This window comes from Daucus carota, chromosome 8 (assembly GCF_001625215.2).
Source record: "Daucus carota subsp. sativus chromosome 8, DH1 v3.0, whole genome shotgun sequence".
In the NCBI taxonomy this organism is placed as follows: domain Eukaryota; kingdom Viridiplantae; phylum Streptophyta; class Magnoliopsida; order Apiales; family Apiaceae; genus Daucus; species Daucus carota.
This window is the reverse complement of record NC_030388.2, coordinates 21497579-21568418: the sequence shown is the minus strand read 5'-3', so window position 1 is coordinate 21568418 and position 70840 is coordinate 21497579. Positions and strand designations below refer to the sequence as shown.

The following is a 70840-nucleotide window of genomic DNA, read 5'->3' as shown; positions in this document are numbered from 1 at the left end:
GTCAACGGATGGGTAGAATAGGATGGCTAATTGTAAATATCCAATGCCATGTAATTTTATCTAAGTGAAGGATATTCAACTGATGAGATGTAACTGTTCAACTGATGAAGACTGGATGATGTTTCAACTGATGAAAATCAAGCATTCAACTGAAGACAAAGTGTTCAACTGATGATGCTGAGGAATTCAACTGATGAGACTGGAACAGCATTCAACTGATGAAGTTTGTAATTCATTCAACTGATGAACCGAGCTTTCAACTGATGAAGCAAAGAGCAGTTGAAAGTGACTAGAGCTTAAGTCTGACAAATCACATGGATCGAATTACACTAAAATAGACATGGAAGCCTAATTAGGAAAATAAAGAAGAAGCAGAAACATACTTATCTCATGCTGTGCAATCTGGATCAAATCAAGGTGATGGTCAAAGATGAAGACATCTCAGAAAGCATGCATAAGACAAAGTTGTGCAGCATTGTTTTTAGATTAGAGTGCATTTTGTAATCTAGCTAAAAGCTTTGTAAAACTTGGAGTATATAACCAAGTTAGTAGCATCAGTTGAACTTGTTCAAATTACTTGAGAGAAAAATCTGAGAGTTAGAACTTGTTTTAAGTGATGAACCAGCAGCTGTGCGAATTGTAAACAATCCACAGATTCTTCTATATAAAATCTCACGGGTGGATCATTCAATCCACCCGTATTTTTAATACTTGGTGTTTTTCTGTTTACTGTGTTTTAGTGTATCATTCTTGAATCTTTTAAATTTGTAAAAGATTGTATTCAACCCCCCCTTCTACAATCTTTCTCATAGTTGGTGTAAAATAACAACTCCCACATCTGACAAATTCTTACTCTTACCAGCCAGTCATCTCTATTACTATTCAAAGCATTCATTATTGTATCAGATATAGAAGATAAATAGGCGCAAAAAAAATTGTTTAGGTTAAATTTTATGATATTTGACCTCAATTTATAGGGGTTGATTTGAAAAAAGATCGGCTTATCAAAGATATTTTTTGTTTTTGATATACATCTTTTTCAAAAATATGGTCAGGAAGAAAACTAAGCCTTTTTTTGGATCAAAATAATTTAAAAGAAGTTTCAAATTCTGATTTGGTATTTATTAAGGTAGGTAGTTTGTATTTTTGATACATTGCAAAAGGTAGTTTTGAAACTTTCTTCAAATATATCCAAAACTAAAAAAAGTAATTTATTTTTGATATTTTTAAAATTAAATTCATAATTTGTAACTTTCTTCTAATAATTTTGATACTAAAAAAAGTAAGCAGATTTTTTTGTTGATATTTTGAAAAAATTAGTTCTGAAACTTGTTTCCAATGTATCCGAAACTAAATAAGGTAGTTTTAATTTTTGATATTTTTCATCCAAAAATTCCAGAAAATTAATAAAATACAACGGAGCTATCTGAGAGGTACCACTTACACGCCCCTCGCTTCTCCTTTATATAAGTATATTGATGATTGATTGATTTTTGATATTAAAAAGGGTAAGTAGATTTTATTTTTAATATTTTGAAAAAGGTAGTTCTGGAACTTGTTTCCAATATATCCGAAACTAAAAAAGGTAGTATTTGTTTTTAATATTTTTCATCCAAAAATTCCAAAAAATTAGAAAAACAGAACGGAGCTATCTGAGAGTCGCTATCTACACACCCCTCGCTTTTCCTTTATATTGATATATTGATGATTAATTAACAATATACATTAAATATTACTACAATATTATTAGGACTACAGTTTTTAATCCGATTAATCCTCAATCATCCAATTAATTCATAATCAGCGCCTCAAGTTAATTCTAATTTTTGATTTTCAGTGACATTATCCCTTGGGCCTCATCATGGCCCAATTATCTTTAAAAAAATTGGCATTTTACTTTTTCATGAACGGTTTTTCATGATACGTCGGTGGACACATGATAAACACCAAAATTCATATATTTAATTTATTTTAATTTTAATTGACTATTCCTCTGTTCCTTTCATTTCTTTACGTTACTTTTTGACACGTTTTTCCACACTCATTTAAAATATAGTTACATAAGATATTTATTTAATTTTTTTCTCCGAATAAAAATTTGATATTTAATTTTTTATTAAAAAAAGAAAATATTAAAAAAATGTTATGAAACTATATTTTATAAGAACCTCGAAATGCGCGTGCATGTAAACTATTGAAAGAAACTACTGAGAGAGACGGAGGGAATACTATTTATTAATAATAAGATCCTGCATATACAAAAGCTCCACCAATAAAAATAAGTTAAATACTCACTCCATCTCAAATTGGATGAGCTCGTTGATTTCGGGCACGCACTTTAAAGTCCATTGACCGCATAGCTACATTACTTATTTTAAAATTTTATTTTTGTAGATAAAAATTTAAATATAAAATTTTTGTTTACGAAAGAAAAATTAATAAAATAAATTTCGGAACTAGTCGGTCAATGCACCTTAAGTTACGTGCTCAAAGTCAACTAGCTCATCTAATTTGGGATGGAGGGTATACATCACACAGTAACCGTTTCATGAATATATTCACGCTCACGTACATTAGTATCTGCTTCACTTGAAAGGTGTTTGAACCGAGCAAACAGATATTATGAAAGTGTTGCAAGAATAATATTTTTCTACATACAAACTAAATCATATAAAAATTAACAACAAACATGTCCGATGAACAAAACAAATATTATAAAAAATAACCAACAAGCATATATCACTAACAATTAACAATTAATTTGTTGACCTTTTCATCCATTAATAACATGTCCAGATTATATTCTTCTCTCGTGTTTGGATTTGTCGACTCCCACATCTGACAAACTCATACTCTTACCAGCCAGTCATCTCTATTACTATTCAAAGCATTCATTATTGTATCAGAAATAGAAGATAAATAGGCAAAAAAATATTTGTTTAGGTTAAATTTTATGATATTTGACCTCAATTTATAGGGGTTGATTTGAGAAAAGACCGGTTTATCAAAGATATTTTCTGTTTTTGATATACATCTTTTCCAAAAATATGGTCAGGAAGAAAACTAAGCCTTTTTTTAGATCAAAATAATTTAAAAGAAGTTTCAAATTCTGATTTGGTATTTATTAAGGTAGGTAGTTTGTATTTTTGATACATTGCAAAAGTTAGTTTTGAAACTTTCTTCAAATATATCCGAAACTAAACAAAGTAATTTTATTTTTGATATTTTTAAAGTTGAATTCATAATTTGTAATTTTCTTCTAATAATTTTGATACTAAAAAAGGCAGGAAGATTTTTTTGTTGATATTTTGAAAAAATTAGTTCTGAAACTTGCTTCCAATGTATCCGAAACTAAATAAGGTAGTTTTAATTTTTGATATTTTTCATCCCAAAATTCCATAAAATTAGAAAAATACAATGGAGCTATCTGAGAGGCACCACGTACACGCCCCTCGCTTCTCCTTTGTATAAGTATATTGATATTGATTGATTATTTTTGATATTAAAAAAGGTAAGTAGATTTTATTTTTGATATTTTGAAAAAGGTAGTTGTGGAACTTACTTCCCATATATCCGAAACTAAAAAAAGTAGTATATGTTTTTAGTATTTTTCATCCAGAAATTCCAGAAAATTAAAAAAACAGAACGGAGCTATCTAAGAGTCGCTACCTACACACCCCTCGCTTTTCCTTTATATAAGTATATTGATATTGATGATTGATGATTGATTAACGATATACATTAAATATTACTACAATATTATTAAGACTACAGTTTTTAATCCGATTAATCCTCAATCATCCAATTAATTCATAATCAGCGCCTCCACCATTTAATTCTAATTCTTGATTTTCACCGGCATTATTCCTTGGGCCTCATCATGGCCCAATTATCTTTAAAAAAATTGGCATTTTACTTTTTCATGAACGGTTTTTTTTGGATATGTCGATGGACACATGCTAAATATCAAATTTCATCTATTTAACTCATTTTAATTGACTACCTATTAATAATGATGACCCATGCATATACAAAAGATCGACCAATAAAAACAAGTTAAATACATCACACAGTAACCGTTTCATGAATATTCACGCTCACATACATTAGTATCTGCTTTTTCATTAAAATTATTACTTCCTCCGTCCCCTCAATTATTTATATTAGAGGGGGACACGGAGACCAAGACAATTTATGAAAAATGAGTAAAGTTAAGATGAAAAGTGGGTAAAGTGGTGGGACCTATCAATATTTAATAATAGATTTGAGATAGTTGAAGAAAGTAGTGGGTGTAATAATAATTTCTATTGTTAAATATGAGATAGTGGGGAAGATAGTGAGTGTAATGATGGAAAAAATTTACTACTATTTATAATAACGTAAAGAAATGAGAGGGACAGGACAAAGATACCGTATTTTATAAAAAAATAATCGAAAAATGTATGAAGCCGGAACCCAGGATGAATTCATAAGAGTTTTTTTTTTAGCGGCCGAGTGCAGTAGCAGCTATATAGTATCAGCGCCTGCTTATAATTCGCTTCAGACAAAACTCACCATCTCTCTGGAAACTTCTGTCTTCAAATCTGATTGGCTCAACATTCCAGGTCTTACGTTCGGATTCATCTTCTGCTCAGTCTCGGTACTTGTTCTTCATTCATATCTATCCATATACGTGTGTGTTCTTGGTGTTTTAATGTTTGGGTTTTTGATACATACATTTTTATATCATTTCTTGGTGTTAGATGTAGATGATCTGATGCTGTTACATCGATTTGAGTTTTGTATACTTGTGTCTCGATAGAGAATTCTTATTTTTGTACATTTCATCCGTTTCTTTCTTTGATTTTATGTGTTTTAGCTGTGTTTGTCAAGGGTTTGATCGAAAATTCGTATCTTCTTAAATTTCTATGTGTTTCTTTCTTTAATTTTATGTGTTCATTTCTTTTTGTGCCTGTGTCAGTCAAGGGTTTGATGGAAAATTATTATCTTCATACATTTTATGTGTTTTGTTTTGTAATTTTATGTGTTGTTAAATCCATGCTGATGTTCTTTTTGCAGTGTTTGTTAAGGGGTTCGGAATTTTATTTTATCTGGGTAATTTTTTGCAGTTTTTGTGTTCATTTTTTTGATGCCTGTGTAGTAAGTAATCCAATTGGTAAGTTTAACCCTTTTTATCATATCTATACATGTAAGTGTGAGTTCTTGGTGTTCTAGTGTTTGGGTTTTTGATACATACATTTTATATCATCTTTTGATGTTAGATATAGATGATCATGTGTTGTTACATTGATTCGAGTTTTGTATACTTGTGTTATAGAAAATTCTTATCTGTGTACATTTTATGTGTTTCTTTCTTTGTTTTGATGTGGTTTTACAGTAATTGTTAAGAAGTTGGGAATTAAAATTTATCTGGGTATTCTTTTTGTGCCAGTTTTTTGTTTTGATGTCTGTGTGTCAAGGGCTTGATGGAAAATTATTATCTTTACAAAATTTATGTGTTTCCTTCTTTGATTTTATGTGCTGTTATATCCATAATGATCCTTCTTTTGCTGTGTTTGTTAAGGGGTTCAGAATTCTATTGTATGAATTTTCTGCTGTGTTGCTATATGTTTGTTTTTGTTGTGTTTGTGCTCTTTTTTTAATGCCTGTGTATTTAAGTAATCCAATTGGTATGTTAACCCTTTTTACCATTCTTGGCACACATTTGAGAGCTGAGAGACTGCTTCAAAATAATCACATCTTATACAAAAGCCTCTCTCAAATGTGTACATGTGGGACCTATTAAAATTAGGGTTTCCTATTTCGTATATGCACGAATTTGTGATTTTTCGGCCAACTTTTCCATTTGTGGTTTTTTTTTTTCCGCCCTAATGCCAAAAATTAAATGAAGAACTGAATCCAGAATATCAATTCCTTTTTTCAGGTGAATTGTGTTATTTTGATATATATGTTCCTTTTTGTCTCATATAGTAGTGGTGTATAGTTTGTGCTGATGGACTGATCAAGATTTTTTTTGCTATTTGATGAAGGCCAGATTGGTCGAAGTTAGTATATCATAATGATATGCTGTAGTTGTAGCATTTAATTTCCTCATCTGTGTTGGCCATCAGGGCAAAGTGTAGTATGAGTTGCAATTATGTGTTTCTTAAAAAACTCCATCTTGATTTGCCATATTAAATGCTGAAATGCATAATGAGTATTAGTCGATCTAAATTTTTAAGATAATAAATGATTGTAGTTTTTGCTGTACTCCAGGATTCGGTGCAAGATTTCTGAGCAACTATGGGTTTTGACAATGATTGCATTGTCAACATACAATCTCTAGCGGGCGAGTACTTTTGTGCAGTTTGTCGCACACTTGTTTACCCAACTGAGGCGCTCCAGTCACAGTGTACTCATTTATTCTGCAAACCTTGTCTAACATATGTTGTTGGAACTACAAAGGCCTGCCCCTATGATGGATACCTGGTGACTGATAAGGATTCTAAGGTTAGAACTTGCCATATTTTTGTGTTTATAAGTGAAAATTTGTGATTTTAACTTTCTTAATATGCTCAATGATCTTTTTATTGCAGCCACTTGTCGAATCAGACAAAGCACTGGCAGAACGGATAGGCAAAACTCCTGTGCATTGTCTGTTTCACAGGAGTGGATGTTCGTGGCAGGGAACCTTGTCTGAGTGCACTTCTCATCGTTCTGACTGCGCCTTTGGATATTCCCCTGTCGTGTGCAACAGATGTGGGATGCTACTTTTGCATCGCCAAGTACAGAACCATGCACAAATTTGTGCAGTAAGTGTGCAAATAATTGAGTGATGTGCAAATTTTAATTAAGTCTTCGATTTGCTCGAAATTGTTTATGACAATTTATTCATTCAACAATTGCAGGGTGCAAAATCACATTTGCAGCAGACCGCACAAAATTCGAAAGATGCTGCTACTGCTGTTGCAGTTAATACTGCAAACTCCGGCCAGGCAAGTTCTCAACCCGTAGCCCACACCTCACAGGCAGCGGTACCGCAGATCACTATGGCCCCTCCAACCACACAAGAAGCAAATCCTTATGTCCAAGCAATCGCTTCTAGTGCTGGGATGACTGCAGAGCAGTGGCAACAATATCAACAGTACTATCAGCAATATCCTGGATGTGTTCCATACCAGCAGTACTACTACCCATATCAGCAACCTGCACAACCGGTGCACCAGCAGGCACCATATGCAGGACAACCTCAGGTCTATCCTCAGCCCCTGACTGGAATGCAGGGTCATCATCAACCATTGCCTCAGGTTCAAGGGCAAGGGCCAGCACAGACTCAGCGACAACCCCAAGGACAGCCTCAAGCACATTCCTTTGTGCAGAATCAAGTCAACCCAAAACAACAATCTCATATCCAAGTTGACACTCAAACAGCTGCCCAGAGTCAAATCCTTCCGCAACAGCCTCCCCACCAAGCACAACCTCATATGATACCCAATTCTTTGCAGCCTCCTGCACAAACGAATCTTCAAGTGCCTTATCAACAGCCACCGTATCAAGGGAATCTGGTGCAGCTGCAGTCACAGCCCCAACCAGTTTTACAATCTCAGTCCAAAAGTCATCATTATCCTCACCCACTGCAGCCGAACAATCCTCCAAGTCAGCAACCTGCTCCCGGTGTCTTACCAGGTTATCAGTCACATCCCCTAGTTCAACCTAACTATCAAATGCTGCAGGCCTCTCAACAACATTATTCCATGCCTATGCAACCTTCCAGTGGGCCTTTGCCTCCATCTGCTCAGTTCCCTCAACAATCTCCACATATACGACCTCCCCAGACTAATGCTTCACTGCCAAGCCAGGAGCAGAGTCAAAGCCAAACCCAGGGTTTCCCTCCTGTCCATCATCCTCAACATCTTCTGCAGGGGTACATTGGTCACCAGCGTCCTGCGGCTCCTGGAGGACAACCCATTCAACAACATGGGCAGCAGTCTACTCTGTCGCAGGCATCTATTTCAGTTCCTTCTGCTCTCAAGCCTATGCAGCCCCAGGGTCCAATTCAGTCGCAACAGAATGCCCGTCCTCCGCCACCATCACATGGCAGTGTGCAAGCACATGGCATGGCACCACAGCAACCTCCACCCTCTGGCAGTAGACCTGCCGTGCCAAATCAAACAGCAACATCTCACCCCTTCCCTCAATGTGCTCCTCACTCCCGACCATTGCCGTTGAGTTCAGTTCAACCATCTGAGCAGCAACAGCAAGTAGCTAGTGGGCTGCAGTTTTCTCAGTCTGATCGTGAAATTACGCATAAACTGGGTGGAGGAAGTGCTGCAGCACAAGTTGGATCAACTTTAAACAAGACTGCTGGAAACGATGTTAGTTTTCCTGGAGAGGATTCTGTTAGGATTAAAGCGTTTGACTCAGAAATTAGAGGAAAAAGTGGGGATGTGGAACATAATATCAGAATTGTAGGTGAAAATAAAGGAAATCAGAGCCAAGTTGCAGAAGCTGTGGTTGATGCATTGAAATCAGGCTCGTCTGAGCCATTAATGGAGAAAACTGTTAAGGAAAAAGCTGCAACACCTAATGAGATGCATGGCAGTGTTTTTGCTGTAAAGGATTCTACTTCGCGACAAAGGGAAACTTATGTGGGACATAAGAAAGATAATTCAAATGTGTTGGCACATGAAAACAAATTGAGTCACGGCCAAGTCTCTCAACAAGGCCCTGCCATGACTCAATACTCTGGGTTCCATGACAAGGGTCGCCCGAAGTCCTCTAACCCAACTCCACTAACCGATCAAGGCAGATATCAGATGCCTTCAGGGCCCTATGGACTTTCATCTCAACAACAAAGACTTGCTATTTCTTCACATTCACAGTCGGGTTCTTATATTGGGGCTCCACCTAATGCACTACCTGGTCAAGGACCTGCTCACTTAAATCTTCAGGGACCTGGACTGTCGGGTCCACTTCATCCAATTGAACATTTCCGTCAGTCTAGTTCTTCTCACACACATGAAAGCTTACAAGGTGTTCAAAGGGGGCAATATTATCAGAATAACTCTTCTTCTCAGCCGCTGTTTTCCAGAACTAATAAAGCTGAACCAACAGGACCACTACATGGCTCCAATAATGCTGGTCCTCTGCAGAATCCGAGGCTTCGTCACTTAGAGGGTAGATATCCAGACCCCAATGTATCAGGATCCTTTAATAGGGGTCTACACGAGGAGACTTTAGCAAATGAAAATCGCGTACATGGAGCTGCACTTGGGCTGCATGTTAAAAATGTTAATGATGATCACATGAATCAATTTAGAACTGGGCCAGCTGGACGTAATGGTCAGGGCGAGTATGAGCAAGCACTGAAACAGTTCCCTAAGCCTGCAAATATTGGGAATGGCTCGTCAGAAGCAGGTGATTATCCTCATGAACATATTTCTGAGTTTCGTTCAAAGTTCTTGCCCCCATATACTTCTAATGCTCCGCCAGAATTTCATGGCTCAGGGCCTGGATTTGGTGTGGATCATTTGCCACCTAGAAGTCCACGAAGAGAATTCTACGGCATTCCATCCCATGGATTTGGAGGCCAATCAGGGGGGCCACACAATCAGCCTGGTCTTGATAATGTAAATGGCTGGGGCCCCAATGCATTTCCTGAAGGGCCAAGATCTTTTCACATATCTTCAGACCCAATTGGCAGACACTTTAATGATCATTTTAAGAGTGGTGATATGGCTGGTCAAGATTTTATCCCCAATCATATGCGTGTGGGTGAACTTTTTGGTCCTAGAGATGTACCAAGTCATATTTCTGCTGTAAAAGGCTTTGGAACATTTCCGGATCCTCATATGGTGGAATTGAATGGAAATGGGGGTTTCCCTTATGCACAATCATATTTAGGAAATTTACGTCTTGGTGAGCCTGGATTTAGGAGCAGCTTTTATCATGATAAAATTCCACGCCCTGGTGGTTTTTATGAAGTAAGTGATGCTTTGTTGTGCAAATATATGTGTTTAAGTGCGTGTTTATCCTATTGGGAAGCTCTGGTCTGATTTGATTTTTCATGAAGAATTAATTTGAGTGTGTACTAGTTCACGGTTCTTTTTAATAACATGTTGACCATTCTTTTGTTTTTTGGGAATGCTCAGGGGAACGTGGAGTCCAGTGATAGTTTCAGACATAGAATGCCTAAGAGTACGGTACGGTGCCGGATTTGCAAAGTTAATTGTGATGGTTTGGAGGGCCTTGACTTGCACTCACGAACAGCGGAGCACCTTCAGAGGACTATGGACATGGTTACAAGCATCAAGCTGCATGCAAAGAGACAGAAGTAAGTTGTAATTTTTGTATTAATTAGCCGTGGTACTCTGACATATTATGCTGATTTCTTCTCAACAATTAAGTAGTAGAAATAAGAAGAATTAATGATACTTGCCTACTTAAATGTCATAGAATTATAAAAGATCGTTCTTCCGGCCAAGAGGGAATCAAGCCGAAGAAAGCTGGTAAAAGGAGAAGGAAGAAGGCTTAGATGGAGCTTATCTGCTGTTGCATGTTGTATGGTGTACTAGCTTAGATCAAAGCTTCAGTTATTATACAATTAGCAATAGGTGATACACCCTTCCGTGTTTCTCTGTTTTATCGGGATGTTTTAGCTACTCTTTTTGTTTCAGATTGCTCTCATATGAGGATTATGCTTACTTCCAGACTGAGAGTGTTAGTTTAAACTTTAAACCTGTTTGACTGATTTTTCACATTGGGACTTTTTTTTGTTTTCAAAAAAATTTCTGAGACAATGTGCCTATGTCTTGCTATTTAGGTTGATATCCACCTTTAATTTCGTATACAAGGTTCCATTCAAATCTTTTTAAGAAAATGGAGCATATATATATGTTTCTGGATAGAAATATACCTGAAGCTATTATATATCTTATTTTGCAGAGCTTAGGCCTGTCTGTGTGGTTTCGTGTCTCATCTGGCATGTGTAATGCATAATTCTTAACAATTCAAATTATAGGTATCGACTAATAGTTTAAGAGAGAATATAACTACAGCTGGGTAACTTTGTTATTTTTTTTTTTATATTTGCAATGCTTTATTTCTATTTTGTCATTTTTGCTATATACATTTATCAAAATGATTCAACCTTTTTGTTGCTACATTAAATATACAATGTCAATGAAGTCTTTTGTGCATGTGCCATGTGGTGGTCTAATTAATTTTTGAGCCATTTGAACATTTAGCAATTGTTGTTGTCGCTTTTCTAGTTATGCAGTTGGCATTGTTCTTCAAGCTTGTTAATGGATTTCTATACTATAGTTTAAAATAATTCCAAGATAGAAATCCTTTTATAAGATGCTGATAACTTTTATGGTTCGTGTGTTTATTAAATTTCACAATTTTTGGTTTTGTTTTGAATAGATCAACTTATGGATCTCACAAACAGATTGTTATCTATGTATTGGTGCATGAATGAAGTATCTGTGTACTGTCTGTGTCTGTTCCATCTGGTAGCTACTATTTTGATTTTCCATGAATGAACCTACTGGGCTACTTTGTTTGATTTTAAATAGTTAGATTAGGTAAATTGATTAATAAAGTAAGGATAAATATGTCAAAACTAGATGAATCCTATTGAATATAATATATTGGGTGAATCCCCCGAACCCCATCCTCAATAAAAGTGCTTAAAAATACCTATATTAAAAACTAAAGCCCTCAATACCCACAAAAAATTCATGTTGGACTTGCATATCTACCAAAAGCAGAATATAACCAGATTCCTGCCTCCAGTCCTGACGAGCGGAGGAAGATATTTAATTAGATATTATATATATTTTAAACGGGGTGTTGCACAATGATATCCCTGCTATGAGCGACACCCAATACAGCTTGAACACAAATTGCTTGGTAATTTTTCTGGTGGGTCATCGAATTGACATAGTTAAGTCTTGATAAAATTAATCATATTTTAGTGCTTCTCATTATGTTCAAAGTTATAACTAAAATTGTCACATATCAAAAAATATATATGTGTTACTTCCTTCCCCTTTTGCTTGTCTGGCTGATACAAAACAACCACCAAACAACCACCTACCTAAAAATTAAATATATAGAAATAAATCTAGCTGGGCCCATAACGAATATAATTCCAATTAAATTGTAAATTTATAAATATTAATTGAGGAATAATCAGTATCTTTATATATTAATAGAATCTTGTGACCCCGACATATCTTTTAATGAATATTACTTTAATGCACTTGGATTTGAGGCCTCTACCGTTAAATCTTTGTAGGACAAAACACATGAGTTGAGTCAAATGGTCATTTATATAGGAGCAAATGAATTGGTCGGACAAAAATAAGAAAAAGAGTAATTACTGTCATCCCACGAAGCATACATTTAACAGACTAACAGACTTGAGTTACGATGATGTTCCCACAAAGCATACATTTAACAGACTAACAGACTTGAATTACGATGATGTTGAATAAAGAGTTTTGGCACTTTCAATTTTAGTTCTGTTATGCTGGTCTAAGGCTTATCAGTATTTTGTTATGCTGAAGTCATATGACGTCATTCCTATCAAAAGACATACATATTAAGCAGTTTCAATTTTTGTTCTGTGGTTCTGTCAAAAAAAAAAAAATTTGTTCTCTGGCCTTAATCTTCTCTGATGTTTTCCATTGTTTAAATTTTAAACATTGTGATGGTTTATCATATATTTCTATATACATGAGCAGATATCTAAATTGCTACATGTTTATATTTGGCAAATCCTTGGGATTAGATTAAAGCTACAAGAGACGTTCCATTGTCGGATGACAGTCTTGGACAACAATTACTGCTTCCTGATAGTGCTTCCAGGTTTGCTGTGTTTTTGGATTATTAGGTATGTGATGCCAGTACGCATATACTGGAATAAGGTAAAGTTGAAGTTGTAGTTTGTCTTTTTGTGTTTTAGAAAAAAGTGTTTGGTTTAACTTGCATATCCTCCATGTTTCCAGTACTTAAAGCAGCTTATTAACAATAGACTCAATAAAAATTAAATGAGAACTGCTCTTGGAAGTCACAGTGGATATGAAACATGAGTGGAACTCGGGGGTGGTGAATGATGGAAAATTGCTGCCTGATAAAACAATTAAATCTTCTGATTCAACATATAAAGTGGTTAGTTCCGAATTCTAATATTTGAACATTTCTGTAGTAAATTTGGAGGAAGTTGAATAACAGTTCTTGTTTCTTATTGGTATGAGATCAATCTGAAAAAGGGACTTGTTGTTAGAAACCGTTTCAACTATAGTCCAACACATTGACACCTAGCAGTCCGCTTGTGCATCAAAACAGTAGAAGGATGCTTTTGACTATCTGGTACAACCTGTTTGTTTGAATGTATTCTAAATTATCAAAAAATAGAGCAATCTGAAAGATAAGATTCTATCAACTCTATTTTAACAGATTGCAACAGGAATAGCGGCAGTCCTAGGTTTTGTGATCTGCATTATTTGGGGTATTTTGCAGGTTAACAATATATGCTGTAAATAATGATTTTTGCCTCACTGACCTTATATTTCTACACGTTAACACCATAAGTATTGTTTCCATATGCTGTGACTGCGGAATATTTTTTTTCCCCTTCATTGATAAAAATTGGTCATTTGTTAATGTTGCCTTCCATATAAGTTTCATACTTACTGTTGAAATTTGAGATGTATTGTGAAAACCTGGATCTAGTGTAACTTTATCTTGGAGGACATTAGCGGCAACGAGGAGTTGCAATAATTGTATTACGAATTGTTATATCAAGCAGTTGCACTGTTGCAATCATTATGTTACAACATTACCAGCATTAAGGAATTGCATTAAAAAATTACATTATACTTTGCTATAAAATGTGTTCGAGTAGGCTTATATTCCCAACCCTTCTAATAGAAACATATTCGTATAGACTCCTCTACGAACTATTCACCCTTGTTTTCCCTCAGACTCCTCTACAAATTAGCAAGTTGATTGGATATATGCAATTGCATCAACATTATATAATGTTCTGATATATCTTAATCATAAAAAGATGTAATAATAATGATAAATGGGAATGGCATTCGTATGCACTTGTGTAACATCCATGAGAATAATTTTGTTTTTCTCTTTTTTGATGCTAATGCGTATTTTGGTATGCTGTTTTTTTTTTTGTGAGGTGAAGTTAGGCCTTCTATTGGACGAAATGCTGTTGGAGCTTGTTTGCTATTGGCTTTTCCCAGTATTCTTGGAGGCCTTCAATAAGATTTACAGCCATGGATTTAGTGCAACTGACACAAAATTTGTTGCGCTTTCAAATATGTATTACTATGAATTTTGGATTAATATATGTAAAGCTTTGTTAATTGTTGCAATGACATATATATAATCCATTCAAAGAAAGAGGACCAAGATCTTGTGTAATGGTTGTGGGTATCCTGTGGATTCAAATTTTTGTTTCGTGACATAGGTAAGTCCCATGCAACAAAATCATGGGCGAAGGTAAACAGCCCCCTACTCTTTGAGATCAGGAGCATGGTCTGCGTACATTTTATCCTAGGCGGGATAATACCGGGTATTGCTTGGTTTAGTTTGGTACTTTGGTTACATATATATATAATCCAATAAGTACGACTACTGTACTGGGAAATCTATGCAAGTAAGACCTCTGTAATGTCCACCACTTGATTTCATAAACCAGAAAACATGATTCTATGAGTATAATATCTTCCCATAAGCGTTGCTCAAGCAGCCAAAAAAGACGAGTCTTGTGTGCTTCACTTAATTTTTCACTTAATCTGTTTCCGTAACTTCTAAAGATAAACCTAGCTAATTCACATCACACTGTCATTGTACACCTCGGAAAAAAAACATAACTAATACAACACAAGGACAGTGCAGAGCATTCACAAAACTAAAACTGCATCTAGAAAATGAAAAAGATTGCACATCAGATTTGATGTCTCCTCTTTTCTGGCCACTCTTATTCGTTTTATGAACAAAACTAGCCGAACATCCTACTGTCCCATTTATATTGCCACAATTACAGTTTTAGTTGTCTCAAAATTAGTGTCACACTCAATTTATATAGAAAGTCACGTTAATTATATTAAGTTATCGGTTTTTCTATGGTGTGCCCATGGGCACACATTAAGCACCAAAATTTATGTAATTGGAGGGTTTCTATTGGCTTACCTTCTTTAATAATGGTGGACCCCCCTGCAGTTACAACAACCACACCAATCAAAACCCTCCATTTTTATTAATGTTAGTGCTTAGCATGTGCCCATGGGCACACACTAGCCAAACCGTTAAGTTATTTACACGACGAATTTTTTATGGTGTGCCCAAGGGCACACAATAGTCACTAACATCCATGAGAATACTAGCTTTTGATTGGTGGATGGATAATAAATGTAAATGGCCCCCTGCATTCACATCAATTCCACCAATCAAAACAAGTCATTTTCATGAAAGTTGATGCTTATTGTGTGCCCTTCGGCACACATTAGAAAGACCGTTTACACAATAATATAGTTAATTTGATTGACGAACAAAATAATTAGGACGGAGATGGTATTTTGGTTGAGCGCTTATTTTCAGGCGTATTTGTTTCTTAATTAAATTACTTCGAAAAGGTTCTTGATTGATTTTACATCGACAAATTCATCAACTAACTACACCAATGATTATTCGATCACTAAAGTTGAAAAGGTTCCATTTCGATCTAGAAATTAGGGTGAAGAAATTCTTGGACCTGAAGATCCATATCTCAGTATAATTGGTCCTCTCATGTATCTTGCAAACAATACACGACGTAATATTATATTTGTAATGACCCCGTTGACAAGATTCAATTCCAACCCGACTAATAACATGGGTATGGAGTCAAATACATGTTTAGATATTATTGATGGACAATGAATTTTGAATTGTTCTTTCCAAATAAATCTTAATCACAACTAATCAGATTTGCAAATGTTGGTTACATGTCTGATCCTCATTTTGGATGATTACAAACATGTTATTTATTCACATATTGTAGCACTAACTATACAAGATATCAAGATTTGAGATTTTTTATTTCGGAGGAGATTGAACTCTTTTTCCAGTGACACCAAATATTTCTTTGGAAGATTTTAACTGCCGTTAATCTTTGTAAGAAATCATGTTTGGGGATCAAAGGGGTGTTTACAATATATTTATTATCTTAAATATAATTGTCAAACAAGATATACAACTATCAATGCGTATATGTAATTCTTCTAGTTAAATATTTACTACCATACATGTAGATATGATGCACGTGGACAAAATGATAAATGCTCAATGTAAAAAGTCAAAGTTAGAACTTATATTTGTATATCAGATTTTTATGCCTATAAAACCAAAACAACTATTAAAATTATGAGTATATATTATGGAGTCAAAATATTAAAAATATTATTACTTCCTCTCTGTATCATTTGTCATTAATCTTTACAATATAAGCACTATATTATTTATTTAAAAAAATATGTTATTACGAAAATATACATGATATTAGGTCTGAAAAGCTTTTAGTAGATGGGTGTACAAAATAATCTTGATACAAGATGTTTGTGTAAGTTTGTAAATAAACTGAGTCAAGTCGAGTTTTTATCAAGTTTGAGTTCGCGTTTCTATGTCTAATTTGGTCGTTAAGTCGTTAAATTTTTAAATTTACCAAACATACTTTAATGTTTAAATTCGAGTTCGTAAAGAATCGTGTCGAGTTCAAGTTGTTCGTGAACAATTCGAGTCGAGTTCGAGATTAGTGTTTGTCAAAATTTTAGTTCTAGCATCATCTAATATTTAAAATTCCAAAGTTACAATATTATGATAAAAGAAATCTCAATCAATAATGATTACGTAATATTAGTATGCCGCTTTATGGACTGTAACCTAGTGACCTGTATAGGCTTACAATTATGTTAGTTATGTTATTATGTACTTATGTCATTCTTACGGAACATTTCAATTTTGTGTATATTTTTATATTTTAATTATTAAATTGTATATAACTAATATCAGTATCTAGTTCCATGTGTCGTTAACGGGAGTTAGCATAAAACTAAATATTACCATACATATACTATATTTCATTATCTTTATTTTTTTTAAGAATGAAAAAGTCAAAAAATGCATATTTATTTTATTTTGACGAGTCGAGTTGATCACGAGTCGTCCTTGCATCAAACACTGATGATACTTGACTCGAATTCTTTAACGAACCAATTTTTTTGTTCAAATTTGATCTCATAACAAACCAAATCGAGTTTTAAATAAGTCGAATTATGCTAACAATTTGATTATGGGCATGTCTTTTGTTCATTCTTAGCAAACTTGCCCCACTCCAAATATGACATATGTGTTTTTCTTTCATTGTAAGATATAAAATTGTAGATTTTTTTTGTTTTATCTACATATATAACATTTTGAGAAATGCTAGACGTCCCCGAAAGGGTGAAAGTCTTAAATACCTAATATTCACGGGAATATGCCCGAACTATCCACGCACGGAAACTATATCCAAAATAACGAAAAAGCTACGCATATTGAGTATGCGTGCAGGTACACACGCATTTCAAGCTTCCGTGTTATGTACTCATGTTTATGATTTTTAATGATAATTCACTACACGCATGAGGCATATGCGTGATTTCTCACAAACACGCATGACAAATATGCGCATACCATGTGGTTCTATAATCCCAACATCCAACCATAGTTTCATAGCTTATTTATTTATTTATATATATATCTGCTCTCAAAACTCAAAATAATAGTGACAGAAGAAATTTTGCCTGATAAGAGCTATAAATTCGAAACCATTTTAAAGAAGTTAGATGAAATCGATTGAAGGATAATATATTATAAAATAAAATAACCAACACAGAAAATTGTGTGGATAACAATATGTGTGTATGTATATGTATATGTAAATGTATTTGGGTTAAGATCTAAGACACAAAAGAAAGAGAAGCATCTTCTTTGTTCACTCTTTTAACTACAAAACAATGTACACGCATTCTGTGGCTGCAAGTTTAAGTGGGTAAAATGAACAGGGGCACGAAGAATGTGTATTTTGGACATGTAGTTATTAAAAATTTGTTATTTTGGGCAATTTCTCCAAATAATGTCCCAAAACAATATCTCAATTTTTTGTAAAAATTAATGTATCAAATTTTATTGCTTACTCATGAATAAATATTATATATCCTGTGTATGCATTTTTATTCCACTGATTAAAACATGTCATATGTTTTTTGAAAACTATTTGGGTACTTCAATCGTTCTAACATCTTATACAATATACTACCGTCATGTGACTTTTAGGATATTAAAATAGCAACTTATTTTATTTTATTTTTCTTTTTAATTCCTTATTTTTTCATTCTGGCACATATTTTCATTAAACTTTATTTAAAAATATTAAGATAAATAATAATGATAATAAAAAGTATTAGCAAACGGTCGACTTAACAAAAAAAGACAAACTTTAACGATTTCGTAATTTTCACAAACATGAGGGTATTTTACGAAATACCACCGCATTATATAAACTGTTCCAAACAAATCCCCTCCACGAATAATACCTAACCACTCTTGTCGATAAGTCTCGCAATTCAGATCGGAAAAATGAACGACAGCGATGTGTCCCGGCAGATCCAGCAGATGGTCCAATTTATCCGGCAAGAAGCCGAAGAGAAGGCCAATGAGATCTCTGTTTCCGCTGAAGAGGTTTAATTATCTTAATTTTCATTATTAATGCCTGATAATGAAGTGCGGTTTAATTGTGTGTAGATGTGTATCTAAGTGTTGTTTGTGTAATTGTGTAGGAATTCAACATTGAGAAGTTGCAAATAGTCGAAGCGGAGAAGAAGAAGATCAGGCAGGAGTATGAGCGCAAAGAGAAGCAAGTCGATGTTCGTAAAAAGATGTATGTCTATTTCACTCTTTTAGATGCGATTGAAGTTGATTACACTGTTTGATTTGGTTGGATATGTGAATTGATGCTTGTTATTAACTTTTGTTACTTGATCAAGTGTCGATAATGTAAATAGTGGAGGTTTAGAAAACTGCATCTGACCTTGAGTTTGCGAGAAGTGGAAACAGCCATAAGTGCACCTAATGTCGGGATATGACAAAATGGAGGGATAGTGATTTTTGTATTCGTTTAAGTCCAATTTGAACACAACTGGAATGTTGTATACTACTATGGAATTTATTTATTTATTTATTTTTTTTGCCACCCTACTATGGAATTAAGCACTTTCTCAAGCAAATAATGTGACAGTTTTAAAGTTGTTCCACGGATAGTTGAATGATCATTAAATAAGTCTTTTAAGCTAACAAGCATAGTCCAAGTCACGACATTATAACTCCTTTTCGCATGATGTAATGGAATACTTTGTTTCGAACATGTGATAAAAAGACTGAGTACACAGCCTAGAGTTCAGACTCTGTTATGAATAAATAATTTTGTGTTTATTCCTCTTCTTTTTTACTATTTGGTTTACTATGGTCTTTAAACTTGATATTATTTGTTTTAGATTATCCTATACTTTTTCAGTTTAATAATTCTGCACATTCTTTGTATGCCTTTGTATGTGTTTCCTATGTCAACAATTTGCTACTTTGCTACTGGTAGTTTGAAATGTATTGTGTATACTAATATATATATTATTTTGTTACAAAACTTAGGAACGTTAGTTATATTGTTTGTTTATTGATTGAACAGCTTTTACCCTACTACCATGGATACTACTATGGATAATGTTGTCAATACTGCCAAAATCCTGAATACTCCGGTTGCTCAAGTAGCAACACTTTTGGGTCATTCGTTTGTACACCCAAACGCGCCGGGTGCTCACAGAGCAACGGTAGTGGTTGACCCTAACATATTGTGTGCTCAAAGAGCATTGTTTGTGGGGCAGCTGGTTGTGAACCCTAATGCATTGAGTGTTGAAGGGACATTGGTTATGGATAAGCAGGCTGTGAACCATAACATGTCGATTGCTCAAGGAGCATCGGTTGTGGATCAGCTGACTGTGAACCATAACATGCCGGATCAACATGCTCTGAATCGTAATATGCTGTGTGCTCAAGTAGCAACAGTTTTGGGTCAACAGGCTGTAAATCCTATTTCGTGTGCTCAAGCAGCCACAACTGTGGGTCAACATGCTGTTAACCCTGATGTGGTGGGTGCTCAACGAGCAATGGTTATGGGTGAGTCGAGTGCTCAAGGAGCAATGATTGTGGGTCAGTATAATGTAAACCCTAATGCGCCAGGTGCGCAACGAGCAATGTTTGTGGGTAAGCATGTTGTAAACCCTCACGTGTCGGGTGCTCAAGGAGCAACGATTATGAGTCAACATGATTCAAACCCTGTTGTGCTTGGTGCACAACAAGCAATGGTTGTAGGTGAGCCTGCTATAAACCCTAACCTATTGGGTGCTCATGGAGTGATGGTTGTGGGCCAACAACCTCCTCACATGGCATATGATCCACTGATTTATCCGGTTGTGCCCACGGACCATGCTGAGAAACCGGAGAAGTTCGATGGCTCGAACTTCACGTGTTGGCAACAAAAGATGAAGTTTTATTTGACCACATTGAACCTCTCGCGATTCCTGGAAGAGGAGGGACCTATGGACACCATTGAGAGCAACACACAAACTCGTATGACTGTTGATGAGTGGAATAGATTTGATTATTTGTGTAGGAATTATGTGTTGAATTGCCTTGTGGACTCGTTATATGATATGTATAGCTCAAAGAGGACAACAAAGGAATTATGGGAATCCTTGGACCACATGTATGGAACTAAGTGTACAAAGTACATGGGCGCCAAGTTATATATTGTTGGTCAATTCTTGGACTACAAGATGGTAGATTCCAAGGCTGTGACCAATCAAGTTGAAGACCTTCATGCAATCATTCATGAAATTCATGCTCAAGGAATGGTCATAAGCGAGTCTTTTCAAGTAGCTGCGATCATCGAGAAGCTGCCTTCTGGGTGGCATGAGTTTAAGAATCGCCTCAGGCACAAGCAGAAAGAGATGAGTATGGGGGAATTGATTCTTAGGCTTCGCATTGAAGAGGATAACAGAAGATATGGAAAGAAGTTCAATGTTGCTAAGGATGATATAGTAAAAGGTCATAATACGAAGCTCAAGAAGAACAATAATGGGAAGGAGTCTAATAATGTTGCAAAAGGATCTAGGATGGGCCCAAAAGGTCAAATCTCGAAGACTCAAAAATTCTATGGGAAGTGCTTTATTTGTGAGAAGAAGGGACACAAGTCCAGTGATTGTAGAGTGACAAAGAAGATGAGATCGAAAGAAGTCAGCGTGGTGGAAAAGATTTCACAAGGCTTTAATTCTAAAGAATCAAATTGAACCAAAAGTTAAAAAATTGACTATGAAACATGTGTTATATACTCCTTTGCTTCGCAAGAAACAATTTATTTTTCTAATGAACAAGTATGGTGTTTGAATATTATAAATTTTAAGTTCTGGCAATATATTGTGAACTTTTGATACAAGAAGTACATTAAATGAACTCGAACACGAGCCAAAATATAGAACCAATATGAAATAAAGTCTTAAACTTGTAAAGGCAAGATTAGCTATTGTATTCTCTCATGTGAAAAGGAATATCACCAAGCATCCTAATATAACATGTCAATATGTGATTTGAAATTTGCCTACACTATTGTTAGGTTAAATTTATGTTCATGGATTATTGTACTTTTAATTACAGCTTGCTTATGCTCTAAAGTTAAGATGAAGTTGTTTAGAGTTTTTCTTTAAATAGGTTAATAGTTCAAGAGGCATAAATTTGAATTGAATTGAACATGGATCAAATGTCTAAGGAATGAGAGTGGTAGTGAATATGTCAAACCATCCGATAAATATTGATCATATACATCATGTATCAAGGTCATTGCACCGTCCTCACCCAAACAAAGTATATTAACGAAAGAACCACTTTTTAAAGGGATGATGCTATGAGGGCTATCACAAAATGCGTGATAAGTCGTCTTGCTAGCGAACTGCCTTTTAAATAAAACACTTTGGAAGTAATCGTACAAAGCTGTTCATAATTGTTAAAGATACTGAAACCTTGTTCTAAAATATGAAAACAAAACCTAAAATAGTTTATTGCATATCGATTTCTTGATTATGAATCCAAAGTGTTTGAATTATTCAAGATACAAGTACGAAACCAACAAAATTTTTCACTAACACAAATAGAATCATAGTATCAACAAATGTGAAATCCCCATGATGTTTTACAAAGCAAACCTGCAACATATTGTCCTGAGTATTAAAACCTAGAGTATATAAACATTCATATATAAGATCACACAAGAATATTAGCGCAAAGAGAAGCAGGGTAATGTTTGTAAAAATATGTATATATTTTTCTATAATTCACAAGTAACTGAAATTAATCATGTTGTGGGTAAGGTATGTATTGATTTTTGTTATTTTAGGTTTGAGAGGAAGTTGATTATTATGTATATTGAAATATAGTGGTACTATTATGAGTAATTTTACTTGATTTAGTGTCGATATTTCATGTGATAAAAGCGTTTACATATTAGTTATTTTTAGATTAGCATGGTGGAGCATAGTGTCTCAGGTAAAGTTATGGAATTGCCTCTTGTAGTATGTTAAGGAAACTGAAAATAGGATTAAAAATAAGTATATATAATATAAAAACATGAAGTAAACAATGAGAAGTTCATGTTCTCATCTTCAACCCAACACTACCAGAATGTTACTCCATCTGTCCCTCTCATTTTTGCCCCTCTCATTTCTTTACGTTTTTTTTCAAATGCTTGACATGCATTTTAAGATGCATATAAAATATAGGTTCACAACTTTTCTAAAAAAATTTCTTGTTCAGTATAAAAATTTAAACATTAAACTTTTATTCAGACGAAAAAAAAGTTAAAAAATAATTTATCAAACTATATTTTATGAGAGATCCCCAATGTAAATAATTGAGAGGGAGGGAGTATTTTCCATTGAAGAGTAATTCTTTTCACACATATTGCATTATAGTTTAAGTTGAGTTGAAGGTAAACAAAGTTTGTGTAATATGACATGAGTACATGACAATATTAACCAAGTAATTTTGAAACACAAGGTTCTGAAATTTAGCACATTACAAAGGAAAGTAAGTATTGTTACTCATTTGTGTACATGTCTGAACTCCACATATTAATCTATGTGGTGATTGTGGGGGAAATTAGGATTCAAAGGGAGGAACCAAAAAATAAATAAATTATGTAACTAAAAATAGTATGTGGGAACAAATTTTATGCCAATGAAACTTCCTTCTTATTTCGTGAATTACAAAGTGTTAAGATAGATCGATAGATCGCTAACAGCTCCGGGCTATGTTTGGTATTGTTGTTGCAAACAACAACAATAGCTTTTTGCTAAAAAGCAGGTGAAAACTGTTTTGGTAAATCCAAAAGTAGCTTCTTTGAACAAAAGTTATTGGCTGAAAAACTACTTTTAGAAAAAGCAGGTCTCGTGTGCTTTTGGAAAATGTTGCCAATTTCCCTATCAAATCTCACAAAAAACATTATTTTTTTAATATTATAACTCAATATATGCAAATATCAATAAAATTACCAAATATTTATTTAATTTCCGCAACAACACTTTTTTCACTAGCATTTTTGCTAATAGCATAGCAATTTTCAACTGCACTCCCTAACAGACCCCTAGTTGGCTACATCCAACAGCCGTAATTACTAGATAATATATAATTGCAAGGTTTTTTTTTTCATGCTAAATAATTGCAGAGTTACTTGGAGACTAGAGTGAAATGATGTTTTTTTTACCCTGTATTATGGAATAGCGATATTTTTCTTTAGCTTTAATGGAGCATGATATGGGCGTATGAAACAATGTGCTTAGTGTTTTATTCATCGACTAAATGTTAAATACTACATATTTTATTGTTAATATATATACTTAATATTATCTGATCATATTTTTATGCTCTAGTGAGTATTCTATGCAGCTTAATGCTTCTCGTATTAAGGTTCTCCAAGCCCAAGATGACTTGGTTAATGCCATGAAGGAAGCAGCATCACAGGAGCTCTTAAAAGTGAGCCACCATGACTCGCATCACCATTTGCACCACCACCATGATTATCAAGGACTTATGAAAGCTCTTGTAGTACAGGTAAAGAGACCTTAATTCTTTCTTTGAAGGACATATCTAGAATAACCAGAACATTTGCACAGACTTTGAAAGGAGTTATCTTTAGCAACATATGTTCGTAAGTGAATTAGGATTCTCAAGCTCTTGACAAGATCGCAGTATTATGTATATATAGTATTCTTTCCACTATTTAAATTTAGATGTACTTGTAGGATTTAAAACTTCCATTTATTAATAATTGATAAAGTGGCAGCATCAATAAATTATTAATTTTCCTCAGTCCCAACATTATAGAGACTGTTTTTCTACATCGATAAAGTAATAATCTTGATTCATAAATTAAGTTTTCTGGTACTGAAATTATTCATTTGCGGTGGTTTAACTGTACTTATCTAGGAAGTAGCTATCATTGTTCTACACATACTAAATTTTATGTCTTTCCACACATACGGTAAAAGTGATTTTCGCTTGTGGTTTGCCTGATGAAGCTGGAGTTGGCATGTACCCAAATCATACTCCCTAGTGCACGTCTATATTCATTACATTCTTTTTACTGTGTATTTATACTTTGGACTTTGAGAAGCTGTATGCAGATTAAGCTGGCCCAAATATGAATCTGATGCATTACTGAACTTTCCCTTGATTTTTGAAGATCATAATAATATCATGTCCCTTGCTGCTACTAATCTGTATGTATATTTCAGTGTTTACTCAGATTAAAAGAGCCTGCAGTTTTATTGCGCTGTCGGAAAGATGATATCACATTGTTGAACTCTGTTTTGGATTCAGCAAAGGAGGAATATGCAAAAGAAGCTAAGGTTCACCAGCCTGAGATTATTGTTGATGATGTTCACCTTCCACCATCTCCCTCAACTCATGGTCCTTCATGGTATACATGTACCATTGAGAACTTACTAACTGCACATGGCTCATATATGCATTATTTATTGTCTTATCGGTTCACCTTATCTTTTTAGTTGGCATAATCTAGCATTTTAAAATGTAATAATATATTTCAATGTTTTATTTTGTGGGTGATATTTTTAGCTCTGGAGGTATCGTGATGGCTTCTCGAGATGGGAAAATTGTAATTGAAAACACTCTTGATGCTAGATTGGATGTTCTGTTCCGCAAAAAACTTCCTGAGGTAGTTCTGTCAACTTAGTGTTTTTGTCATTTCTTTGGCTGTGTTTTTTAGGGCCCTGTTTTAATGCTGCGCTTCCTACTTACGTGTATAATAAATAATTTTTACTGTGTACTGTATGTGCCTCGTAACTAGTACATCATTTCTTATTTCTTGACTATATCTGCCGTCGGCATCCTGCTGGAAAATTTTGTTGTTTTGATTTTATGGTCTACATTTTTCATGTTCTTTTGCCATTGCAGATTCGCAAGCACCTTTTTGGTCAGATTGCTGCCTGATGATATATGATATTCGCGTTTGTATGAAACTGTTTGCTATAGCTGTCAAGATGCTTAATCATTGTTGTTTATAAGTCTTGTGTTGATGGATTTTAGCCATCTGTCCACAGAATCTCATTTGAGATCGGCCATGTATATCACACTTTATTTTTCTTCAAATCCCTTCATCTGCTGTTGATGTGGTTGTACATCTTGCTGTCCCACACCCTACTTTCGGGTGGTGTATCTGGGTATGTTTGATTCTGTTTAGTTTGGATAAGACTGAGGCATAGCAGAACACTCTTTTTCCTCGAGTATGATAATAGTATGTAATAAAGTCCAGCTAAACCTGTTCATGCAGGCCAGGCTATGACATTGGATGAACATCTCATAAAATTGCTTATTGCTGGTTAAAAGCTTTCTCAAACATTTAGACCATTTGTGGCAATTTGTTACGTGGTCAGAATAAAATCAGTCTTTAGCTTATCAGTGGAAAAATGTTGGTGCAATACAGGAAATTTCTTTTAATAGGTGACTGAACTCTTACAAACACTGTTGAAGTGCACAATTATGTTTCGATCGTGTTTGCAATTCTTTTTCCTGCTGGTTTTGCCTGTTACTGTGTACATTCGGATCATTAGCATATGTTTGTTGAGAAACGAGCGCGTGGCTCATTTTGTTTGACTGATATTTTTCTGAATACATATTCACCCAATATGATCTTTGGGTCACGCTCTAGAGAGAACCAAGGCTTAAAATAGAACCATAGAACCAATTCTCAACCGTTGGATTCATTTGGATTAATGGCTCAAGATTAACGTAGGGAATCTTTAAAAATAATATGACAATCAGTATAAAATATGTACAATCAATTATAAGGATAGTGGTGTAATTTTACATATATTGTCATTTATTGAAAATCAATCAAAATCAATCAAAATCAATCATAAACAACAGTTACAACTTAGCTGTATGTATTACTTTCAGATTGTATTTCATATTTTTCCATACACTACATTCCGTGTTCTTTCATTTGGTACTCAATGGAGGGCGTTCATGAAGAAACACGAATGTATACTCACGTCTCTTTATTTTAGGCTCTGCTGCTGCACACCAATTCTTATATATTTTGACAATCTACGTGTTTATCTTACATTATATCTGTTGAAAATAACGGATCACAATCTGCTACTCAGCATTCCATGGGAGACTAATGAGCTCAATGAAGATATTTATGTGGATTCGTACAAGTACACATCACCTGACGGAGAAGAATATTGGATACCGAAATGTGATAAGAAGTCCAAGCCATATGTTAATCAGATGTTTCCAGATGTTGAAGCTGTATTTGAATTTTATACTGAATATGGGCGACTATGCGGGCTTGTTGTACGTAAGAGCTCTGCAAAATACAAAGGTGGAGTCATGACACATAAATATGTAGAGTGTAGTAGCGCCGGAAGGTTTGAGGGGAAAACGATTAAACGTAGAAGGACTAATACTCGTAAGTGTGAATGTGAGGCTAAGATAATTCTCAAGAATTGTCCAACTGGTTACTATATAGGGACTTTTCTACATGACAACTATATTTTTATACATCAGGACTTTGAGGTTCTGCATTAGATTTTAACGGTTGATGGACCTTCAACTACAATAACTTCTCGTACTATAATTCTTACAAAATGAACTCCGCTAATCTTGGCAGCTCTATTATTCTTACACATTTCCTCTTCACGTTTATAATCTCAGTGTACTTTAATTTTACCTTTACTTGATTTCTTTTTTAAAGTGAATATACACAAAGGTTCTGCTATAGAACCCTTTTTTAAAGTGAATATACACAAAGGTTCTGCTACAGAACCCTTTTTTTTAAAGTGAATATACACAAAGGTTCTACTACAGAACCCTTTTTTAAAGTGAATATAGACAAAGGTTCTGCTACAGAACCCTTTTTTAAAGTGAATATACACAAAAGTTCTGCTACAGAACCCTTTTTTTAAGTGAATATACACAAAGGTTCTGCTACAGAACCCTTATTAATACTTAAAGATTTAAAGGTTCCTAGACCAAGGTTTCTAAGAGGAACATGACTCCTTGTACCACGATTAGGTAATGAGGAATAAAATAAAAATCTCCAAACATAATCATCCAACTAAATCTATGATTCACAAGATCGAAGATACAAAAATTAATAAAAGTAGCTAATAGAAACTTGTAAGTTTCGCATCGGAAATTTAACTTTGGTGATGATATTTCATTCAAATGATCTGTAATGTACCACTTTTTTCCCAATGAACACAAATAATCAATCCATCATAACTATGCTTAGTTATTTCGAACAACCAAATTGCAAACTTGGTGGATTTGACTTCTTATAGACAGAGGTTCAGCATATGAACTTCAATGTTTGTACCATTTTTTTCCAATTCCACACATATACTCATCCCACCATAAGTATGCTCAGTCATTTCAAACAACCAAATTGTAATCTTGTTGGATTTGACTTCCCATATACAGAGGTTCTGCATATGAACCTTTATGTAGCGGTTCAGTTAAGGTGGAATTTTATGTGCCGCTTTATGTGCCACTTCAGTTATGGTGGAATTTTATATTTGTAATAACAATTCAATTCGAACGCTCTATACTGTACAACATTCTTTTTCATATCAACATCAATACTCATTCCACGATAATTGTTTTTAATCACCTCCGACAACACACTTGAAAACATGGTGGATACGACTTTCTCTAGACAGAGGTTCAGCATGTGAACCTCAATATCCCCACTCGTAACTTTAGCTTTGTGATAAGACTTTCAATCGAACACCAACAAGTTTTGGTAAAAAATCTAGTCTTAATCTTATCCATTGTGTTGTTATCGCACAATCTTCGTTTGCACTGTTCTTCGTGCACTGCAAGTATAATCAATGGTTTCGTTAGTTCATCGACGAGTGTATGTATATATATGTATAAAATTGTTCTCACCTTCTACAGAGAAGCTTGATTTAAGGATGCTGAAGATTTGATGATTCGAGAATGATTCGATGCTGCTGATGTAGTAGCGCCGGTGAATTTTGGAAAGTTGTCAATCAAATCAAAATTGAGCGCTGATTTTTATCTTAAATATTTTGGGTCTATAGTGCCCTTGACTATGTAACAAATATATTATATATTTTTTAATTTTAAAAAATTGTGGTTCTATGGTTCTATGGTTAGTGGTTCTCTCTGGAACATGACCCTATGATCTTTTACCAAAAAAGAAAATATACATAATATCATGAGAAATCATGGTAAGAATATATGTCACAGTTTTCACAATTAATATTCGAAATAACATAATTAAGAGAAGTGACTAGAAATATTATTTATTAATGTCGGATAATTTAGTGTTTTGATTTTGAAAGAAAAAACACATCTGAAAATCATTGCAAAATATAATACCCAGTTATAATACAAAGTTGTCAGTGCTAAAGTCTTTTACTGACCCGTATTTCATACTATAATACTAATACATCACACTTGGTATTTCATATTATAATACATCTCACTGTATTTGATATTTTTCCAATTTACGCCCAAATCTTTAGACTAATATTTAATATTCAAGTGGAAGATGCTCTTATATTATTTAAAATCCATTAATATTAATTTGATTTTAAATATTTTATACAGTGAGAATATTATTAGTAAAATGTTGTTATATAAATACTACTAACAATATTTAGAGTAAGAAATTAATCATAAATAAAAGAAATTAGGTGAGGCGAAGAGTAAGAAATTACTCCCTCCGTCCCTATTTATCTGTCCATTTTAGAAGTAAAAATTTGTCCCTATTTATCTGTCCATATATACTTTCAAAACTAATTTAATGATAGTTTTTCAAATATATCTCCATAATTTCAATTTTCAAGCCTTGATTTATTTAAAACTTGGTTGAATTCATGTTTTCAAGACATAAAATAGGGGTATTCCACCATTTTCAAGATATTAATTAGAGGTATTTAATGAAAAAGTTTATACAATCAATTATTCCTTGGTATGTGTTTTTTTTTTCCAAAATGGACAAATAAAAAGGGACGGAGGGAGTAGTTGGCTAAGGTACCAACCTAGGAATCATCGTCGTTTGTTTACCGTTTAAACGTGAGCCAATAAGACACCCTCTCGTTGATTAACGGGGTCACTCATTCCAACCGAGTTCACCCTTTCGCATCCTCGACGAGTCCGCCACTTCTTCTCACCTAAAAACCCACCCCATCTATATAAAAACTCTACCAGACATTTCATCAAACACCTTCAGTGCATTCTTTTTCTCTCTACTCTCTTGATTAATTCGTAGCTATGGAAGCCTCTCCAGCTCTCTCTCGCATAGGGCTTGCGGGCCTTGCTGTAATGGGTCAGAACCTGGCGCTTAACATCGCTGAGAAAGGGTTCCCAATCTCTGTTTACAATCGGACTATTTCCAAGGTTGATGAGACGATAGATCGAGCTCAGAATGAAGGTCAACTGCCTTTGACTGGTCATTATAATCCCAAGGATTTTGTGTTGTCTTTGAAGAAACCCAGATCTGTGATTATCTTGGTGAAGGCTGGGGCTCCTGTGGACCAGACTATTGAGGCTTTGGCAGCTCATATGGAGCCTGGTGATACGATTATTGATGGGGGGAATGAGTGGTATGAGAATACGGAGAGGAGGATTGTGGAGGCGAAGAAGAATGGGTTGCTTTATTTGGGGATGGGGGTTTCTGGTGGGGAAGAGGGGGCAAGAAATGGGCCTTCTTTGATGCCGGGTGGGTCGCAGCAGGCGTATGGGAATGTGCAGGATATAATGGAGAAAGTAGCTGCTCAGGTGGAGGATGGGCCGTGTGTGACTTATATTGGGGAAGGGGGGTCAGGGAATTTTGTTAAGATGGTCCATAATGGGATTGAGTATGGGGATATGCAGTTGATTTCGGAGGCGTATGATGTGTTGAAGAATGTTGGGGGGTTGAGTAACGCGGAGTTGGCGGATATTTTTGATGAGTGGAATAGGGGGGAGTTGGAGAGTTTCTTGATTGAGATTACGGCGGATATTTTTAAGGTTAAGGATGAGGAGACCGGAGAGGGGGAGTTGGTGGATAAGGTTTTGGATAAGACTGGGATGAAGGGTACTGGGAAGTGGACGGTTCAGCAGGCTGCGGAGTTGTCTGTCGCTGTTCCGACAATTGCTGCTTCTTTGGATGGGAGGTTTTTGAGTGGGTTGAAAGACGAGAGGGAGGCTGCTTCAGAGGTTTATAGTGGAATTGGGGGAGTGACAAGTTCGGTGGATAAGAAGAGGTTGATTGATGATGTGAGGCAGGCGTTGTATGCTTCTAAGATTTGTAGTTACGCCCAAGGTATGAATTTGTTGAGGGCAAAAAGTGATGTGAAGGGTTGGAATTTGAATTTTGGCGAATTGGCTAGGATTTGGAAAGGTGGGTGTATTATTAGAGCTGTGTTCCTGGATAGGATTAAGATTGCGTATCAGAGGAATCCTAATTTAGCTAGCTTGTTGGTAGATCCTGACTTCGCTAGGGAGATGGTGCAGAGGGAGAAGGCATGGAGGAGAGTTGTGGGATTGGCTATTGCTGCTGGGGTTAGTACTCCAGGGATGTGTGCTAGTCTTTCATATTTTGATACTTACAGGCGTGCCAGACTTCCTGCTAACCTCGTTCAAGCTCAGAGGGATTTGTTTGGGGCACATACCTATGAAAGGGTTGATCGTCCTGGAGCATTTCATACAGAGTGGACAAAGCTTGCACGCAAGAGTGGCAGCAGGGTTGCTGCACTGAAATGAGGACCCGTTGTATCATCTGTTAGTTGCTTATTGCCAAAAGTTTTTGATGTTTTAATCTGAATTTGAATTGCATAAGATGTTGAGGATATCCTTCTTGTAGGAATGATGACTGTTGTTTAGCCTCACATTTTTGGTTTCTGTTTTAATAAGTTGTGCATGTTTTATGAGTATTACATGCGCTTAATTTATGCAGATGATAGTTCCGTTGTGGTCTATTACCTGATCTTTGAAAACCCTATGAACATAACTTGTCAGCATTGCCTTTGTATTCGTTTGTTTTCTGTAGCACTTTGAATAGGGTTAACATGTCTTGATGGGCTAAGAAAGTTTAATAAACAATGATGCAGAGAACACAATTTTTGAAAGTGCTGCTATAATTGTTATTCTACTTTTGAAATTAAAATCATTAAGGACTCCACAATGTTCTTTTTGGTACCTTTTTCTCTCTTGTCAACCTAAGGAATAATGGTCACATTTTTCAGTTGAAAAAACATTGCAATTTTTGTTTTTCATATAATATTTTGTTAAGATGGTTTGTGCAATTATATATGCTTACATGTCTAGTGCAACAGGCTTTGGTAGTCATGTAAAACTGTAAAATATTAATTATAAATTTGATATTAGGAGCACAGTTCACATCCTTAATATTTAGGTAGCTTTAGAAGCATGCACGGACCTAAGTTAACAATCATAAATTTGTTGCTTCTGTTTCAAACATTGCGTACGCATACCTTGTTGATTGGTGCGTGTCTACTGACTATCTATTAGGCTGTGGATTCAAAACCTTCAAAAAACATCCCCCTTCTTTTATAACTAAGGGCAAGACTATGTAATTGCTAAACTGCTTTCTGATCTGTATAGTTCCACCTTTCTACTACAGGACAGTTGAATGGAGATTATATCTATGTCTACTTCTATTTACCTAAACTATCTTCTTGTTATAACACTTGAAGCCAGATAATATTTTGTGCCTCTAAGACACACATAAAGCTCCAAAATTATTTTATTTCAGCTTATATGGTTGTTCTGGCAGATTTGCTATGTCTTGATTCTGATGTACCATGTTTTTTTCCAAGAAATAGGTAAAGTAAGTATGAAGATATGAACAATACCTAATAGAACTATACAGTACATAAATACAAAATGAAAACAAAAAAAGAATCTGGTTAAGGAAAATCTGAATTTTCGAGGATGGGATGTGTTCTAGTTACAATTGCACACGGCATCTTGCTATTGTGAATCCAAATTGTGTCAAGAATTACACCTTCAGATGCTGCTCTTTCCATTTCATGTGTTTTCTTCAACTTAAACATCTTCACAAATACGACTCCAAGAAAACTACCAGATATCAGTAAAATGAGTCCTATCCCTGTACCAATTACCCATTTTTTCCTTCTGTTTTCCTTCCTCTCCATTGGGGTAACTATCGAGAAATGACCTGCATTTCTGGTGTAACATAAATTGTTTAAGCTTCTCGCGGTGATTGAAACTTTCCCGTCTGCTCCAAATATTGCACAGCTTGTTTTGGGATTAGTACCACTCTCAAATGTTAAGTTCGGAAATTGAATTGATATATGTGTTCCAGTAGTGCTCAGATTAAGCTTTGTTGTGTTGTTTATGGTGAAATTTGATGCATCATAGACCATGAAACCAACGACAGAGGAAACGAGGGAATAACCTGTTATGTTGTAGTAATGCGAAGACTGGTTCCCTAAATCTTGATACACTAGCAGAAGTCTCCTTACATAAGGCACTGACAGAGTTCTAGGAGGGATCTGAAAATTGCTAAAGTTTGCACCCTTTCTCCACAAGGTCTTGCTCCGCAGTCGCAGAACAGCTACTTGTATGCCTGCAAGATCAGTAGGGAGAGGGGCAACGTATAATGCACCAGTAAGAGGCCGATGATGAACCAGTGCGCCAAAAGCATGTTTATGGAGAACTACATCCAGTGATTCACTCAACGTCGCATTGCTGCTGCTGGCTGCATCGACAGAAGCACAGAACACTAGAAAAACAAGCAGCTCGGTGGCATACCAGCAAGCACCCCTATCCGCGCTGTATCTCATATCTACGTTGCTGCAGATATCTGGTTCTTTTTGAATAAAGATGACAGTTTGAAGTTTAAACTAGGTTTTGTGTTGTTTGATCTTCTTTAGGACCATATGGACTTTGGAGTGGGGCTAGGGTTCTTGAATTTTCTTGTGGGAATCTTGAGACAAAGAAGAATAGCATTAGCAATTCCAAGTATTCCTGAAAATGGGGCCCTTTTTAAAGTAAAAAAGGTACATAATATCCTGTCTGCTCCATGGAATGCGGAAATCAACAATTTTCCTAAATTCTTCATCTGGTTTTAAGTGGTTAGTGGGGTTAACAAACACTAGAATCCCAACGGTGATATGACCAGTGTGTCCTCTTGCCCTTATCATTGTGTTTCTGCATAATAAGTAGTCAACCATCAGCTTCTTTTCATATTTATCGTCTCAACTAGCTTTTGAAATCAGGGGTCTCCAAGGATGTTAAGCATTTGGATGTCCATGCACGTCATCAAACCCTGTATCAAGTAAGGTCCTGGTCCCCAACACGTGATTCCCGGGACCTTTTTAAATGACATATTATTTTAGGACTGTTGGATGAATATCTAGGATTAAAACATTTTTTTTAAAGATGTTCAACGCTTTTTAACCACTGGACAGGTACTCATCAAGAGTTTTTTAACCGATGAACGGGTAAAATACTCATTTCCGTCGTCTAGCTAAAAAAAATGCTGAACAGGCAAATAATCTAATGTCTTTGACAAATTTGTGCTACTATTAGACTCACCAAACATATACCCACACAAACAACCTCAACATGTAAATGCATCATATAGCTATAATTTTACAAGATTCCCTTGAAAAATTCTTTACTTGATTGTAACCTTAGCCCTGAGGAATAAATTACCCTTGATGAAATAGGGACTATCTCCAGCAATGAATTCAGACCACGTTCTGCCGAAAATATTCCTACGTCCAACACAGTTTTCTCCTGTGAGCGTTTCGCTCCCTCTATGTTCTATCTTGTATTCTTCTTCTTCTTCTTCTTCTTCTTCTTCATAAGACCGAGCTGCAAATTCAAAGTCAACTGCAAGACTGGCAGATCCGATTTGTTTCATTCCCAAGAAGAGTCCAAAGCATTGTGATACATTTTGCTGGTCCATGTTGCAGTAAGCTGACAGGAAAAACCATTGCTCAGCAAGCTAAAATGGTTGCGAGCGAATATACCCACTTGGAAATAAATGCAGGCATTCCTCTCGCTTTAGATCCAGATAGGCAAAACAGTGACGACGAGGCAGTTTAAATTGAACTGATTTGACTGGCCATAATATGTATGCCCACTCTACAAAACGTCTATATGTGTTAACAGCGGTCTCGTCTGCAACTTGTCTGCCCGGAGCAAGTTGGCGCTGTCTGTATCGTGTCCCGGTCTGGAAAAATAAGGCCTCAAGAACAATTTCAGATGCAACTTCAGGACTGAAATTGGTGCCTGTTACAACTTCTTTTAATTTTGGGCTAGTCATGTATGGGAACCGAATCAGGTGGACGAGGTGTGTCTCCAGTACCTCCCTTCTCTCCTCTAATTGTGGGTAGTGAAGTTCAGACCACTTCAGCACAAGATCATAAAGAACATCTTCTGAAGGTACCTGAATATCATCACTGGATAATATAGCTTCTATTCCAGCCAAAGGCAAGTTTAACACCTGGTCTTCAAATCTGGTGAATATTGCACAAAGTATAAGTTTAATAGACACTAGGTTAGCATGCAACAACACACTGGAAGAACAATTTAGATTATAGATCAACAGCATGCAGTATTACCAAGTCATACCAATGGGGCCATAGCAATGAGTTATCTAGCCACACGGAGGTGAGCCAGCAAGCGTAATAGAATGTGGAGAATTTTTTTCTAGAATTAAGGGTTTAAGTTCACATATTTTGATATTTTTGTAGCATAAAACCTATAGCTAACATTATTTGAAAAAGTTTGTTTCTTTTCTAAAACAAGCTGAAGTCATTGATATAAATTTATTTATTTTTTTTGCCAAGAAAGTCATTGATATTTTTAGGAATAAGAATAATTGCAAAAATCAAATCTAGACCTCTTGTCTATTTCTCGAAACTGAACTGCAATAAACTGCTTCACTGAATCAGTAAGCTGCTGAAGTGCATCAACATGCAAAATACTATAAGGAAGATCCATATATCTATGAGCAAAGTCACAAGTCATAGGAAGCTTGCTTAATTGCTGGCTGCAGTATCGCATACATGAAGCAACTTCAAATTTGTCTGCGACCAACAGGATATCCAGTAAACCAGCATGTGTGGCCGTTGTCAAAGTGTTGGTGTACATAAATTTCAGAAGCTCCATCAGTGCAGGTACCTCTATTTCAACAAAGGAGAACAAGATAATGGATAAGCTCATGTTCATAAAATAATTATTCTCTCAGCCAGCAGCACAAAAGGAAAAACATTTAAGGTGAGACTAATCTAAAATCAAAGTGACACTAATTGGGCAAAGGACAAGTAAAACCTATGTTACCCGGACTCTCCATTTTTGTGCCTATACCCGTGTCCACCGGACATGACATGGGTGTTGGTATGGGATCTGAGTCGGATCCTTCGTATTACAACCGGACACTTCACCTTGTAACATCCCAGGTCAAAATGAGAACTTAGGTCTTGTTTCAACTTGTTTATAGAGATCAAGATCCACGAATGACTTGTTTCTATGTTGTTCTGTTGATTTTATGCTTCAATTTTCAGTGTATGTGATTTATGTGCAGTAGACACTATTTTTATGAATGCACAATAAATCAGTCTATATAAAGTTTTACTTGCGTGGAACTTAAGTGCCAAGTCCCCGTACCCGAGTCTAATTCCGGATCCATGTCCACGAATCCTAATTATCCTAAAACTACGAACCTGACTCTTGGATCTGTACCCGTGTCCGATACCCATACCCGTGTCCGGGTAACTTAGAGTAAAACTCTTTCAAAGATTGTTCAGATTAAGCAGTTTTGAGAAGGATGACCAACATTTAACTGTTGGATAGCATTCTTCACATGGGTATCCACCTTACGCAATTCTTAGTTGGGTAACCTGATGTCTTATATTCTTTTCTGAGATATGCATTTACAGATGGATACCAGTTTTGTACATGCGTATATATGGATTTTTTACTTATCTACAGTTAAAGCAGGTCTTAGCTGTGCACCAATCACAACCCGAGGAATGAGCGCCCAAAATGAAATTTTCATACTCAGCGCATGTAGTAAGCGTCATGCTCAGCCCAGGCATTATCAGAGTTGAAAGGGAAATCAGAGTTGGTTGCCATGCATTTATAATCACAAAAAGTTCCCCTGTTTACTATTACATACACGGGAAGCAGATTTAAACTTCCTTTCTTCTAAATACAAATATATTGAAAAGGAACTTAGAGTTAGTCATGATATAAAAGCTTTTACAGGACACTTTCAATCATCACTAGTTTATCTCTTTTCCATTTGAGTTGCATGTGCTTAAAAAGCGGTGTCACTGTAGGGATCATACTCCATAGTTTATCCTTTCTTATTTCCTATCTTTTTTCAGGCCCTTCAAAAATTATAACTTGAATAGCAGTGTACAAATTATAGCAATTTTCCAGTTCCATGAAATGATTTAACTTCTAAAACAAAAAACCTATGTATTATAACATTCAACCAGTCACTTTTATATATACCTGAGGCATGGATCTGCAGTGTTGCAACTCGTTGTTCAGACTCCATCATCCCATTTGAGAATAACTGCAAGTCAAATATTAAAATGCAAAACTTAATTAGAGTGTTCATGTTTGAAGCATCACATGACAAATTCACAACACTGACCTTGTAGAAAAATGGACTCTTTACTGCCAATACTGCAGAATTAATGTGAATAGTATTCACATAAAGGACAGTAGATATGTCCCGGATCCGAGCTGCATCATGCCTCCTAGTAGCTTTGGCTCCTATAAACGCATGAAATCAATGTGTCAAAAGATTTGTATCTGAAAAAACATAAAACTTTACCAACTAGACACTACTATTTAAGGCATGCCATTATCAATTACGCACTTTACTGTCAACATCAATGAGCAATTGACCAATAACGTATAAACTAGATACCCTTAATCATAAACAATTTTAGTGTCTAAAATTCCAAGTTCAAGAAGGGAAGTGTTGACCTGACAAAAAAAAAAGAAGGGAAGTGTTGACAGTAGAATTTTACAACTTGACTTAATGAGTGAAACATGTATAACACTTACTGAACTTCGACAGACAACCAGAAGATAAATCGTCAACCACAGCACCGTCTCCGACATCTGGAATACTAGAGTTAAAAGTGTGTTCCTCGCGATGCATTTTTTTGTCATCACCTGCTATAATTATTATCAGTAAACCAAACTTAAAATATAAAATTAAGATAAATGTAAGGAAATGTCCACAGACACTTCAGACAGGGCATAGCATAAACAGTGAACGTAGACTATAAACAAGGCTCAACTTTCAGGCCTCATGAAGCTATTTTTAGTACCAAGGTATTTTGATAATTTCATAGTCTTGAACTCACTCTATATGAAACTATGTCTACTAAACATGTATTCCCTCTCTCCCATTTAATTCTATACGTTTCTTTCAACTGCTCGACACGCATTTCAATGCTCTTATAAAATATAGTTCTATAACTTATTTTTGAGATTTTCTTTTTCTGTATAAAAATATACAGTAACATCCAAACTTTAATTCAGAAAAAGAAAATTTTAAAAATATATTGCACATGAATATTAAAATCTATGCCGCGTCCCCGTCCCCAATGTATACTACCAGGGGGAAGGAGGGAGCAGAAAGTAACACAGTGAAGAAGATATAAAGGACAATGAACAAAAAACAAATCACAGGGAACCCACATTTCTAATATGAAAAATTAAACAATCTTTGAACACAAAAGTTTATATCTTAAACTTGAAATTCACAGCAAAACATAAGAAAGGAAAAAGACTTATCAAAACAAACAAAAGTGAAAGTACCACTGGGTTGGATTTGAAGCGGGTCGGGTATGATTTCAATGGACAAGACCCGATCAGAGAACTTGGGATCATTATATGCGAATTCAAAGTTACAAGTGCAGATGTCAGACCCCATTAATGGTGAGTTAAGGACAGAGTCATTGACCAGTATTCCCTCTCTCTCCCGGTGATAGTTATACTGTATTCCTGCTCGACACGAATTTAACCTGAAATTACTCACTCGGTCACTTTTGTACTCCTGTTTGTTAGTCTAACTGTTTAAGTTCACCGGCACTCCTAAGTCCTAATAACATTTTTTTTTTTTTTTTTTTTGATAAAAAGGAATCAATTCAATAATTAAAAGCCATACGGCATCTACAAACACAATCGAAATTGGACAGACGCTGAAAAATATCGCTGTTGAATCCTTCCTTCTTGGAGAGGCAACTGAGCGATTTGAAGATGATTTGAATATACACACTTGTTTCCATCTGATTGGTTTTCACCTGAGTGTTCTGAACAATCGACCATAGATGTGATCCCATGATAACCTTCAAATCTGAATCAAACCCATGAAAATCATGCCGATCTATAACCTCGGTCATGAAAAACATCAAAACACACCAAACACAAAACAAACCAACTCTCACAAGAAGGAGAGACTAACAAAACCCAAATAAATTGGGAACTTATTGAATGAGAAATAAGATTTCAAAACAAGAAAACAGGAAAAAAAAAAGGGAATCGGGGCTTTCCACCAGTGAACACCGATGGAAGCCCCTTCAAAAATCTTTGACGGAGGCTAGGGAGGCTAGGGTTTTGAGAGAGAGGAGAGGAGGATTGCGGTAAATTAATAACATTTTTTTTAAATTGTTCTTTTAATAAAAGTTTAAAATCAAATTTTTATTTAGGAGAAATTTTTAAAATATATATATTATAAGAATAATTTTAAAAAAATCTTAAAATACGTGTCAAAAATTAATATAAGGAACTGGGGAGACATGGGAGTATATATTATAGAGTGAGAAACTAGCATACTGTAACACCCCAATCTCAAGTCGAGGAGTGGAGACTTTAGTTCAGTTTATAAGCATAAGTAATATTATCAATTGCACGAACAAATCATGATCTTTGGGGGCCTGTTAGATTCGGAATTCGTTGATCCGATTTTCAAAAACACTCGAGATTCGATCCGGTTTGTCACATACGCTTTTTCTTTTTCACACTTTAATATAAAAACTTTTGATTCAAATAAAATCTCAAAAAATTCGTTTATAAAGAGTCGCACCTCTCATTTTGTAGAGCCTCAAACAATACTCTTAACTTATTTTTAATATTGAGAAAAGATTATGTTTTCTCAACACTTTTGCAATTTAGTATTTTTCAAAAATATTTACGAAAATACCGTTCTCAATTAAAAACAACTGCACACAATTTTTTTTAATACAATTTACACCTAAAAATAACTTTTTCTTGGAAAATTGGATTTGCTTTTGATGGCATTACATGCTAATTTTGATTGCCTCTAGTTATATTTGGTTGCAACACAATAAATTTTAAAGAAAAATGAAAATATGATATTTTTGCAGAAAAAAAAAAGAGAGCATATTTTTCAAAAAAAACCCTACATTAATTTTAAGGGGTTTGTTTTCTGAAATCAACTCTATATTAAATAATTTTATATTTGATAGCACAAAAATTCAAGTTATTTTTTCCTACTACTTTTTACAAATTTTATTAATCACATTTTCTTATGTTAGCCCTTAAATATATCATAATGATACCGAACCAATTATTACTTTAATAATAAAATAGACAACAAACACATAAAGCCTCCTTAGAGCAAGTCCAATAGGTGTGCTAAATCAAGTCTTAAATCCAAAAATAGGGAATATGGGATAAAATTGCACTCCAACACTATGCTAGTTAGGGGTGAGCAAAAAAAAAACCGAAAAACCGAAACCGAGCCGAAAAACCGAAAAACCACACCGAAAAAAACCGAAATCGACAAAACCGAAAAAAACCGTAGCTTAACCGAACCGACGGTTAACCGAACCGACGGTTAACCGAACCGACGGTTACGGTTTTACCCCTATAACCGAACCGAAAAACCGAACCGCTAATATTATTTTAAAATATTTAATATATATATATATATTTATTTATTTATTTATTCTATACAGATTTATGTGCTACTGACTATATACATTTATATTTTATTTGATAGATGATCAGTGCATTAGTGATTACTGGTTATGAAGTTTTACAAGAAAAATTTTGTTCACTCTTGCCATCCTTTTAGTGCTCTAATATCAATATGTCCACTGCCTTTAATTAATTTCTGCATTATTAATATGATTTTAATAATTTTTATCGCAATGTTAATATGATTTTTATAATTTTTTATTAGCATGATATTAAAGAGAATAAATTATTAAATTGGAAAACCGAAAAAAACCGAAACCGACAAACGGTTAACCGAACCGAGAAAAACCGTTCCGAACGGTTCGGTTACGGTTACTACCTAAAAACCGAACCGAACCGACATACACGGTTTGGTAACGGTTTTTGGTAAAAACCGAACCGACCCGACCCGTGCACACCCCTAATGCTAGTGATGTGCTAAATCACTAGCACAAGCCTCCCCTTCCCTATTTTTAGAATATGCTAGCCACTTCTAAACTATTTGTTTCATTAAAATATTCATTTCTCTCTCTCCTCCACATCATTTCTCTCTCTCTTTTTTTCCTCTTCCCCTCTTTTTTAATATTATTATAATAATAGGGAATGGATATAGGGAGTACTATTGGAGCTCATGTGCTAAATCTTGTGCTAAATCACTAAGACATATTGTTTTATAATATTTTTAGGGAACCTCTTAGCATAGTGTTGGACTTGCTCTTATGAATCTAAGAAAAATACTTGGAGTGTTCACTCCCCCAAAAGTCATTGGTTGAGCTGGAGAAACGAAGATAAGGTGCTGCAGGCCATAAGTCTAGAAGTTATACAGGGAAGCACATTCAGGTTGATATGGATATCTTCACAGGAGGATTAATGATGTTTGAAGTTGGCCCTTGTGAGAATTCTTACCTAATGGGATTCTTGGTAGGCCAAAAATTCTCAAAACAGATAAAAAACAGAGTTGCCACTGACCTTATTTTGCAGCAGCAGCTCCTTCCTTTTGCCAGAACACCTGGGTCTCAGCCACTCATCACAGCTTTATCTGAAAATAATAGTAAAAAATTTCCAAACTACTGGGATGAACTCTTAGGCACTGCTGATGGAAGCGGCGTGCCTCTCCTTGATGTAACGTTTTCCATACTCGTTCGTGCTAGTAGCTAACTATTGCATTTACAATTTTTCTGCTCAATGTAACAGTGTGAACTTACTTTTATAGATTACATTACTCAACTTCAGAAAGGAGATATTGCCATATGTTACTGAGACTGTAACAAGACTGGATGATAATGCTTTCGACGACTGTTCAGATGTACTTGTGGTCAGTGACTCAATGGCCATTGCAGCTCATAATGAGGATGCAAATGTTGCCCTACTAGGCCACACGTAAGCCTTTAGCACCTCAACAAGTGTGCATTTCTATGAAAATTAATCGGTCATGATCAAAATTGTAATGTAGTGTGTCAAACTTGCAGATATCTGATTAGGGGATCCTTGCACAATGGTGTGTCCTTCACAGCCTACACATATGCAGGAGAGCTTCCAAGTTGTGCATTCGGGTTTAATAATCGTGGGATGGTATATTTTGTCCTCTACAAACAAAAAATTAGCATGAAATTGTTAGTGTTAAGTCTGTTATCTTGTAAATTACTTGAATTTTAATTAGAATAAACTATGTATCTTTCATATGACTTCACATTATGGAGTTCTGAATACTTTGGAAGAACCCTTGTTTAGGCATTTACACTGAATTCAGTACCACCATCTAAAGATGAAATTGTAGCTGGTGGCATTGGAAGAAATTTCGTATCTAGAGACCTACTTGAAGCAACAAGCATCGACGATGCATTACATGTAAGCTCTTCTTTTTCTAAAATGAGTTTTATTTAAGAGAGAATGATTTTACCATAATTACTTGCATGTTAACAGAGAATTGAATCTTCAGAAGTTTCTGTTGGGCATAGCTATAATCTGATTGACATGAAGTCGCGTAGGATTGTGAATGTTGAAACTGCGTCAGGGAAAAGATTGTCAGTATGTGAAATTGGAGCAACTCCATTCTTCCATGCCAACATGTATCTTCATCTCCAAGTTGAGCAGGTAATTCACCAAAATCTTGCATTAGTTTACATCCTGGACCAAAGAAACCAATAATTATGAAGAGACTAGATTCAGTAATAGTGCAGAAGCAGGTACTCAAAATGCAGAGTTAGAAAATTATATAGAAGATAACTTTTGTACAGAAACAGGCTTCAGTTTGATACCAATCTTGAAAAGCATAGTGACAGTTTAAATTTTCTGTTGTGCTGAAGACACATGATGAGAACTCAATAAGCCGACAAACAAAAGCAGCTTCATTGCCAAAAGAAACAAAACAAGATTTTCTTTCACTCCTCGGAGACATGGATGATCCAAAATACCCTATATATATGACAGGTATATTTTAGATATCTGAGACTGGACTTGATTTTGTTCTGTGGCTAGCTCTCACCATGTTTGCATCCGACTTTCAGGTCCTACGCTTCATACTTTGTGCACGGCCATATTTGATTTGGATAAACAGACCATGTCAATTATTGTAGGGAATCCAAATAAAGGGGAGACATCTCATGTCTTCTCAATGTGTTACGAGCCAGCTAAACAATGAAAGAACTTGTCAACAAGGTTAGTATTGATGACTGTTGTACTAGATACAACAGGTGGTGGGACAGTAGAAATGGAGTTTTGTTTAGGTCTTCTACAGGCAAGTTAATTAGTTAAGAGTTGGTCTGTATTCACAGAGAATTCTATTTGTTAGCATCACTATTTGAATGCTTCATTTTATACTAGAACTCAAATTAGAGACTTTCTTTCTGATTGAGCTTCTGTTTGGTTCAAGTTTTACTGTAACAAGAATATGATCAGCATTAAAGTTCTTTAGACGTTCCACTAAGACACCTCAAGAATCCATATCAACTGCATAAACAAGAACTGTGCAGGATATATATTAAACTTATCACATTTATAAAGATTATAACTTCAAAGTTTATTGTAATATGAAGATGATACTTCTATACTACTGAAATATTAAAATTCAAGTTACTTCAAGTAACATTTACAGAAAGTACAGATCCAAAATCTTGATATAAGGATTTAAAGACTCAGGTAAGCCTGATAGCAACTTGCGAAACTTGAATCTCAGCCTTTACTAAAGCCTGAATAGGAAATTTGAGCCTTTTAAACGTGAGCGTGATCGCTGACCTTTTGCCCTTGCTTCAAGCAGTTTTTCTTTAAGAGTATTCTCCTTAGAATCAGACGGAAGCTTTGATGATGACTCTGATACTTCAAGTTCTCGCGGAGGAAGATTTGATGTCCATTGTCTTATTGGACTAGCACGAGTCCTCCAACCATTGCTGTTACCAGGAGGTAACCTGTCATCAGGTTGCACATTCCCATTTTCAGATAACAAATAGTGGCTTCTGACCACATTATCAACGTAGTTGGAGCTAGATTCATGATGCCCTTCAGCGTGATTGTTTTGTTCATTCACTCTTTCTGTGGCTGCATGTATTTCATACTTTTTTGATGTGTTCACTTCAACTGGAAATTCATCTTCAATTTCACCAGATTCTTTATCATTAGCTTGACTTCTTATTCCATTCCGTGATATGGCCCGAGCCATCTGTTCTTCAAACTTCACCTGCAAATTAGATGGATGACGGCCTTTATTTCTATCCTGAGACTCCAGTTTGTTCTTAGAGTGAAGAGCGTCTAAGTTTGGATCAATATAATCAACTTTCAGATCTTCTGTTTTCAAGTTAACAGTGCTTGGTTTGTCTAGCTCAAAACAGTGTGATTCACTTCCCGCGGAATCATCATCCTCACCATCATCCTGAGGAGCACTAACTGCTACATTCAAGGGCATGGATTCAAGAGAACTCCGCCGCAAATTGCGGTCATTTGGAGCCACAGTCTGATTTATCTTGTGATTACTGTTATGTTTACTTTGAAGATAAGCTTCAATTTCAGCTGTAAATTTGTCCGCAATGGACTTCTTTTCTCCTATACCAGATTGAGATTCTTGTTTCATCTGAATTCTTTCATCAAGCCACGATTCAGAAATATGGAGAATTGACCTATCACGATCAGCCCTTTCAACCCAATTCTTCTCAGACTTCTGTTTCAGAACATGCACTTCTTGTTCATAATCTCTTATGCCCAAAGCAAATTCATCACAAAGATCTTCTAACAGCATCCGTGATTTTCTTTCTCTATCCAAATCTTTTAAGGCGTTAGATAGAGATGACTTGACTTCATAGAGATCCTTCGCTAACTTTCTATGAAGACTCTCTGATCGTCTTCTTAACTTCCTTTCATCTTCTAATTCATCCCTGACAGACTGAATTGCAGCATTGACCCGATCATGTTCCTTGCTCTTCCTATCCAGTTTATCTTCCGCAATTTGCTTCATCAATACATCCATCTCATGCCGATCTGCTTGTTGAACTCGAACCAATTCTTTAATCTTGCCACGAGCATGGTCTAGCTCTTTTTTCAATGCTTTTACTAGTGCTATATTAGTTGCATGCTGCTCTTCCAGGCTCCATATTCTATTCAGCACTTTTAGTAGCTCCGTTGATGTTTTGAGGCTATAGCTTGTCTCACCCATACCTCCATTAAGGTCTACAGAACTGGTAGGTGTAACAGCAGGATTGTATGGTGTCACCTTTATAGTAAAAGCATGAGAAGCAAAGTGAGTAGTGTATTAGCAGAATTTCTTGCCAAAGGTCGGTAATGAAAGCGAAATGTCCAAAGAGATTGCAGGACACTGGGGTGCCGTTTATTTGAAAAATCATATGCTCTTATGGAGGTAAAGGTGCACTATATTTTGATATCAAGTCAATGACAGGTTTTCTGATATGAAGTTTATATTATGGTTAAGAGGGTATACATCTTCCACAAGGCAGTATGCGTACTACTTCCTCTTTTTCAAAGATATCACAGGGTATTATGCTGTGTTTTGCAATGGATTCTAGAATGTAAATGCAACCATGAAGTTCACCGAAATACAAAGCTTAAATATATGGGTAAAGATCATAAATGCAGTTACTTGGACATGCTTTGAGAGATGGGGTAGATGGAAAAAAAAAATACTGAGATGTATGGTAAAAAAAACAGTAATTTACAGACATGGACCATCTATGTGGCAATAGAATGCAGTTTTAGTATGCAAACTGGACAAGCACCTGAATTGAATTGAATCCTTTACAATACAGTTTTTCGTTTATTTTATAAAAAAAATTGGTAATGATATCACCAAAGGAGACAACTGAATGAAGTCTCAGGTTGCCGGGGAAAAATAAAAACTTAGTAGGCCTTAACAGAATCAAGTCACGTGCATTGCAATTCAAAGCCAAATCAAGTCTTAGGTTTCCAGGAGAAAAATAAAAACTAAATTGGTCTTACCAGAATCAAGTCCCGTGCATTGAAATTCAAAGACGGATCGTTATTTTTAGGGAATAGCACAGAAAGGCTGAAAGATTCTTACCTCCATGGAACTCTCATAACTTGCTGGTAAAACGGGTTGTATAGCACGACTGTTCCTCTGTACTGACCGATGATGTTGCATTAGTGATGCAGCAACATGCCGCCTCAAACTAGTTGCACTTTCTGGCTGTATTGAATTGCAGAGTAAACTGTATATAAGCATAAACTCTAAATTTGACCAGCATGTATGTACCAGTAGAATCGGTATTCGAACAAACGGAAATTAGCAATATAAACATAGCCTTTTAACTAATATGTTCAGAGCTTATCTCAATAACGTTATCTGAATATATACAATCAACCAACTTTCCCTCTGTTTTATTATTACAACCATCAACCACAAACCCTCTCTCACTTTTAAAGCTGATCTAATATTGGCAATAAAAAACCGAGAATTTGTTCAGCACAACTATTTATGAGACAGAATAACACGAAGCCTTTAGGATCAACACTTGAAGTAGTAACACCACTCACCAGTAACTCTAATAACAGAACTACAATTATCAAACCAACAATCACAATACTACAATTATCAACATGACTTCACATACACATGCCAGTCTAAACAACAAAAGATCCATCAAGAAACCATAACCAAACACAACCTAACAATTAGTACAAACCAGAAAATGAAATCAAAAATTTTCCAATTCCAAAAAAGCAATCTTTTTCACAATCACCAGTCATCCATACCTGATCAGGTGAGCTAGGAGAAGGATCATGCTGCTGCTGATGCCGGTGTCGCCGCAGTCTCGAATTCCCACCTCCAACACCCTGATGCATTTTAGAAAGAGGGAAATTGTAGTGCTCAAGTTCCCACAGAGTAGCTGCAAGTTTTCTAGCAGAAACAGGAGGAAAATTCCTAGCTAAACTATAATTATACCCAGCATCACCACCAGCAACATCAGCTGTATTAGCTGAAAACTGTAGTAGTCTCCAAGAGGGTAATACTGGAGTAGTATGCCCCCCTCTTTTCCCTACCACTAGTGCTTCTTTTCTCAACTTTTCCCCTAAATTTTCTTGCTTTTCTGCTGGCTCTCCCCCACCATGCTCTACCCTTTTCATCTCTCTCTCCACAAATACCAACTTTTCCAATCTCTCTCTCTCTCTCTCTCTCTCTCTCCCCCTCTCCCTCTCTCTCTCTCTCAATTGTTTATCACAAAGAAAGAAAAAGGTGGCTTCTTTAAAATTAGAATTAGAAGAAGCCCATCTGTTGAATCTTTATTCTGAGCTAGAATAATTATTTTCTTGGTGTGAAAACGCAAATAAGGACACAAGGGTGGGTTCTTGATATGTGACTAGTTAAAAATGAGACTACCTGGGGCAAAAGGTATTAAAGAGAGAAGAAGGGGGAGTGATTGAAATGATTCATTGAGGGGGACCTCATTGCTTTGATGATCATCAGGAGCACTCTGACCCATGTAGATCCACAACTAGTTGTTACACATAATTACTGCTACTACATATGGTTACTATAATATATGTACTAGGAAGATATGTTTGTCAGCTAATTCTCATGTGTTATGTAAAAAAATTTAGTTCCCTTTGTGTTAATTGCATATATTACCTTTTTCTTTCTTTTTTTTGACAATTCAGACTTTAGTGATTAGTATCTGTTTTAATATCATCAATATCATCAGTGAATCAGAATTGAATCTGAGTGTCCAGAATAACAGACGAGTGAGGATAAACTCACTATCTTTTCTTAACCGCAAACATAACGATCATTATTAATCAAATGGACACAAGTGATACCAACATGTAATTGAAGTTATATACTCATTAATCAAGCTGCAACATGATTTAACGGTGAATTCAAAAATGAAGTTGAGCCTGAGTTTCAAATTTTAGTAACCAATGACATAAATGTAGTGAAATTGACTTGTGTAATTAATTTTGGACAAGTAACGTGTAGATAGTTCGATTTCTTGGACCAGCTTCGAAGATTTGAGGTGTAGTCCTGCCGAATAGATTTGTACGACGCCAAGGAATCCAAAGACTCCCTCACTTATCAATCAGTTATCACCTCATCGATCGGACAATATAACTCCGGTCATTGATTATTATTATTTTGGTTACAAATTTTAGGCTATAAGAAAGTATTTCCTTTATTTTTTTATATGTAGTTTTTGTCTTTTGTCACGCGTATGAATTGATCAAATAGTAAAAATTAGTATCATTGTTAATTATTTTTCGTGCATTAAAATTTTTTATTCAAAAACAAAATTGAAGATAATATTTAAAACTAGTATCATATAAAAAACTGGATTAGTTTTATTTTTGTATATAAGTCTTTTAATTAATAAAATAATAAATATATGTTTTCATAGAAATGTCGGGCATTAACATAATTAGGTTTGTAATTTGAACGACTCGAGTATTTTGAACAATTTAATAATATTCTTATATCATAATATTTTTCAAAAATGCATAAATTGTTGTGTACAGATTTCAAATTGTACTGGTAAGATAAGTTAAAAAAAATTGATTAAACTCTTGGGTGATCTAGTAAGTTAAAATTTATGTTTGACAGGAGTTCAAGTTTACCTGCTGTTTCATCCCTTCTAGGTTCTCTCGGGTCAATGGATTACATAACAATTTTGAGTTCGAGTTAATTTCGTAATTTTCCGGTCAAATATGATAGTCGAGTTAAATTTTATAATTTTTCAGGTTAAGTTTGGTTTATGGTATCAAGTTCAAATATTCGTCAAAAAATATTTATTTATCTATGCCCCGGAGGTGATTGCATGTAATCTAATCACAAAGTGCACACTGAACTGAACTGTGGAGTGCATCTTTTATGTTGCAGACTGGGCTTGGCAATTTGACACGTAACACGCTAACACGAAACGAAACGACACGAAAAAAATAGATACGGGTTTTGATTTTCGATACACGAAACACGAAAGTACACGAACACGAAATTACACGATAGATTTCGTGTCGGATATGGGTTTTCATTTGGGGTACACGAAATACACGAAAGTACACGAAATATTTGTAGATTATATTTATTATACATATGTAATGATATATTAAATATATAATTGAGTATAAAGTATATATTTATATGTATGTGTGGATATATATTGTAGATACATTAACGAATTTATAAAGAATTGTATACAAGTATAATATATATCATTCACATTTAATAAATTTATAAAGGAAAATATATATTAAATCTATTTTTTGATTAAAAAATATATTAATATTTTTATATATAATATACACGAAAAGTACACAAAATATACACGAAACGATTCGAAACGGATACGGGTTTCAAATTAGGTACACGAAATTAATAACGGGCGGATACGGGTTTCACCTTCGTGTACATGAAACACGAAAATAAAAGTATACGAAACGAAACCATTGCCACCCCTATTGCAGACTAGTCAGTGAGCTCCAGATGCAATATGCTATTTAGATGCTATTTAGATGCTATACCCCATAAGATCCACCCACAAAAATTATCTGAAATTTTGCAAGTCAGGAATAGAGCAGACAGTTTCCCTTCTTTTTACAAACTTAACTTTGCTTGTTAACACAGAGAACCTGCTTTCTTCAGATCTTCCCTTAAAAGACTCAACCTTTGTTCTTACATTGCAGCAACCAGTTGAGTTTGCACACACTAGTACCCCAAATGCCAATGCTTTTACGCGGAGTAAACTTCAAAGTTGTGGACAAAGTTTACACCGAGTTACAAAAAATTTGGCCGCCTTTATGAGAATTTGGATATCTAGCCAATTTTTTTGTAACTCAGTGTAAACTTTGGTCACAACTTTAAAGTTTACTCATTTACATATAGAATAAAAGGGTAACAATTTCTTAAATAAATTTATGCTTAATAGTACTTGAATATGCATAAGGAATTTACTGAGAAGCTGCTGAAAGAACTTGCGCTTTTGATTCAGAAACTACGCCTCATTGTCATTTAACGTGTGATTATCATAAAAAATATTAACAGATAAATAAAATAATCATCGTCTCCAGAATTTTTTGACAGTACAGATTATTTGAGGAAGAAATCTGCACCGGAGGCTGAACAGAAAATGACTAACACTGCTATTACAACTAAGTATTTATGCTGCTAGATAAGATCAGGGTGAAATATCAAGCCGGGGTTCAAAGCAGAATCCTGAGAAAAGCTCAAGGGCATACCTCCTGCACAGAGGCCTTTTCTGGCACCATTTCCATACTTTCAACTTCATATCAAAGATAAGAACTGATGTTGATCCATAGGCTTGGATGTAGATAAGATCACCAGCACATCTGCTTGCAAAAACATCATCTATTTCTCCGAATCCCTGAAAGAAAGTGTCAGGCACCCATGAAACCTCTTCCCACTCTGTACCCATGGATCTTTTCTGGAACATCATGACTACCAAGACCTCCCACCATGACAATCTTGTTCTGGAGGTACATCAGGCGCACGCAAGTGAGGGGGAATGGAATGGGGGTCAAAGTTTTGATCAGGTTGCAGTTATGAGATGAGTTATTCAAATTATAGCGTAACAAAGCATGGCAATTAGTCAGGCCAATTTTACACATGAAGAACTTAAATAATGACATTGATAGTAGATTATCTTGAATAAAGAAATAAATATTTAACGAATAAGGTTAAATGTTATGAAGAGATCGAAGCAACTTTACTAGTAAAGATATTTGATTGGGTATTACAAGCACAAGCTTGTCAAAATAAAAATTACATTACTAAAGAGATTATTGCCAATTAAATAGAAAGAAGAAAAAACTATTACGGGAATTGATGTAGGGATGACAGTTTTACTCGACCCGATGGATACCGACCCATTCCGACCCGATTGGGTCTACCCGAACCTGATTTTTTTGGATCTGGATCCAAATCTGGATCTTATTTTTAGACCCGAAAAAATTTGGATATGGATCTGAATCTCAGATATTCCGAACCGAGACCCGGCCCGAAAATCCGAAACCCGATAAGACCCGATACAAAATATTATATATATATATATATGTATATGTATATGTATATGTATATATGTGTGTGTGTGTGTGTGTTATATGTTAAAAGTAAAGTATATATATATTGAAATATTGTGAATTATTAGGTATGAATATATTAACATTTTACTTAATTTTATATGCGTAATACATAACTTATATTCATTTCATCAATATTTTATTTTTCTCTATTATTGTACATTAAAAATCTAAATATAATAAAAATAATAAAATGTAAATGATAAGTCAAATGATTGTATACAATTAAGTTCACATGTTTCACGTGTTTATTGTACTACATGAAACTTGTAATTCCTTTTTTTATATTCTCAAATAAAAAAAATCAATAATCACATTTTTTTAGAGATATATAATTTTTAATTTTATTTTTTAAAATATCCGAATCAGACCCGAACCCGAACCGAAACCCGAAAAAACCCGACAGACCGAATCTGGATCTTCATTTTCAGGACCCAGACCCGTCCGAACCGAAATATAATGGATAGGGTCTGGATCTTAAGAAACCCGACCGGTTTCCATCCCTAACCTGATGATAATAGAATGAACATAAGTATGTCTATTTTGCTCAACTGAGATTGAAATGCCTCCACTACGAATAAATGTCTCTCATATATGTAAGGATTTAAAATTCATATCATTGAAATTGTAATACTTGAAACTCTTAAAGAAGATGAACTTTCCATAGAGGAACAATTACATGTCGAGTATGAATTGAAACCGAATAAGGACATGATCTAGAAATAGAATATAAATTTCAATTTTATAGAGTTGGTCACAAATATAGCATATGTTTAATGAATATAAAGGAATATTACCTGCTGCATACCAACTTGATCTCAATAATTCTTGGAGCATTTTCTTCATTATTTCCTAGAAATGATATAAAAATTGGTGAGTGACTTTAATAATACATTACTTTTACGAATCAAGTTGAAGATTATAAAGACAGTAAACATGACTAATTTTGGAAAAGATTCATGACAAATATTGTTAAAATTTCATTCTACTATGATACTTTCAACTATTTTTTTAAAATTAGTTTTGGTTGATCAAGATCTAGAAATGAAAATCGATGACAACGATAAATCATCCAAATCATAATGCAAAACTAAAATCTCAAATTAATCATGAATATTGGAGTTGTAAATAATTCAATAATATATACAATCCGAAAAAATATCCAAAAATTGATTAAAATCAATACATATATAAATCACATCTGATCTAAAATTCAAGCATAAAAATAATGCATTATATATAAATGATTTTATATCAATTTGAGATTCTCTTCATAACACCAAAATCAAACTTAAAACAAAAACTATGCGAGTGCGCAACAAAATCTAAAAAATTGGTTCAACATAAATCTAATTAAAATAATGAAGAGTAAAAATCGTTCAAATTGGGTATATCATCACTTTTGATGTGTAGATCCATGTGTGTGTTGTGTTACTATTTCCAAATAATAATTGACAATTACTTACAAGTGTATCTCGAAAAAATCGGGATGCAAGCATTCAACGAGTATAGTAGAAAAACCAAGCACATATGGGGCAGTAATCACCCTATCAAATAAAATTACGAACAAACAACACTATGACATGATGTTTTTCGATTGTGGTTGGTCGATTGTTGGACTATAAATAAAAAGCTGTTGTGAGATGGCGGCCAGCCGGCAGACTAACACAGAGACTCGAGAGAACTTTTACGAACCCTAACCCTATCGTAGTCTCTTATTGGTACACTAGGGGATGCTTTAAAGAGATGTTACATACTTATTGGGCCCCCAATAATTTTGGTCCGCCATACATAGAATTTAATGTTTGAAAACTAACATAAGCCCATATTTTGATTTATTTTTTTTTGTCAATTGAAATCTTTGTTTAAAAAAAAATTTGAAAATAATATTTTTAACTAATACTCCCTCCGTCCCTCTTAGTTCTTAACACTGGGGGATGGAAGCGTGGCACGGATTTTAATGCCCTTATAAAGTATAGGTCTATAACTTTTTTAATAAAATTATTTTTCCGAATAAAAGTTTGATATTTAAATTTTTATTTAGAAAAAAAAAAATTTAGAGAAAGATAATAAAACTATATTTTATAGACGCATTAAGATGCGTGTCAAGCAGTGAAAAAAAATTAAAAAAATAAAAGGGACAAAGAGAGTATCATATAAAAAAATAGAGAACACTGGATTAGTTTTATTTTTGTATATAAGTCTTTTAGTTACTAAAATAATAAATATATTTTTTTCATAGTTATACCGGGCATTAACATAATTAGGTTTGTAAATTGAACGACTCGAGTATTTTGAACAATTTGATGATATTTTTATATCGTGATATTTTTCAAAAATGCATAAATTCTTGTGTGCAGATTTGAAACTGGTAACTGGTAAGATGATTAGAAAAAAACTAGCATAAAAACCCGTGTCTCACACGGGCCTCTAGTTTATGTTGTGTTTTAAATAATATTGACGTGTCATCGTATTGTTTCGAGCAACCTAATAACAAATATGAAAATTAAATAATATTGATGAATTTATTATTTTTTGACAAAATAAGTAGATATGAAAATGTTATATTTGCAACCTAATAGCATTAATAATAATAATAATAATAGTAATAATAATAATAATAATAATAATAATAATAAGTACTATATTTTTAAAAAATTTATGCATCAAAAACTACAACTGAATTGATTTTTCCATATTCAAATTCGTGAGGATATAGAGGTCATCATCATATTATTTATATATTATACCTCATTAAAAGTATCTGTAATTTATTGTTGAAAATTATTAAATTATTTCACCTAACATAACATATTTTTGATGAAAACTTGTTCTTGATATGTTGAATTACGATATCCTAAGAGCATCTCCAACAGTGTTGGCTATAATCGTTGGCTAAATTGGACCCGTAAGATATTATGTAAAATTTGCTGAACCTATAAGACATTTTGCTCCGATGGTATTGGCTATATTGCTTGGCTATAATTTAAAAATAGTATGTTATTAATATTTTAATTGTTATAAATAGAATATATCACTTTAATATGGTAATAAGTTATGTGTAATCATCCTACTGATTTCTTACAGATCTGTAGTGGATCGACAAATATAGTCATCCATTGGAGGTTGGCTATAATTATAGATAACAGGTGGGGATGGTTGGAGCGTGAATTTTTGAAGCCATTAACTATAATTTTTATTTTTGGTATAACAACTAAGATTTTAACTAAGGAGTCTTCATGGTTGGAGATGCTCAAAATCGTCATTAGAAGAATATGTGTGGCGTGCATTGTTTTACATTTATTTCTTCTTTTTTGAGCGTAGGTTGGACGTCATAGATAAGTGACACATGATGGGGCAGAGCATCAAGATAGTCTTTTTTAGCATATGTTGCACACATTTTGCGTAAATAGAAATTGTAACAACTAAACATACCAATACCATATTTTATTATAAAAGTATAATTTCAACTAATAACCTTATAACTGTGCCCAAAAAATTCTGATACTTTTAATGTGGTTTAACCTTTTAAATTTCATATCGACAGTAAAGTACTTTAATGTCTTAAATTTTTATTGTTAATTTAAAATATTAGAAGATTATTATTTTGATACAATCTGTTATAATATCGGCTTCTTGTTAAATTTTAATTTTTTATAAATAGTTTTCTAAGCTTGATGATTAAAATTTTTAATGATTTTTCATGTAATTGTTATAAACCAGATCTCAAACAATGATTTCCTAGAATTTGAAATAGCAAAAACAGAGTAGATATAAGTCACATCCCATAAAGTTAAAAAAGACATGCAATATTTAGCTCAATTAGTTGTGTATATATTTTTTTTAGCTTTGTGCAAATTTAAATTTTTAAATATTTTGATACTCGTATTTCTTAGGGGTGAGCAATATAGCATATCATGTTCATTTGTTAAAGATTAATTTAAATATTTGATATCCAATATTCTGGATTATGAAAAAAAAAACTATTTTTATTCTACTTCCGTTAATCAGATATTAGTTTTCACTGTATCGCGTCAGATTATCCGGTTCAAAATCAATTATTTTTTTTGGATTAATTTGTAAATGATTAATTATTTAATTGTAGTTTGAATTATTTTTTTAACTGGTATGTCATATATTGATCGATGGCATATTAAAAATTACAATTTTAAGACTTTAATATATATAGCTTACTAGATTAGTCTCCTTGCGTTTCAAAAAAAAAAAAAAAAAAAAAGATTAGTCTCGTGCAAATGCACGGTTTAAATAAAAATATTATTGTATATTTTAAAAATAAAAATATTTGCGTACTCATCTTTCTAAATAATTGATATTATTTTTGTTGATTATGTCTTCTTATCTATGAAATTAATATTTTTATTATTTTGAAATGCAGAAATGATATTAACACTATATTAAAATTAAACGTTAAGACAAATTATTATAATCTTTCTAAAAAAGCACATATAATTATATTATAATCGTTGGTAACACAATTTATTAAATATTGAAAATAAATTATTTTATCTTCATTCATGAATATACATTAAGGCCGGTTTCTAATTAGTTTTTGAAACTAACAGAATAATTGGTGTTAAATACATGTATAATATTAAATATCCAAAAATTGAAAAAATGACACAGGATAATAATGTTAGCCGATGTTTATTATATTATAACCGGAGACAACACGGTTTACTATATAAATTGAAAATAAATTAATTTAATTTCATTCAAGAATATACATTAGGTACGATTTCTAATTATTACTTTACAGAGATTAATTATTAAGATCTTATTCAATGGTGTTAAATAAAAATTCTATTTATACATCAATAAAAAAGGTATTAACCGAAACACATTTTTTAATGATTTAAAAAACCATTTTACTTAAACCATATATTATTCTCTTTGTTTTATGAGTATAGAATTTATATGATTTTAGTTCCTGGAACTTTTTCCCTTTTCCTATTCGTATTACTCCATATTTTTCACAAAAAAGTGGTTATAATATATTGAAGGGCCATTGCTCAAGTTTGCCTACAAACTATACAATTTTAATTCACTATTTTACAAATGTTGAAATTAAATATGATAGATAAATCAAATATAATTTTTAATGATATTTTTTCACACTTTTTATAATATGATTATATTTATGTACTATAAGTTATAAGTGGGTTAGTTGGACTTTTAAAATTATATAAAATATAAGTTTTAAGTGAAGGGATGGAGTATATATATTTTCAATTTATATATCATATATTTATTTGTATAAGTATGATTACAATTTTAAACATAAATTTGAAAGTGATAATTTGAAAATTTTGAATGTTCGTAATTATGTTAATTTTTTGAGTTTAAAATATAAAATAATTGATAAGTATTTGTAAAAATAAAATAATATGAAATTAAGATTTTAGATGAGAAAGGAGAATGTAAGAGAATTTACATTAGTTTGCAATTAAAAATAATGGTGAAGTATGTGAGAAATGAGGATGAGAGAAAATTAGTAAAAAATTTATAATTAATAAGAAAGAGAAAATAAGTTAATTGGTGAAATGATTAGTGGAAGATGATGTCACTAATTGAAGGAGAAGGTGACATGTGGCAGTGCTGATGTAAGGTGGGCTTTGTTTTAGTAATAATAATGATTTCTCTGTGTTATTTTATTTTAACCAAGTAATTTTTTTTTGAAAATAAATCAAGGAAAATTTATAACTCAATTCTTTTTAGTAGGTCTCGTAAACGCTTTTTATTATTATCTGATTGATTTTTGATTAACAATATAGAATTTCCCTAAAATCAACTTTATATCACAAGTTATAATATTTCAAATTCATATATCATTAAAATTACATCATTTAGATATATATTCTGACACCAAATTTTATGTCTTTGACATTATTCTTATATCTATATATTTTTAAAACATATTTAGTTACATGTCCAATTCTGAATTCATAAGTTTCAAATAAAAAATATTCTAAATAAGAATATTATTTTAATTACCTTATTTAGTGTTTTCCAAAATATTGTAATCTCTTTATAAATTACTTTTTATAATAATAAATTTTAATATGACATAGTCCATGTTGAAAGCCCATCAACGTTTTGTTTCAGAGATGCTCACTAAAATCTTAGTTTTTTAGCTTATTTCTTCTTTTTTTTTTTTTACGTGGAAACCCGCCGCCTCTACCCTTTGGGTGCGCACTGGGTAAACCCACGAGCTCACGTGATAGCCTGCAAACCACGTGAACCAAGGTAAACCGCTTAAGCGAATGAGCTCACGTGATAGCCTGCAAACCACGTGAACCAAGGTAAACCGCTTAAGCGACAGGCTCTGGCCCAGGAGGCATAATCACAAATATCGCTCCCTTCGGGAGTCGAACCTGTGACATTCATTACTTAAAATTTCTATAATATCGTATTAATTAGTACTCGTTTAAACTATTAAATTAGATTTGAATTTGTTCATTTTTATTCGGATATGAATTATATCCATTTTTAAAAAGTGGAATCATGATTCGAGCCTTATTATTCAGATTCTTTTTCAATATACCTGAAATAATAACTTATCTTAAATAAATAAGATATTGAAAAGAATATAAATACAACATTTTTAATGTATGTGGTTAATGCTTTTGAATAACACATTGATTGGTTGTGTAGCTCAAGTGGTTTAAGTGGTGCACATGAATTAAAGAGGTCTTGCGTTCAATTCTTGTCAATAGGTAGATTATTAAATTTTTAGGTGATAGGGAAAGTTAAAATTTATGTTTGACATGAGTTCGAGTTTATTTTAATAGTTTTCCAGTCAAATTGCATTTCAGGGTTTAATAATTTTTTGGTCAAGTTCAAATAATCGTCAATTAATATTTATTTATCTATGCCCCGGAGGTGATTGCATGTAATCTAATCACAAAGTGCACACTGAACTGAACTGTGGAGTGCATCTTTTATGTTGCAGACTAGTCAGTGAGCTCCAGATGCAATATGCTATTTAGATGCTATACCCCATAAGATCCACCCACAAAAATTATCTGAAATTTTGCAAAGTCAGGAATAGAGCAGACAGTTTCCCTTCTTTTTACAAACTTAACTTTGCTTGTTAACACAGAGAACCTGCTTTCTTCAGATCTTCCCTTAAAAGACTCAACCTTTGTTCTTACATTGCAGCAACCAGTTGAGTTTGCACACACTAGTACCCCAAATGCCAATGCTTTTATGTAGAGTAAACTTCAAAGTTGTGGACAAAGTTTACACCGAGTTACAAAAAATTGAACAAAGTTTACACCGAGTTACAAAAAATTTGGCCGCCTTTCTGAGAATTTGGAAATCTTGCCAACTTTTTATAACTTGATGTAAACTTTGGCCACAACTTTAAGGTTTACTACTTTTACGTATAGAATAAATATGTAACAATTTCTTAAATAAATTTATGCTTAATAGTATTTGAATATGCATTAGGAAATTTACTGAGAAACTGGAACAATGCTGAAAGAACTTAACAGATGCTACGTCTCATTGTTATTTAACGTGTGATTATCATTAAAAAAAATTACAGATAAATGAAATAATCATCGTCTCCAGAATTTTTTGACAGTACAAATTATTTGATGAAGAAATCCGCGCAGGAGGCTGAACAGAAAATGACTAACACTGCTATTACAACTAAGTATTTATGCTGCTAGATCAGGGTGAAATATCAAGCCGGGGTTCAAAGCAAAATCCTGAGAAAAGCTCAAGGGCATACCTCCTACACAGAGGCCTTTTCTGGCACCATTTCCATACTTCCGACTTCATATCAAAGATAAGAACTGATGTTGATCCATAGGCTTGGATGTAGATAAGATCACCAGCACCGCTGCTTGCAAAAACATCATCTATTTCTCCGAATCCCTGAAAGAAAGTGTCAGGCACCCATGAAACCTCTTCCCACTCTGCACCCTTAAGCTGCCATATGCCGATCTTTTCTGGAACATCATGACTACCGAGACCTCCCACCATGACAATCCTGTTTTGGAGGTACATCAGGCGCACGCAAGTGAGGGAGAATGGAATGGGGGTCAAAGTTTTGATTAGGTTGCAGTTATGAGATGAGTTATCCAAATTATAGCGTAACAAAGCATGGCAATTAGTCAGGCCAATTTTTGTAACCACGAAATATAGAGCCCCATCAACAATAATGCTGTCACATCCTGCTCGCCAGCCACTTAATGTTTCTACAAAAGGACTCAACCACATCATTTTCTCTGAATTATAGATGTGAATTGAGGTGTTCCAATGAGTAAAACTCTCTTGGGCTTGCCAGGACCTCACAATTGCAATGGTGTATGCATTTGAAGGCTTATTGACTGAAAAGGCAAGACTGCTATAAGTGGACTCTGGTGCACCTAAATGTTTTTCCAATTTTATGTGCTTTCTAGTCATGGGATTGCATATGTAAATCTCGAAATTGCAATCAGTTTCCTCCATCATGCAGATCAAACCAGAGGATGCAGCAAATTTCCAGGTATGCTTTATTGTAAAAGGGAATTTAAAATCATACCAATGGCGCTGTAGAGGGTCGTATATATTACCAAGGGGATCATCAAAGTTTTTGAACATGAAGTACCAAGGCTTGGACAAACGTTCAGCAGAGTTGATCCTCAACTTCCCCGAGAGCACAATCTGCTTCGATTTCTTACAAACACAAGAAGACCCAATAATGCTGGAAAGCGGAAGAAAAGTCAATACCAGCTCTTGCAATTCATCAGGAAGGGAATCAAGACTTGAAGTATTGCTTTCTTGATCAACTCTGCTGGCATTCGCAAGATTGCATTTTTGTGCAACTCTGTTAGGATCCCCAAGATATCTTTCCTGCTCAACTCTGTCGGGATTGACAGGATTGCTTTCTTGTTTGGTCTTCTCTACCAGCTCCAACTTTGGATGGAATACTCCAGTTCCTTGATCCAGCTTGGGAATGAATACTCCTGTGCCAATTCTGCTGTGAGCAAAGTCATAATCATATGACCAAGATGCACCTCCAGCCAAGAATAAGTTGGGAGCATCCTGAAAAGTAACCAAGACATGTTATTAAGATGGAAAAAGCTTGTTGCGAAGAGATGCAAAAAAAAAATGTTCTCTTAAATTTAACATGTTATGAGCAATTTCTAGCATTCTACTCCAACCAAGAACAAGATATCACCAACCTGAATAACATACACACTAATTTCTACTAGCATCACAACCAAAAACAAAATAACTTGGTTGCAGGATAGCACTGTAGAACTTATTATGAAAGCAGATGAACAATTGTAAGCATCAAGTTGCTAATACAAATTTATAATGCAAGCAAGGCAGTGATAATTGACAAATCAATACCGAGTCAAATATTACTGAGTTGCAAACTACATTAGTTCTTCTAGCTCGGTGGTTCTGATAACAGTTGGGTTGGGAAATGCAGTTTTACTTCATAAGTTCAGACAATTTGATGAAGATATCTGGACGGCGTAGAACTTAATATCCTATATACCTGTAATTCTATTAACATCTCCATCAAATGACTTGTACACACCACATGACCCCAATGCGAACGTATAAACAAAACTAGGCTCCAGACTGCAGTACGCCGTACTAGCCAGTTAAATAAGTTGCCAAAACATTTTTAACAGTCATATATGCTAGGCTTTATAAGATTTATCAAGACTTATATCTGAAGATGATGCCTAATGCCTTCAAAGTTCAAACTCAAGCCCATCGTCAGGTTTATGTGTGGGAGCATACACAATCTTCAAAACTCCATAATCGAAAACTCCATTTGGCTTGAATTACAACCCTATCAAGATTATCTTAACACCTAGAAGCCCATTAAAATTACCAGAAGTTGTGGATACATTAACCGCCATTCACTAAGGGTGTTCACTTAATTATCAGCACATGTATCGAATTACTCCCTCCATGGGGGAAAAGGTCCCTAGTAGCTCATTCGACATTTCTATAATATTAGTACCAATCTGCAGCAAAATTAAACATGGCTATCTTGTTCTCTTCTCAGAAAGTTTGTATAATCAAAATCCAGAACAGATATTAACTGAGATATAAATCATACTCCCTCCGTCCCATCCAATTCTTATCATTTGAAATGGACTGCTCGGCACGCATTTTAAGGCTCATAAAAAATATAGTTTCATAACTTATTTTTAAAATTTTTCTTTTCTGAATAAAAGTTCAAACATTAAACTTTTATTCAGAAAAAGAAAATTTTAAAAATAAGTTATAGAACCATATTTTTCATGAGTCTTAAAATGCGCGTCGAACACTCCTCTCCAAATGATAAGAATTGGAGGGGACGGAGGGAGTATTAAACACACCATAACAAGATGTTCTATAAGAAAAGGCATTCATTTGCAAACCAAACAGATGCTAAAAAAGTGCGAATTTGTAAAATTGACTCTTTTTATTAATCAAAATGAAAAAAAAAAAAAAAACATGGCAGTACATACCATCCTAAATCAACAACAAAACAATAATTCACAATAGCAAAGCATCAACAAAATTAAACTGATAAAACTACAAACAGTTCTGTACAGGACTAATCAAATAGAAGAAAATCAAGCTAGAGCATATTTAGTGCACACTTCACATTCAACCCGAAGCATGAAATATTTAAATTTCTGTAATTACTCTTATCGACACAAACAAAACAAGAAAATCAACAAAGAACATATTTCACCCTGTATCAAAAATATTTAAATTTCCGTAATTAATCGCATAACAAAACAAGAAATCTAAAATAGAAACATACCTCATCGGATCCACAGGAATAATGATAACCATCCCATTCACTGTTACCATAAACTGGGTACCCCTGAAAACAACAAATCAATACAAAACTGGTAAATCCACCGAATAAATAAGATAAACAATCCACCAACTTTCTAAAAACCCAGAAGAAAAAGACCAAACATACATACAATATTCATCTAAATAGAAAGTACACTGTGAAAGCATAGCACAAAAAGAAAGTTACAGATTTGAGGTGACAGAGTTACCATCAATCCATATCCATGGTACATATTGTGGTTGTACATTTGAGAAATTGTAGCAGAAGTTGGTGAAACTGTAAATGTCACCTTTTTTCTTAATTTTTACAGAGATTGAGAGATGAAAGACTGATGATAACTACAGAAAGATAGACCCGCATGCTATTTCGGGTCCAACAAGTCCACGTGTGAAGTTTTCACGTGAACGTATGGTTTTATTTACGTTTTATTTTTTAGGATTTCGTTGGATTTCTATTTTGCATGCAGCATAGCGATCTCCGCTAAAGGCATACGATAAGTATCAATAATGTGACATCAAAGTAAAATGTGCGACAAATGCTTACTACATTCATTAGACTTTTGTGTCGAATGAGAGAATTCTTGTCTTTGTACATTCAGAGACGAATGTACAGAGGGCTTCCCTGGGCTTAAGTCAGGGAAGTTTTTCTAGAAAAGGTTTAGAAGTTATATATATTATGTTATTTATGTGTTAAGTAAACCCAAACCCACTATTAACTACATCCAAAATCAATATAATCAAGTAGATTCAGAAAATAGAACAGAGAATGCTGATTAACTGGGTGCCGTTCTCATTTTTTTCGATTCCTAGCATGAATGAAAGTAGATTTTCCTTCGTTATTCACTTGTCAAGCTCGTCCCAATCCAAATTCCTCGTTCCGTCCCTGTGTACATTGAACCATGGAATCGCATTTTTTATTATTTTTGAAAGTCTTTTTTAGTGCTCCTTTGATGTAAGTTTGTGATATTTAATTATAACTGGATTATGGATATTTTACGAAATTTAAATGTAATATATAATATTTTTTTAAAAATACAAGCACAAAGTATATAGGTATAGTTAACATAGTACTAGTACATATGTTTGGTGTCATAATATTTATATAATACATGTGATTTGTATAATAAAACATGACATGCATAAATTTTAACATAATTAACCACATAATATATTAACAATAATGATAATAACAACTACATAAGATGAACTTCCCATAGAGAAACAATTACATGTCGAGTATGAATTGAAACAGAATAAAGAACATAAAATATAAAGGAATATTACCTGCTGTATACCAACTTGATCTCAATAATTCTTGGAGCATTTTCTTCATTATTTCCTAGAAATGATATAAAAATTGGTGAGTGACTTTAATAATACAATACTTTTACGAATCAGTTGAAGATTAAAAAAACAGTACACATGACTAATTCTGGAAAAAGTTCATGACAAATATTGTTAAAATTTCACTCTATTATGGTACTTTCAACTATTTTTTTAAGATTAATTTTTGTTGATCAAGATCTAGAAATGCAAATCAATGACAACGGTAAATCATCCAAATCATAATGCAAAACTAAAATCTAAAATTAATCATGGATATTGGAGTTTTAAATAATTCAATAATATATACAATCCGAAAAAATACCCAAAAATTGATTAAAATCAATACAAATGTAAATCACATCGGATCTAAAATTCAAGCATAAAAATAATGCATTATATATAAATGATTTTGATTCAATTTGAGTTTATCTTCATAACCACAAAACCAAACTTAAAACAAAAATTTCGAGAGTGCGCAACAAGATCTAAAAAATCTGTTCAACATAAATCTAATTAAAATAATGAATAGTAAGAATCCTTCAAATTGGGTAAATCATCACTTTTGATGCGTGCATCCATATGTGTGTGTTGTGTTATTATTTCCAAAAAATAATTGACAATTACTTACAAGTGTATCTCGAAAAAATCGGGATGCAAGCATTGAACGAGTATAGTAGAAAAACCAAGCACATATGAGGCAGTTTTCACCCTATCAAGTAAAATTACGAACAAACAACACCATAACAAGATGTTTATCGATTGTTGTTGGTCGATTGTTGGACTATAAATAAAAAGGTGTTGTGAGATGGCGGCGTCCAGCCAATAGACTAACAAGAGACTCGAGAGAACTTTTACGAACCCTAACCCTACCGTAGTCTCTTATTGGTACACTAGAGGATGCTTTAAATAGATGTTACATATTTATTGGGCCCCCAATAATTTTGGTCGGCCATACATAGAATTTAATGTTCAAAAACTAACATAAGCCCATATTATGAAAAGAAAGCGTAAAGACTATTAAACAAGCCCAAAAGTGACTTGCACATTGTAAATTTAAAAATCTAAATATACAACTAAAATAGTAGTCGTATGATTTTATACTTTCACACAATTAAAGAATATACGCAAGCATGTCATTTGAATAACACAAATATATAGGAAGTCACAAATTTGTTTTTATTGATTATCTTTGACATAATTCAACTTTCAACCAAATTAAAGCAGTAAATATATATTATTTGCAAATTTTAAGTTTTTTTTCTATAAAAGTATTGAAACCCAGAATCTAGTGGTCATGTTTGTTAGGGATAAAACACGAGATTCAATTTCTAATGCAAATCACACACAAAACAATATATTTGACGCGGAAACCCATGTCTCAACTTGTATTATTAATCAGAACAATTATCAATAATACAATCAACCAAACTTGGATACTCAAGCCTACTACCCAAGCATCCGCCCGCAAGCGATACCTAAGTCTAAATCTTGAGCACACCTATCAAACACAATATGACTATGTATATATAGCCATCTCAAACTTAGCTAAATCAGAATCTAACTCTAACTCTGAAATACCTAACTGCAATTGGAATCCAATTCTGAAATCTTCAACTCAAATCAGAATCCAATTCTAACTGGGTGAATACCCAACAATACTTCTTCTAACTTTGTGACCAAGACATATCTTTTATAATAATTGTCTAAACATACAATTATTATCTATATATGTTTTGGATCACCCAAACTCATGATACCATTGTAATGGGCTGATACCCAACAATGTTCTTTAGCCTATTCTTTGAGCTTTTACAAGAATGTGTTTGTTCCGTTTTTCAACTAGCACTAGTATAAAAATACCTTTTCATGTCACCCCTTTAGCATCGGTTAAAGGCAGATCCGACGCATATACATATAAATACATCAATTGTTAGCTTAACTGATACAAAATGTCATTTGTTCAGCACTTTTTACGTCAGTTGAATACTTTAACCGACGCTTTAGGTTCACAATTGATTTTTAAAATTATATTATATATATATATATATATTATAATTTTAAAATTATAATATATTATATAATTCTATATATAATATAATTTTAAAATTTTATTTAGATTTATATCCAACATATCTTATTTTTGACTTGTGTATTATACAAATATAATTATTCTTGTATTGTTTTGTTGGTAATTGATTCATTTCTTGTAAACAATTTCATGAATTATTTATCTATTTAGAGCATACAAATCTTATTTTTATAATTATTATTTTTTGACATGTGAATACTCGCATAATTTTTCATATTATTTCTTATTAATTGTTATATTATGAAACTGTACTATGAAAAGAACTTTTTACGCATCTAATTTGATAATTGGAACCTAGTGTAAGAGGGGCGTTAGTCTAGCTAAATATCTAGAAATGTTGATCCATTTATAAAGATTATTATATATTACGATAATATTGATTTGATTTAAGTTTGTTAATTATGCTGAAACCTTAACTAATTTGATAATCGGACGTAGTGTAAGAGGCCGAGTTGTTAGTATAGCTAAATTGGTCGAAAGTATGCCTTGGATCCCAAAACTTTTTAGACATGTTGCGATATTATCTGGTGCTATCTCACGACTGATTATCGGTTATAACACATAGTTAAAGATTCCAATTATCTATTAAAATTCTAAAGAAAATAATTATAATTTAATGTTATATATTTCAACATTCAATCACGAATTTTAATGAAAATTGTTGTTATTCCTTTAAACGGTACAACTTCTTGAATAATGGATGACATTTAGTCTTGTTTCATTTATACATACCTGATGAACACGTTTTTCTCATTCTTGTTTTGCTATGTTCTTAACCTTTTATTTGAGACCAAAGATGCCTCTATCTTCATCACAGTGCAACAAAGAAAGTACCCTTGCACTACCACATCATCTTTAAGTTTATGCTACCAGACCGGGTAGTAGCTAGTTATATCTAGCCCAAGGTTAAATAGTATATATCTTCTCAACGAAGCTATTCTAATGATTTAATATGGTAATATAATAACTTTTATATTTTAGTACTAACATCAATCCATTACGTGATTATTATTATTATTATGAATGTCAATGACTTTGGTTTCTTCGATTTTGTAATATCATGTAATTTATAATGAAAAAAGTAAAATTGGAATATAATTAGGATTTAAATTTGAATATTAATGAAGCAAAGATATGGATAAGACTTGTATTCAAATAATGGTAACTTTAAAATTAAGATTTCAAAACTTTAAATATTAATAAGGAGTGTAGGCATTTTTTTTTTTGAAACCCTAAATTTCTCTCACCTTGAAGTAGCCACCGTCTCTTTTATTTGAGGGGCTTCCATCGGTTTTCACCGGTGCAAAGCCCCAATCTTGTCTTCTTTTCTTACTATTAATTAGTTAATCTCTTGTTTTCTTCAATAAGTTCCCAATTTATTTGGGTTTTGTTTGGTCTCTCCATCTGTGAGAGTTTGATTTTTGTTTGGGTTTTGTGTGTTCATCATGTCCGGGATTACAGATCTGCGGGATTTTCATGATGTTGATTCAGTGATAAAGGTTTGTATGGTGATGCATTTATGGTCGATTGCTCAAAACAACATTGAGAGTATTACAGCATGTACATATCTCTTCAAAAAATCGTTTAGTTGCCTACCGAAGAAGGAAGGATTCAACGGCGATATAATTCTGCGTTTGTTCAATTTCGATTATATCTGTATGGCTTTTCATTATTAAATTATTTTCCTTTTTCAAAAAAAAAACTTTAAATATTGATTTATTGCCTCACTCCATTTTTTGTGAGCTGCCAAGACGTTCATCATCTTTGTTATTGAAAATTCATAGGATTTTATCCTCACAAAGCTATCTTGTAAATTTTGTAATGAATTCAATTTTTGTCAAAATTTGTTACTCCCTCCGTCCCTCTGGGATATATACGTTTTTTTTGACACGGAGATTAAGAAAAGTGTATAAAGTAATGTAAGGTAATGAGAAAGAGAAAGAAAAGTAGGTAAATTAGTGGGACCCATTAATTTTTGTATTATAAATATTTACTATTTTGGGAAAGTTTTGAAATGTATAGAATTGAATGAGACATCCCGAAAAGGAAAGTGTATAGAAATCAGAAGGACGGAGGGAGTAGTTTTTTGTGATTCTTAATATTGCGGAAATTTCTTTCAATACTCTAAAACTTTTGTTTAGTTTTGAAATTATGTTTTGAACTATTTTTTGAATTACAAAATTTATTCAGGTTTATTTTTTCTCTTTAAATTCTTAGTCAACGGATGATTGAATGACTGATTTATTATAAGTTCCGTTTGACGATCCATATCTTTTAAAAAAGAGCTTGTGTTATCTACAACTTTTATGTTTTAAGTTTTTTCAGAAAATATCCTCTAAAGGGTCAAAACAATCAATTATCATTCTAAGTAGAGGAGATGGTGATGGTCACATTTTGATATGAGAAAATTTTGGTTGATTAGATATATGATTTAAGATTACCTGAATTATTCAGCTTGTATGGTTTGATTTAAGTATTTTTTGACTGATTTTAATATTTTCAAAAAGAATATTTTGAGTATGTGATTTTCTGATTTCCGTATAAGATATTATATATATTGTTCTAAACTATACAAGAAATAAGACATAAGAATGTTTTAAGACAATAATAAAACGAAATAAATATGTATCAGGGCAATTGTCTTATATTTGAACATGTTCATAATTTTTGTTATAGTTCTTTCTAGTCTTAGGATACTCACAGATATGCACAAGTGTGCATTTTTAATTTATCAAAGACAAATAATTGAACTTTATATCCTCATCACTAAGAAAGTGTGGCGAACGAATAAAAATAAAATGTCGTCACCACCAAAATGTATCATAGAGGAAGACTTTGTTATTTGTAATAGTTTTATTTTTATTTCAAATTTTAAACTTTTTTAAAATATAAATTTAGGGTTGGATTGTTTTACGAATATTTTACAAATTACTATTATAATTTTGAAGAATAGTGTCTTATTAAAACCGTCTATTGATTTTGTGATTAATTGTGAATTATAGATGCTAGTTACTATTTTTTTTATTTTAGGTTAACGATTAGTAATAGCTATCTTTATAACAAGATTTCGGATTAATTATATTTTAATTTTGCTCGATTTAATATTGCGAATTACGTGCTTTACATATTTGGTTTCATTTTGGTTTAATGTCCCAATTGCTGGATCTTTTGTATCCTTTTTGTGTGTCTTTATATATCTTCTTTTTTTTTATTAGTCAGTTCTTTATCTTGCACGATTTATATCATCTCCTTAGTTTTTCTTAAATAGTTTCTCATCGTTAAACTTCTTCAAATTTATATAATGTACATTTTTATTATTAAATTTTTTATATATAGTACATAATCAACTAATATTTCTATATGATATTTATATAATATTATATAGTAATTTATATTTTCATATTTTCTATATTAAATAATTAATTAAAATTTTGAAAACAAATATTTGATATTATTAAATTAAAAAATAAAATATAATTTATTTATACCTAAAATAATATTAAAAAATTGAAATGTTTTCTTATATAATATTTAATCTACTAAAAGTAAATTCTATATAATGAATTTTTTTGGGTAAAACAAAGATATTAGTATATCAAGGAAATTCACCCCTACATTTGTTTGAGAAACAACTAATACTAAATTTTTTGATAAAACAAACTATACATCCGGGAGTTCTAAGCGCATCTATAAATAGACTCTTATCTTAAACGGAGGTAAAAAACTTGACCAATAAAAAAGAAGGGATATATATGCAGACACCAGAAGGAGACAAAGGATTGGACCTGACAATTCGTTCGGATCGTGTACTTTCGTGTCGTGTATTCAAAATCCAAACACAAAATCGACCCGTTTGACGTTCGTGTATTTTTATGTTGTGTACCTCTGTTTTCGTGTCGTGTTTAGTGTAAAATCGAATTTAAATATAAATATAAATATAAATAAATATATAAATTACTGTAAATATTAGATTTCTGGGGAAAAAATTTACAGAACTATATGAAATATATATTTAAATCATTTATACTTACAATATTATAAACTATACATTATTTTAAAAGAAAATATACACATATTTATTATAAATATACATATTTATAATTAAATATTAATATTTAGATATAAAATTATATTTATTTCGTGTACCTCGTGTTGTGTCGTGTGTCAAAGGACAAAAACAAAACCGACACGACATCGTGTACTCAAAATATAAACACAAACACTAAATTTTTGTGTCGGCATCTAGATTCTTCACTTTCGGTGGTAACGTGGCGGAAAGATTTAACAGTTATCAATTCTGTTCAACTCGTAATTTTTACAAAAATATTCTTACTTTATCTCTTTAAAAGATACTGTATTATTAATATTATTAATTAATTACACAAACTTGATGTTTTGTTTTAACTTTCACCGCTAACATGCTACTCTGTTGCTTCTTTGAAACTGAAACAAGAAACAGAGTAAATATATCATCAAAAAAAGACAAGATCGAGTTTGGTAGCCTCTCAACTTCCGTGAAACATCCTCAAGATCTTCCTTAAACCATCAGGACTCAGGTGCGTTCACACATAACCATATTATTAAATAATTCTTTTTATATACTTTGATATATTGGTAGTCATGGATTACATGATAAGGCTTTGTCTCTTATATTTCTTAGTTAGTGATGAAGTCATAGATTACTAAACTAGATATTCTTGTCAGAACTATTTGACATTGAACCCAAGTCTTGAATATTTTAGCTATATGAGATTGACTTAACATCTGGGTATTCTTGAATCTTGATGGTATATACTATGCTTGATGTTTTATCCAACTGAATATTCAATTTCGAATGTATGTGATGAAAGTTGAAGACAATTTGTTGTTAATGTGAATCAGGATTTTATGGGGTGATCTATCCGAGTCTAATCGTGATTCTAAGGTGATTACTGGATAGTTCCAACTTGAGAATAAGGTTAGTTTTGAAAATTTGAAGATCTGACTTTTTGTGTATGTTTTGAGTTTTAAAGTAGTTTGCAATTCGCTTGAAAACATTGAATTCAAGTACTTTTGGTATAATCTTGAGTTTTTTGGTAAGCTTCCTCAATTCAAGAAAAGGGCCGTCTTTATGTGAATTTGAACTTTCTTTATGTCAGTCTGAATGAATTTTAGCTACTTTGTGGGTTTGAATTTCTTCATCTAATATTGCTACTTGAGTATTCGGAATCTGTGCGTCCTTTTGTAGGAGTGTTCAGTTTCTCTGATTGGTATAATGGCTTCCAATGGTACCATAGGACAGACTTGTCCACATCCAATGAAGGCTACTTCAAATGGAGTCTTCCAAGGAGATAATCCTCTTGATTTTGCACTCCCTCTTGCCATTCTGCAGATTTGTGTGGT

At 33.6% G+C, this 70840-nt stretch overlaps 8 protein-coding genes, 1 long non-coding RNA gene and 1 pseudogene across 17 annotated transcripts in view; 5 read left to right on the top strand and 5 right to left on the bottom strand.

Annotated features, from left to right (window-relative positions):
- Nucleotides 1-4458: 4458 nt before the first annotated feature.
- LOC108197876 (uncharacterized) lies at nt 4459-14369 on the top strand. 5 transcript variants are annotated; one of them, XM_064083156.1, is made up of 8 exons: nt 4459-4639; nt 6256-6489; nt 6576-6791; nt 6888-9396; nt 9487-9962; nt 10131-10312; nt 10435-10592; nt 12776-14369. In XM_064083156.1, the coding sequence occupies exons 2-7, from the start codon at nt 6283-6285 to the stop codon at nt 10511-10513; spliced, it is 3669 nt and encodes a 1222-aa protein (XP_063939226.1). In that variant the 5' UTR covers nt 4459-4639; nt 6256-6282; the 3' UTR covers nt 10514-10592; nt 12776-14369. The 5 variants fall into 5 exon arrangements, with proteins under 5 accessions (XP_063939226.1, XP_063939225.1, XP_063939224.1 ...); XM_064083155.1 differs by having other exon boundaries at nt 9472-9962; XM_064083154.1 differs by having other exon boundaries at nt 4460-4639; nt 6888-9962; nt 12776-12911; nt 12993-14369.
- A 4225-nt stretch (nt 14370-18594) lies between these two features.
- On the top strand, nt 18595-26033 carry LOC108199855 (V-type proton ATPase subunit E). Its single transcript, XM_017367856.2, has 6 exons — nt 18595-18765; nt 18864-18964; nt 24057-24237; nt 24921-25105; nt 25264-25363; nt 25603-26033. Exons 1-6 carry the CDS (start codon nt 18664-18666, stop codon nt 25636-25638), a joined length of 705 nt encoding a protein of 234 aa, XP_017223345.1. The 5' UTR covers nt 18595-18663; the 3' UTR covers nt 25639-26033.
- Nucleotides 26034-29700: 3667 nt separating this feature from the next.
- On the top strand, nt 29701-31685 carry LOC108199758 (6-phosphogluconate dehydrogenase, decarboxylating 3, chloroplastic). Its single transcript, XM_017367720.2, has one exon. The coding sequence runs from the start codon at nt 29956-29958 to the stop codon at nt 31426-31428; it is 1473 nt and encodes a 490-aa protein (XP_017223209.1). The 5' UTR covers nt 29701-29955; the 3' UTR covers nt 31429-31685.
- A 909-nt stretch (nt 31686-32594) lies between these two features.
- Nucleotides 32595-33494, bottom strand: LOC108198343 (uncharacterized). Its single transcript, XM_017366100.1, has one exon. The coding sequence runs from the start codon at nt 33492-33494 to the stop codon at nt 32595-32597; it is 900 nt and encodes a 299-aa protein (XP_017221589.1).
- Nucleotides 33495-34177: 683 nt separating this feature from the next.
- Nucleotides 34178-38767, bottom strand: LOC108197327 (BTB/POZ domain-containing protein At2g46260-like; annotated as a pseudogene).
- Nucleotides 38768-41417: 2650 nt separating this feature from the next.
- LOC108197867 (uncharacterized) lies at nt 41418-43518 on the top strand. The gene is made up of 7 exons (XM_017365597.2): nt 41418-41793; nt 41885-42051; nt 42141-42243; nt 42403-42519; nt 42595-42765; nt 42978-43101; nt 43179-43518. Exons 1-7 carry the CDS (start codon nt 41518-41520, stop codon nt 43310-43312), a joined length of 1092 nt encoding a protein of 363 aa, XP_017221086.1. The 5' UTR covers nt 41418-41517; the 3' UTR covers nt 43313-43518.
- A 129-nt stretch (nt 43519-43647) lies between these two features.
- LOC108199834 (uncharacterized protein At5g41620-like) lies at nt 43648-47495 on the bottom strand. Its single transcript, XM_017367826.2, has 3 exons — nt 46885-47495; nt 46193-46318; nt 43648-45370 (listed from the first exon to the last, which is right to left on the bottom strand). The coding sequence occupies exons 1-3, from the start codon at nt 47254-47256 to the stop codon at nt 43853-43855; spliced, it is 2016 nt and encodes a 671-aa protein (XP_017223315.2). The 5' UTR covers nt 47257-47495; the 3' UTR covers nt 43648-43852.
- A 2626-nt stretch (nt 47496-50121) lies between these two features.
- On the bottom strand, nt 50122-52915 carry LOC135148371 (uncharacterized). Its single transcript, XR_010286509.1, has 3 exons — nt 52683-52915; nt 52014-52068; nt 50122-50607 (listed from the first exon to the last, which is right to left on the bottom strand). It is a non-coding gene; the product is annotated as an uncharacterized LOC135148371 (long non-coding RNA).
- Nucleotides 52916-58761: 5846 nt separating this feature from the next.
- LOC108198969 (F-box/kelch-repeat protein At3g61590-like) lies at nt 58762-64228 on the bottom strand. 3 transcript variants are annotated; one of them, XR_010286158.1, is made up of 4 exons: nt 63998-64228; nt 63328-63382; nt 62006-62068; nt 60203-60270 (listed from the first exon to the last, which is right to left on the bottom strand). XR_010286158.1 is itself a non-coding variant. In XM_064082517.1 (3 exons), exons 1-3 carry the CDS (start codon nt 62289-62291, stop codon nt 58912-58914), a joined length of 1461 nt encoding a protein of 486 aa, XP_063938587.1. In that variant the 5' UTR covers nt 62292-62355; the 3' UTR covers nt 58762-58911. The 3 variants fall into 3 exon arrangements, 2 of the variants coding, with proteins under 2 accessions (XP_063938587.1, XP_017222230.1); XM_064082517.1 differs by lacking the exons at nt 63328-63382; nt 63998-64228 and adding an exon at nt 62253-62355 and having other exon boundaries at nt 58762-60270; XM_017366741.2 differs by lacking the exons at nt 63328-63382; nt 63998-64228 and adding an exon at nt 62175-62247 and having other exon boundaries at nt 58762-60270.
- A 5636-nt stretch (nt 64229-69864) lies between these two features.
- LOC108199678 (cation/H(+) antiporter 18) overlaps nt 69865-70840 on the top strand; it is a 3779-nt gene continuing 2803 nt past the window's right edge. The window contains exons 1-3 of one of the 3 annotated variants that reach the window (XM_017367612.2): nt 69865-70014; nt 70340-70415; nt 70686-70840. The exon at nt 70686-70840 is cut by the window's right edge and continues 73 nt beyond it. In XM_017367612.2, coding sequence (XP_017223101.1) covers nt 70713-70840 — 128 coding nt within the window. In that variant the 5' untranslated portion in view covers nt 69865-70014; nt 70340-70415; nt 70686-70712. The other 2 variants (XM_064082725.1, XM_017367610.2) reach the window with 2 other exon arrangements.

Excerpts from the sequence above, each read along its gene's own strand:
- LOC108198969 (XM_064082517.1), bottom strand. The coding sequence starts at position 62,291 with ATGTACAACCACAATATGTACCATGGATATGGATTGATG. Across the intron at positions 62,069-62,252 it reads ACCATGGATATGGATTGATG|GGGTACCCAGTTTATGGTAA; the intron begins GTAACTCTGTCA and ends TGTTGTTTTCAG. Across the intron at positions 60,271-62,005 it reads ATTCCTGTGGATCCGATGAG|GATGCTCCCAACTTATTCTT; the intron begins GTATGTTTCTAT and ends GTTACTTTTCAG.
- LOC108199834 (XM_017367826.2), bottom strand. The coding sequence starts at position 47,256 with ATGAAAAGGGTAGAGCATGGTGGGGGAGAGCCAGCAGAAAAGCAAGAA. Across the intron at positions 46,319-46,884 it reads CTCCTAGCTCACCTGATCAG|CCAGAAAGTGCAACTAGTTT; the intron begins GTATGGATGACT and ends AATTCAATACAG. Across the intron at positions 45,371-46,192 it reads GTTATGAGAGTTCCATGGAG|GTGACACCATACAATCCTGC; the intron begins GTAAGAATCTTT and ends TTTACTATAAAG.
- LOC108198343 (XM_017366100.1), bottom strand. The coding sequence starts at position 33,494 with ATGAGATACAGCGCGGATAGGGGTGCTTGCTGGTATGCCACCGAGCTG.
- LOC108199855 (XM_017367856.2), top strand. The coding sequence starts at position 18,664 with ATGAACGACAGCGATGTGTCCCGGCAGATCCAGCAGATGGTCCAATTT. Across the intron at positions 24,238-24,920 it reads TGAAAGCTCTTGTAGTACAG|TGTTTACTCAGATTAAAAGA; the intron begins GTAAAGAGACCT and ends TGTATATTTCAG. Across the intron at positions 25,106-25,263 it reads TCAACTCATGGTCCTTCATG|CTCTGGAGGTATCGTGATGG; the intron begins GTATACATGTAC and ends TGATATTTTTAG.
- LOC108197867 (XM_017365597.2), top strand. The coding sequence starts at position 41,518 with ATGGATATCTTCACAGGAGGATTAATGATGTTTGAAGTTGGCCCTTGT. Across the intron at positions 41,794-41,884 it reads GCGGCGTGCCTCTCCTTGAT|ATTACATTACTCAACTTCAG; the intron begins GTAACGTTTTCC and ends TTACTTTTATAG. Across the intron at positions 42,766-42,977 it reads TTCATCTCCAAGTTGAGCAG|ACACATGATGAGAACTCAAT; the intron begins GTAATTCACCAA and ends GTTGTGCTGAAG.
- LOC108197876 (XM_064083154.1), top strand. The coding sequence starts at position 6,283 with ATGGGTTTTGACAATGATTGCATTGTCAACATACAATCTCTAGCGGGC. Across the intron at positions 6,490-6,575 it reads TGACTGATAAGGATTCTAAG|CCACTTGTCGAATCAGACAA; the intron begins GTTAGAACTTGC and ends TTTTTATTGCAG. Across the intron at positions 10,313-10,434 it reads CTGCATGCAAAGAGACAGAA|AATTATAAAAGATCGTTCTT; the intron begins GTAAGTTGTAAT and ends TAAATGTCATAG.
- LOC108199758 (XM_017367720.2), top strand. The coding sequence starts at position 29,956 with ATGGAAGCCTCTCCAGCTCTCTCTCGCATAGGGCTTGCGGGCCTTGCT.